Below are 72,089 nucleotides of genomic sequence, written 5' to 3'. Positions count from 1 at the left end.
GAATTGATAGTGTAGAGGTTTCAATACCGTGCCTCGCCATGGCCACTCAGAATCACCGTAATCGTATGTGATCTCTTCACCAGGAGAGATGCTCCTTGTCGCAAATAAGCATAAGTGAGGTTTTCCATCCACAGATATAGTCCTAATCCTGCTGTTTGGGTTAATATGGTCGTCGTTTACAAGTCGCCCAAGAGAACCGTCATCTCGGGCTGCATCGACACTAAACAAATGACAGACAATATTAACACTAAAACTTAGGACCAGCAGAGATCATGTTCTTTGTGATGATCACCAATCATTTAACAGTCATCAAGCTTTGAGAACACATAACTGATCATTTTAGCAAAACTCTAACCACTGACATGTCCACTGCCACATTTTGAATTATGTAATTTAATTATCAATAAACATGCACATCAAACACTTATACATACCAGAGGAGTTTTCCATTGTAGCGAAACTCAAACATGAAAACTTTAAGTGCATCATGATATATCCTTTGCCTCCGCTCATATTCTTCTTTGCTTATGAGGTCGCCTCTGTATTCCAGCAGGAAGTCTCCTTTATCAAACTCAGTACAGCTGAACACACCTCTCCCTAAACAACAACAGAGGGTAAAACCATCACTGAGAACAATATATAATGAACCTGACAACTTTATTACACAAGTCACTTTAACCTCTTAACTGTCACCCACTCACCGTCCCCTCTGCGGGACGCCTACGTTTACAATTAAATCCTTATCTAATCATGACAAACTATATATCGTTGGAAAGGTCTAAGACTCCTAAATAGGTATTTTACCACTTTTTTTGTTAAAAAAATATGTAGGAAAAGTAATAGATTAATTGATGACAAGAGTGCACCTGAAAAATCTACATCATAACAGGAGTTCTGACCTTTGTCACAGAAAGTCTTCTTAGTTGCCTTTTTCTCTATCACACTTTAAAAAAAAATAATAAGAAATATCAGTTGAAAACTTAAAATCTCAAAATTCATCCTTTGAAACCCATTTTAAAATCAGACATTGCATTACCATGGAAATGGTGTTACAAAATGTTTTCATGCATGAAAAATTTAAGTTTGGATAGTGCACTGTTCAAAACTGTGAGTGACAGTTAAGGGGTTAAAGGCATAGTTCAAGCAAAAAAAATACAATTCTGTCATCATTTACTAACAATCAAATGGTTAGTAATATCTTCTTTTGTGCCCAACAGTAGAAAGAAACTTATAGAGGTGACTAAAAGATGACAAAATCTTCACTTTTGAACTATACCTTTAACTTGGCTCAATCAAAATATTTAACTCACCTTTAAAATCACTGATGAATCTGCCATCAAGCCCATTTTTGTCTTTCTGTAGAAGTGAAAACTGTACGGCCTCCTCCATTGGCTTGGGCTTTCTCCTTCACCTTTTCACTTCAGCCATCATTTGATGTGTCTACTTTAATAATAATAATAATAATAAGAATAACTATTGGATTCCATTTGACAATATTAAGTTTGTTTCTTTCAGCTTAAAAAATAATTACAATAGTTCTACTGGGACAGAAAATGATGTATACTGACCATATGCTGAATATACTATTTTGCCTGGTTATCTGTGTAAAAGTGCTTTGACAATCTGTATTCTATAAAGCACTATACAAATAAAGGTGTCTTTACTTATTATGCGCAGTAAGTTCTCAGAAGTAATAAGTAATAATCTCCATAAACCAAGCCGAACAGTAGTAATATTTAACAGAACTGGCATGTCAGGATACTGTACTGCCTGGAAGCCCCTCCCCTTCACAGACTGTAGTCATGACAACACATTATGATGATGGCTAGTTACAGTACCGTCTATACTGTAAACGAAAATAAGTTAAAACTGACAAGCATTGCTGATTCTCGTACGACGTTACTATTAATATACTGACAATTATTGTAAATATGCTAGCACCTTTAGCATCACCTGCTAGCTGCTTTCTAACTAACATTAACGAGCAAAGGCCGCAAAGAGCCTACAAGACACTCACGAACAAGCCAAACTGAGCTACAAACTCTCAGAGAGTATGTTCTATTTTTATTGTTCATATTACCTTTAATTGTATTTGATTGGTTTGAAGTTTTGTGATTTTTATTATTTGAGTGCATCTTAGATGTATTTTCTCATTAGATCATATGAGAGCCATTGATACACTAATCATTGTCCTTTGGCTGACAATGTAAATTTGTGTTATTTGATGAGCAGGAAACTTAGATCTAGATTACAAGATATTTGTAAGGAGTATTCCTTTATGTACACATTGTGAATGTCAATTCATATTGTTTATCGTTTTCTTTTTATTTCATAGTTTTACTCTACCCTTATTAAAGTATGCAAAAGGACGTTCCGTGTCTGTGACGTTGATGAGGGGGAGTTTAACTTGCTGTTGAAGTATACACAGGACGTGTATGGAGAACAGTACAGTAAAACGACGGCTCTGTCGGGCAGGACATCGCAGTTCAAGCTGATTCTACACAGCATCAAGCAAGTAATCTTCAGTGCTTCAAATCATGTCGAAGAAAAGCTCGTCAACGTGGAAGACCAGGTCTCATGTTTCCACACAACATTCAGGTCATTCTTCAGCAAGTTCTGCAGCTGCATTAGCACGTGCAGAAGCGGAGGCCGCAAAAGCACATTTATCATTTGCTGAAAAAGAAATGAAAATGCCTGGTGTAGAGCCATTTTCTGAAGCAGTTCATGAACAACCACTCAAAACACCAGTACTTCATCCAGAGGGCAACGCTTCTGTAGGATTCGCATCCGCTGCTGCGTACGCTCATAATAACTCCAATATGAATGACTTTGTGCGATACTTGGCTCGCCGTGAGTTGATCTCTACAGGGCTGCTGAAATTCAATGATAAACCAGAAAGTTACAGAGCATGGCGACATTCATTCAAGAATGCTATGAGAGATTTAGACTTGACATTTAGCGAAGAAATTGACCTTCTTGTCAAGTGGCTTGGAAAGGAGTCTGCTGAACATGTCAGTCGGATCCGAACTGTGAATGCGAATAACCCAGGGTTAAAAATTATTTGGGTCAGGTTAGAGGAATGCTATGGCTCACCTGAGGTGATAGAGAATTCACTGTTCAGACGCCTTGAGAGTTTTCACAAACTAACAAACAAAGATTATGCGAAACTAAGAGAGTTAAGTGATTTGCTCATGGAGCTGCAGTCAGCTAAGGTGGATGGAGACTTGCCTGGACTTGCGATACTTGACACTGCTCGTGGAGTAAATCCTGTGGTTGAAAAACTTCCTTTCGGACTTCATGATAGGTGGTTATCTGTGGGCTCGGATAATAAACTGAAACACAATGTCCCATTTCCTCCCTTTGATGTGTTCGTTGAGTTTATTAGTCAACAAGCAAGGATCAGAAATGACCCAAGTTTCAGTTTTACATCTCGTGTAGATACTCCTACTAAGCTAACTTCATGGAAACAGCTTAAACAGAAGGAGATTTCAGTCCACAAAACAGATGTGTCACCTACTGTCTTCTGTAACAAAGACAAACCCTCTAGCAGTGACTGTGACAAGTTGTGTCCTATACACAAAAAGGCACATCCTCTTCGTAAGTGTCGTGTCTTTCGAGAAAAGTCTTTGGAAGAGCGTAAAACTTTCCTGAAAGAAAATGGGATCTGCTTTAGATGTTGCATGTCTTCACAGCACATTGCGAAAAATTGCAAGGTCAATGTTAAATGCACAGATTGTGGTAGTGAGAATCATGACACTGCCCTTCACCAAGAACCAATACCCATGACTAAAGACATAAGCCCCCATCTAGAGCATGGCGGGGAGGGGGATCCTGTGTCATCTGCAATCTCATCACATTGCACTCAAGTCTGTGGTGGGGATCTGACTGACAGATCATGCTCAAAAATCTGTCTTGCTAAAGTTTATCCAAGTGGTTGCCGCACTAAAGCAGTGAAGCTTTATGCGATAATTGATGACCAAAGTAACAGATCAATGGCCCGTACAGAGTTCTTTGATATGTTTGGCATCCAAAGCCCTAGTTTACCATATTCACTAAAAACCTGTGCTGGAATCATGGAGACAACGGGAAGACGAGCAGGTGGCTTTCAAATCGAATCCATGGATGGACAGATTAGTCTTCCACTTCCGGATCTAATCGAGTGTAATGAGATTCCCAACAACCGGTCAGAAATTCCTTCATCTTCTGCTGCTCTCCATTATCCCCATCTCAAATCAGTGGCACATCTCATCCCGGAAATTGATCCAAAGGCTCACATCTTACTTCTCCTTGGACGGGATATCCTCAGAGTGCATAAGGTGCGTAAGACACTAAATGGCCCACATGACTTGCCATTTGCACAAAAACTTGATGTTGGATGGGTCATTGTAGGCAACGTCTGCCTAGGAAATGTCCATAAGCCAATCACAGTTAGCACACTTTACACCAAGACTCTGGATAATGGACGGTCTTCACTATTTGAACCATGCCCTAATGTCCTGCAGGTGAAGGACAGATACAGTGGTTCCCATTGTCCATCCTGCAGCAGAAAACTCACACACCAGTCAGACCACTTGGGTGATCTGGTGTTTCAACGTACGAGAGATGATGATAAAGTAGCTCTGTCCATTGAGGATGACTACTTTCTGGACATTATGGAAAAGGAGTTTCAAAAAGATGAAAACAATGGTTGGGTAGTGCCACTGCCATTTAAAAACCCACGACAGCGTCTTCCCGACAATAGGACGCAAGCGATGAAACGACACTTATCACTCTTGCGCAACTTTGAGAGGAAACCACAGATGAGAGAACACTTCGCGTCCTTCATGGAGAAATTCTTTGAGAATGGGCACGCAGAGGTGGCTCCACCTCTCAAAGATGAAGAGGAACGGTGGTATCTCCCTATCTTTGGCGTATATCATCCGAAGAAACCTGGACAAATCCGGGTAGTATTCGATTCTAGTGCCCAGTACAGTGGTGTCTCCCTCAACGATGTGCTGTTAACAGGCCCCGATCTTAATAATTCTCTCTTGGGTGTGCTTCTTAGATTCCGCAAAGAGTCTGTTGCTATAACTGCAGACATCCAACAGATGTTTTATTGTTTTCTCGTTAAAGAGGAAGACAGGAACTTTCTGAGATTTTTATGGTTCAGAGACAATGACCCCAGCAAAGACATTGTGGAGTACCGTATGAAGGTACATGTCTTTGGGAATAGCCCATCGCCCGCTGTAGCCATCTATGGTCTCAGAAAAGCTGTCCATTTGAAAGGACAAGAGCAGGATGTTGAAGTGCAACAGTTCGTAGAACGTGATTTCTACGTAGATGATGGGTTAAAGTCCCTTCCCACAGTAGAAGCGGCAGTGAGTCTACTGAAGCGGACACAAAGCATTCTTGCTAGATCAAATGTGAGGTTGCACAAAATTGCCTCAAACAAGAGAGAGGTCATGAAGGCCTTTCCATCACAAGATTATGCAAGTGATCTAAAAGATCTTGATCTTGAAACAGATAACCTTCCCATACAACGCAGTCTAGGACTAAACTGGGACCTCAAAGCAGACCATTTTGTTTTTCAAGTACCTGATGCAGTGAAGCCCTTTACACGCAGAGGAGTCTTGTCGACCATCAACAGTCTGTTCGAACCTTTGGGGTTTGCGGCCCCAGTAACCATCCAAGGCAAATTTATTTTGCGAGATTTAAGCTTGGGGAACATTGATTGGGACTCTCCACTGACCCAGGACATGGAGGAGGCATGGGACGCATGGCGCAACTCCCTGCAGGAGCTAAGAAACATGCAGATACCTAGAACTTACTCCAAACAGTCGCCCTCAGAAGCTGCATGCAGAGAGTTGTGTGTGTTTTCAGATGCGTCCACCAAAGCTATTGCGGCAGTTGCTTATCTCAAGCTCTCCTATGGAGAGAGAGATAATCGGGTAAGCTTTGTGATGGGTAAAGTGAAACTTGCTCCACTTCCTGAACATACCATACCAAGGTTAGAACTGTGCGCTGCAGTCTTGGCAGTGGAATTAGCTGATCTCATCTCATCTGAGATTGACATGGATCTTGACACCATCACTTTCTACACTGACAGCAAGGTGGTATTAGGATATATTCATAATCAGACTAGACGCTTTTATGTCTATGTCAACAACCGAGTCTTAAGGATAAGAAGATCCAGTCAGCCTGAACAGTGGTGTTATATACGCTCAGACCAAAATCCAGCGGATATAGCCACAAGGTCCATTTCATGGCGTGCCTCGCAAACAGCCCGTGGCTTTTGGGCCCCAGGATGCTTGCAGACTCTCCTAGCCCTCCCGAGAAGGAAACTTTCAAGCTCATAAATCCTGCACTTGATGCAGATGTACGACCCATAGTGACCAATATGAGCACTACAACTGTGAGCAAGAAGCTGGGATCACAACGTTTTTCCAGGTTCTCTACTTGGCAATCACTTATCCGTTCAATCGGACACCTCATTCACATTGCCAATGTTTTCCATAAACCAGCAACTGACGAATCCTCATGCCTCAGAAGTTGGCACTTTTGTCCAACAGCATGCTCAGCAGAAAACTTCTCAAAGGCTAAAACTGTCATTCTTCATGCCGTCCAGGAAGAAACCTATGCAACAGAAATTGCATGCATCAAGAGTGGGAAAAATCTTCCTAAAAGCAGTCCATTAATCGCACTGAATCCATTCATTGACAATCAAGGCCTTTTGAGAGTTGGAGGTCGCATTTCAGCAGCGAAACTGGATCAGGAAGAAAAGAATCCTTTAACCGTCCCTGGCAAGCACCATGTTGGAGCCTTATTGGTAAGGCATTATCATCAACAAATCCAACATCAAGGACGTTTACTCACCGAAGGAGCTATCCGGCAGCCGGTTTCTGGATCATTGGTGGCAAAAGGCTTGTGAACAATATCCTATATCATTGTGTCCTTTGTCGGAAACTTCGTGGCCACCTCCAAACTCAGAAGATGGCTTCTCTTCCATCAGACAGGATGTGTACAGATCCTCCCTTCACCAACATAGGCCTAGACGTATTTGGCCCATGGTCCATCTATACACGTCGGACGAGAGGAGGTCTGGCACATAGCAAAAGATGGGCAGTAATCTTCACTTGTCTCAGTGTCAGGGCAGTCCACATTGAAGTAATTGAGTCATTGGACACCTCCAGTTTTATCAATGCCCTCAGGCGCTTCCTTGCTTTCCGAGGTCCAATAAAACAAATTCGTTCAGATCGTGGGACGAATTTCATCGGTGCGTGTAAGGAGCTTCAGATCCCATCGAACATCGATGATAAAAGTGTCCAAAAATACTTAGCAGAACATGGTTGCTCTTGGATATTCAATCCCCCTCATGCCTCCCACATGGGTGGCTCCTGGGAAAGAATGATAGGGATGGCAAGGAAAATATTAGACTCCATGTTCCTTCAGTTGGGACACATGAAAGTAACTCATGAAGTGCTCACTACTTTCATGGCTGAAGTAACTGCCATAATCAATGCTAGACCACTGGTGCCAGTGTCTACTGATCCAAGTGACCCGTTTCTTCTTACACCTTCCATTCTCCTCACACAGAAAGTGTGCACACCTACCGCTCCTGCTGGTGACTTTGGAACCAAAGATCTTTTTCAACGTCAATGGAGACAAGTCCAACATCTAGCGAACACATTCTGGGACAGATGGAGGAAACAGTATCTGTGTTTACTACAGACACGTAGGAAATGGCAATCTGAACAACCCAATGTTGAACCAGGTAGCATTGTGCTCCTTAAAGATAGCCAAACCAAAAGAAATGAATGGCCATTGGGAATCATTACGCAGGTCTTTCCAAGCAAAGACGGAAAAGTGCGCAAGGTGGAAATAAGGATTCCTAAACGAGATGGCACCAAGCTCTTCCTTAGGCCAGTAACCGAGATTGTCGTACTCCTTCCTCATGAATCCAAGCTAAAGTAACATGTCAAAAAGCAGTTATTTAGTGGTGGCACTCAATAGCGCCAGACGGGGAGTGTTCTGTTACAGTAATTGTCTAAGTTAACAATAATTAAGGAATAAATGTTTGGTTTGTATTTCGTCCCCCCCTGCTGGCTGCTCTGAGAATAACGTTGTCATTATCATGTGACTGATCAGATGACTAACAAGGAAATTAGTGCCTGCCATCCTGCTATTCTATTCTTTAGTCAGGAAGCAGTGAATCAGTATCCATCTGCATTCATCTTTGGCCTTTGGTAGCTTCGTCGGTATGTTCTATTGTTATTGTTCATATTACCTTTAATTGTATTTGATTGGTTTGAAGTTTTGTGATTTTTATTATTTGAGTGCATCTTAGATGTATTTTCTCATTAGATCATATGAGAGCCATTGATACACTATTCATTGTCCTTTGGCTGACAATGTAAATTTGTGTTATTTGATGAGCAGGAAACTTAGATCTAGATTACAAGATATTTGTAAGGAGTATTCCTTTATGTACACATTGTGAATGTCAATTCATATTGTTTATCGTTTTCTTTTTATTTCATAGTTTTACTCTACCCTTATTAAAGTATGCAAAAGGACATTCCGTGTCTGTGACGTTGATGAGGGGGAGTTTAACTTGCTGTTGAAATATACACAGGACGTATATGGAGAACAGTACACATATGGTATCATGATTATGGCTTACAGCTGTAATTTTACATTAAGCTATGACAATTTTTATTTATTTATTTAAATCTGTGATGTTTTAAGGCTGTGAGTTATGGTCTATCACGTAAATATGTCACACTCACAAATATGAATTTATTACAGACAATCAATATTAGTCCCCCTCTATTTTCATGTAATGCAATAAAGTTTAAATCTTAAAAACTAAAAACAGCAATACCAACATTTGTACACTGCTTAAAAGGATCACTATGTTCTAACACTTAGTAAAATATGAAATAATTAAAATAGTTAAACTTATTCCATTAAAACAAATAAAAAATAAGTAAAGGAAAAAAAAAAACATAATACCCTGTTAGACAACTCAAAACATTAAGAACATAAAACTCCTCACAATGCTTGTATAATCCATAATAGACACTATCATTATCTCATAAATCTGTATAAAACACAACATGACTAAATCCAATTATTATCATCATTGCATTGCAAGTCTTCCGCACACAAGGGTTTTGACAGACCAATGGGTACAGCTCCAATTCATTCTGCATCTTGGTCCCTTAAAGAAAAAGAAAAAGAAAAAAGAGAGAGAGAAAATGGTTATACATCTCAATTGCTCAATTGAAAGAGTTTAAATTTGAAGTAAAAGTGAAGTTAAACATGCGTACCATTTTCCATGTGTCCTTCTTTCCGTTTATTGGCCCATTTTCACACACTACTCATTGAGAAATGCGTTTCTTTTTTCTTTTTTTTTTAAAGGAAACAGGTTTACACAATGAGAGCGTAGCAAAAATTGGGAGTTGTTACAGATCAGTTTAGACAATGTGCCACAGACCTCGTTCTGATTTTGGAGAAGAGTTAAAAATAAAAAAAATACACAATTTTTCGAGGGTAATTGCATACCTCTAGGTGTTGTGGATTGTTGTTGTCCTTTCTTTGATGTAAATGAAGGCCGCCGCCATCTGTTTTGAACATTACTATAAGAAAAACGCGACACGAATCAAGGCTTAAATTCATCATTAAGTTAATCAAGATATTACCTGCCAGTGGAGACGAAAACGCAGCATTTAATCCCGTGCTGACACAAAAATTAAGGTAGGCTAGTTGCTCCGATGGGAAAGCGTGACCGGATGTAAACAGAGTTATTGGCACCACACACAAGGTCTCTGCAGGACCTGATTTGCTCTCGTCACAGTGAGGTTAGGCCGTCCTTTTCGTTGCTAAATTTAAAAACACCCCACACCTACAAATATAGAAACGGCCACGTTTATATTTTTTATTGTATGACGTGACAAGTTGACCGGTGCGTGTTTTCCATACTGCACGGGGTGAGGTTCGCTACTTCGCTTGAATTCAGGCGTCAGTTTGTTTACAAAATCTGTAAGTAAAAGTTTCTCTCAAGTAGGCTAGCTTTAAGCAACATATTCAGCTGTGTGGATGGCAAAATTACAGAATTCATCAACCCTGGACCCTGATGTCGAGTAAGTGTATTTTTTTTTATTCATGTGACCTGTCATCCAATTTTAAATATTAATGGAAAACAGGTGGAAATGGCTAATTACATAAGTTTTAAATTGTTAGCTAGTCATCTTGCAGTTTAAATCGTGAACAGTTTGTTGGAAGACTTTAAACGTTAATTGGGCTACAGAACTGTCTAGTTATTTATTTATTGTTTTTTTTTTTTATTGCAACAGAGTCTGTTTCTGGTTCATTGTTTTAAGCATTCTTAAGCAGACTCATTGGATGGACAAATTATTTCGGATCAGGTGTGTTACCTTTAACTATATGGATGTATTTGTGCAAATTTTGTGATTGCTCTCTTAAGACAGTTAAGGGATACGTTAGTCATCAGATCTTACACCGACATGAAGCAAATGCTCAATATCCATGTTGTTTCCCAGACTGTAAACTTAAGTTCACAAAATACAATGCTCTCAAAGCTCATGTTTATCGCCATCACAAAAGACAACAAACTCATTTGGATGATTCAACGGGCACATTTGTTTGCAACAGTTCAAACTGTCAGCAGAAATGTCCAGACATAAACAAAGTCCTTTCTCATCTCAGGTCACATTTAGCAAAGGGAGAGGTGGTATGCTGTCCTTTTGAAAAATGTGACAAAATATTCAGTTTGAGATCAAGCTTTACTTCCCATGTTTCACGAAAGCACAGGACTTCAACATCTGAGAAATTCACAATAACTTTATCTGAACAACCTTCTTCCTCAGCATGTTTTGATGTAACTGAGGATGGAGGTGATGAAAATGAATTCCCAGATTTGATGACTAAATCTTACACACAGTCATTGTAAATGAAAAATCTTTGCCTTTTTTATATGCAGCTGCAAGCCAAATACCTGGTGCCATCGTCAACCATTCAGATGATTGTAGAGGAATTCAGTAGTTTAAATGATATCTGTCATCAGTACACAAAGAAAACGTTCACAGACATACTTGGGTCAAAAACAACCCTTTCACAGTGTGATATCGATTCTGTTGTGCAGGCTTTGCAGGGCCATGATTTACATTCAGCTTGTAATGCGTCACTTTCCACAGAATACCAAAGAAGGCAGTATTACCAAAAAAACTTTCCCTACGTGCATCCACAGAGTATGTGTCTTGGTCGTGATGAGAACAGAAAACTACGTCATGCACAGTATATTCCATTGAAGAACACTTTAAAAACCATGTTGAAAGACCAAGTGGTTTGGGAGCAGTGTGCCAAGCCTCAGCATGTACACTCTTTTGATGTGTTCTGTGACATCTGTGATGGATCTGTGTTCAAGTCCAATGATTTGTTTAGGGAGCCTGAGTTGAGAATCCAACTTGTCTTGTACCAGGATGCCTTTGAGATTGTGAACCCCCTTGGGTCAGCTAAAAAGACCCACAAAATGGTTGGAGTGTATTTTACACTTGGCAACTTTGAGCCATTTTACAGGTCATGCATCGACAACATTCAGTTATTACTTTTATGTTATGAGAGAGATTTTAATTATTTTGGTCAAACCAAGATTTTTTCTAAGTTGTTGGCAGATGTCAAAGAACTTGAGCACGGAATTGTGACATCTTCAGGTGACACAGTACGTGCAACAATTGTGGCCATTATCGGTGATAATTTGGGCTCTCACTGCATCGGTGGTTACACACAGAACTTCAGCACTGCCAAGTATTGCTGTAGGTATTGCTTGGTAGAACGCAGTGAACTTCAGAATGTAAGTGTAGACTTTCCCAGTCGGACAGTTGATTCCTATAAGGTGGCAGTGGAAACTGTAGAGATGACTGAAGAAAATGTTGTAAATGGGTTGAAGTTTGACTCCATTTTCAACTCGCTGAAATATTTTCATGTTGCTCAGCCCGGCCTTCCTCCCTGCATTGGCCATGACTTATTTGAAGGCGTCATAGCGGTTGATCTAGCCATTTTCTTGGCACACTTTGTAAAAAAGAAGTGGTTTTCATATACGCAATTGAACAGGAGAATTGCACAGTTCAAATATCTGGGTTCTGATGCTGGTTCTGCTCCCTCCCAGATATGCAAAAAAGGCAGTAAGTTAGGTGGTCAAGCAGCTGAGAACTGGTGTCTTCTTAGATTTCTTCCTGTGATAATAGGAGACAGAGTAGATTCACAAGACCCTGTTTGGCAACTGACTATTAAGTTGAAAGAACTGGTTGAGCTAGTGTGTGCTCCCAAGATTACCACTGCACAAATAGCATATCTCAATGTCTTAATACCAGAATATTTAGAAACAAGAAAGGAAATATTTCCTGGGGACAAACTGAAACCGAAGCATCATTACATGCTTCACTATCCTTCACTCATTCTAAGACTTGGACCTTTAATTCGTTTATGGTCATTGCGATTCGAAAGCAAATATTCCTACTTCAAAAGAAGTGTAAGAAGGGCACAGAACTTCAAAAATGTATGCAAGACATTGGCACACAACCATCAACTCCTTCAAGCATATCTGCACTCACGGTCATTTTTTTCACCAAAGCTTAAAAGCGTTGACTTGACTACATACACTTCTCATTTGTACAGTGATGCTGTGCACAAAGCTGTTGAGACAAGCATGCTAAATGAACCAGACTCTGTTGCAATGCAGGTAGAGTACAAGGGTACTCTGTATAGGAAAGGGAACTTTATTTGCCTTCAATGTGAAGAGGATTATTCTACTTTGCAAGTTGGCCAGATTGAGCTCATTTTCGTTAAAGATGATGAAGTGACCTTCCTTATGACTCCCTGCTCTGCATTGTATTTGTCTGACTATGGACTTTTTGAAATTTTGCCTACAACAAAGGAAATGATTTGTGTAAATGCTGAAGATTGTCTGGATTATTATCCCTTAAATGAATATAGTTTTATGGGAGTAAAAGTAATTACTCTCAAGCACAGCGTTGTTCATCTGTAAAAAAGACAATTCTCTCCTCTCCTAGCAGCGATGGATGCATTTTTGCAGTTTGTTGCTAATTTGTTCCCAAACCCAACTACTTCAATACTAGCCATAGAGGGTTTGAAGAGCCTAGGTGTGGAGACCATCGATGACCTACAGTTTCTAAAAGAACAGGATGTAGCTGGCTTCCTAAAACCAATTGAAGCAAGAAAACTAATTGCCCAAATCCCAAGTAAGCTTTCAAATCAATGGTCGGCATACAAATGTATATAACATGCATTCACTTGAATTGACAAATAACACACCAGTCTTTTTCATTCTGTATTTTGTAACTGTATTCTTTATTGTACAGTTTGTTCATGTTTCAACAGTATGATATCAATGACAGGTTTGTCATTTATGCTATTTAGATGTTGCTTCCACTCAGCAAACCACTACCAATTATACATCTGCTGAATACACCTCTGATGCATCCAGTTCACCTGGTCCTGGATGCTCCACTTCACCATCAAGCACTTTAACTGGAGGATGTGAGTCTGATTTATCTGATTAAACTAGCAACCAAAATTTTGAAAGCAGGACATGTAATTTGTCAATTCTATTAATTCATACACTGCTGAGCCATTACATTATGACCACCCCCAGCTTAGAGCTTAGCAGTATACATACGCCACCCGAGGAGCGGCTTTCAGTCAGTAGAGTGCTTGGTGTCAGAATGGGAAAAGCTGCCAAAGTTTGATAAAGGACAAACTGTGATGGTACGGTGCCTCGGATCTTCAGTCACGGAAATGGCTCACCTTGTGGGTTGTTCACCTGTTGCTGTACTGAGTATGTTTCAAAAGTGGAGCATGGATGGCCAAACAACGAACCACAGTTCACTGATTCCAGAGGGGAGCGGAGACTGTCGCGCATTGTTCACAGTGACCACAGGTCCACAGTGCCCACAGGTCCACAGTGCAACAAATCACCAGCAACTACAACAGTGGTGACCAGGGCAATGTGTCACAGCACACAGTTCATTGCAGCCTTCTGTAGTTATCATGGGGATGCAGCTGGATAGTCGGCTACGCAGGTACAAGCGCAGGCGGCTGCGATAAACTCTATGCTGAGACGCATTGCCTTGGTCACCACTGTATTGCTGCTGGTGTTTTGTCGCACTGTGGCCCCTGCAGCTCCCCTCTGGCATCACTGAGCTGCGGACATCACATGGCTGGATGATGTTTCTTTGTTTGGCCATCCATGCTCCACTTCTGAAACATACTCAGTACAGCAACAGGTGAACAACCCACAACACGAGCCATTTCCAAGGTCAAAGTTTCGAGGCACCGTGCCATCAGTTTGTCCTTCATTACACTTGATACATTGGAAGCTTTTCCCATTCGGACACCAAGTGCTCTACTGACCAAAAGCCGGTCCTCAGGTGGCGTATGTATACTGCTCTGTGAACTGCACCTGTGACACCAGCACTCACTGCTCTAAGCTGGGGGTGGTCATAATGTAATGGCTCAGCAGTCTATATAATGTCTTTAGAAGAAGCAGACATTTGAGGAGCACTTCTCAGGAAGTGGGAAAGTGGTAGCTTTGAGTGTTACTGTAATGGCTGTATTCGCTGTAAAGTCATTTGCAAAGAAAATGGGAATATTGAGAACTGAATGCTGCATGAAAAGTCGAATTATTGTTCATTCTCTAACATGTGGACATTGGTTTATCCTTTAGGTGAAACTAGCTCTGAAAGTTTGGTTTCTGACCATGACTGGCATTATGATTTTGTTGTTCCATGGGAAAAAATGCCAGCAAGTTTTATGAGGAAGATTAAAAGTGGGGAAAGGCCGAGTTGCTCTGAGAGGAGACAGCTGGTTCGCACTGTTGCTTCTGAAATCCTGGAAGTCAGTAAATGTTCAACAAAAAAACATGTATCAGAAATAGCCCGAAAAATTATTATTGCATACCCAAAGTCCTTTAGAGATGAGCTTAATTCCCAGATTGTAGGAAGTGGATATGACTCTCTCCTTAAACAACTAGTCTGTCGAATTGACAATTTAAAAAGAGCAAAAACTTCCACTAGACCACTTTGTGATATGCCAGAAGAGTCAAAGAAACGGAAATTGGAGTATGGTTGTATAAATTCAGAACCCCAGTTGCCAGTTGGAGAAACGTCAGAATTGCAGCAGGAAAAAAAAGATAAATTGCTTGAAATGGTTCAAAATGAGGAAAGCAATGTAAAGACAATCTACAACTTGATGACTGCTACCTACACCTTCCAAAGAAATGACATTCAGTCTGGAAAGGACACCAGAGAGTTACTTGATGAGTGGCCATATCTTTTCCAGGCAGCAGGAATGAAAGCACACTTTAAAGAGCTCACTGGCATTGACATGAATGACAGCTTTGAAGAAGCCACTACCAGTAAATTCAGAAGAATATCAGAGTACTTTCAATTTCAGTGCACAGAGAGAGCAAGCAGAGCAGGGAGAATCCTCACCAAGCTTAGAACTGGAGGGGATCATGTTTGTGGGGCAGTGATGTTGCTGCTTGCCCATTTCAGAAATGACCAAGACCAGTTTCTTGTGATGGTAGAAGACACTTGTGTTCCAAATGATATATGCCCAGAGCAGCTTCCACCTACTCCATGTATAGTAGTGTGTGGTGGGTATCATTTACTATGATCATTTAATTTTTAATCTTGCACCACAAAATTGCTGATTGTGGTTGACTTGATATGAAATCTGCAGAATTCACATTCAATTTTATTGCTTGCTGAGTTTTATTTGTTCAAAGGAGAGAACCCACTGACAGCCAGTGTATACATGGTAGCAGTAGACCAGATGATTGTGAATGACCATCTCTTGAGTTTTACTGAGGCCCTGTACCTGATGTTTTCCCTCTACTACATATTGAACATCAGTTACCCTGTAGAACTGGGGGCCACGCTAGGATACACTTTTTGTACTGCAAAGCATGCCTTTGTTCCTTCAAAATCTGTTTTATTCTCCTAGGACATGTTCTGTATTATTAGTATCCAGGCCCAACAGGGTAATATTTTTATTTATTTTTTTATTTTATTTTTTTAATGTACACCTTTGTGTCCTGAAGCATGGTTTTGCTGGAAATGTTATTTATTTCCATTGTTTTATTTTAAAAGCTTGACACATAGTTATAAACAGCTTGCTGACTTGTTTCCAGCAACACTCTGGCTATCATAATTTAATAAGTTTAGTCTTAGTACTTGTGTATTTTATTATTTTGTATAATTTCATATTTTATGACCTTGTTCACTGCACAATGGTGGACAGGAATATGTAGCAGTAAATGGACAAAAATGAATACGAATAATACCTCCTAGATTGTAAATGCAATGGAATGTATATTGTTTTGATGTTAAGATAAATACTTGACCTGATGTCAAGTGCCCTTGACAATGACATGTGAATAAGAATACAAAAGCGGTTTTCTGTTTTGTTATATTTTGTCAAGGTGCAATAAAATGTCAGTTGCAAAAGCATTTTGAATTGAGTTATTTCTTTATTTTTAGTATTATTATTATTTTTTTATGTCAGGCTGTTAAAGAGCACATAGAGCATATCCCTGTATTTTGCGGAAAGAAAAACATTTAAGTATTAAATTAGTTTATGCCCTTAAAACATCTAGGGCCATTTGCTTACTGTTTGTGGTACTGCACACTCTGTATTAGTGTTTAAAACTACTGTCAGGGTTTACCGAATACATGTGATGAAAAGGCATGGACAATAATCTTAGCAGCTTGACCTCACTGAATAGGTATTAGTAGGAATTTCCCTTTCTAAGTTTAAATACCCGCGAGACAATTTATTTCCATTTTTAAATATTTTCTTCATTTTAATAGAAAATAAATGTCTTTCCCATCTGAAATGTGATGGGAAAAGAGAGGAGAATAAAGCAGATTAGAACTCAGTCGATCGTATCAAAGGCTGCTATCTTCATGCCCTATGCCAGTTGATTTTGTTGTATTTTTGTAATGTTGTCTACGCCAACCAGACATCGGTAGGCGGAGCTAGTGTAATGGACTCTGCCAACATGGTATAATATGAAATACGTGTAATAATGATTGCAGAAAAAAATAACATCATGTACAGAAAACGATTTTAATTTTACATCGATTTTATTTTATTGACAGATCTTACTTTTTATCACAGTCATGTCTGTTGTGCTTCATTGGTCTAGTGGCTGAATCCTTGTCGAAAGAAACAGAGATTCTTAGTTCGAATCTGACCTTATAAAAATTTTTTATTTTTATAAATCATCAGAAAAACCAAAGATGTTAATCTATGATTGTATATCAAGAATACGAACACGTTTGTGTGCATTTTATTTTGTGATTTCACCACAACAAATTCAGGGTGTCTGCAAAATAAGCGTTCCGCGACAGATTGTAGGCTCCTCTGCGTGAACTGTGAAGGCTGTGCACGAGCCACAAGTGAACACTGAATGTTGCCTTCAACCACTGATAACGGCGGCAACGAGCACTCAGTATGTTTTTAGAAACAACACATTCCAGCGCCTGATCGCCTCTTTAACAAAGGAATGATATGAATGCTCTGCTCTGCTACCTAAAATCGTTATTGGGTACATTCGTGCAGCGAGGTGTTTCAAAAAGTGGTGGGGACAAAATCGCTCCTTGGCAAAACGTGGTGGGGACGCCTCACCCGTGCCACCGCAAATTACGCGTTTTCCAGTAACACATAATATAATCAGTTAAATAGCTGACAAAATGTAGGCTACATTTGGTGTCAATTTATGCGTTTTTATGGAAATTCACAGTTCTGATCAAAATGGGATATGACTGTAAAATTCGACAGTTTTTTCTCTGTAAAAATACATGTTTCCCAACTCTAAAAAAACATTATATATGAACGTTTTTTTAAGGACATGTAAGGTTAATAATACATAACAATTACTTTTAATTAAAGGAAAAGGCTATTTTTTTTCAGTAACACATATAATCAGTTAAACAACGGGTAAAATGTACATTTGGTGTCAATGTATGCATTTTTATGGAATTTCCCAGTTCCTATCAAAATGTGATATTACTGTTAAATTCTACTGTTTTTTCTCTGTAAAAATACATTTATTTTTTACAGTGTATGATAGCCGGTTTTTAATCAATGGGATTTAACTCATTTATCTCACATAGAATACGCTTCGTTATTTATATAACATAACGTTAATATTACGATTTATAGGCTATCTGCACAAAATGCCCCGAATGCACATGAAGGCGTCTGCGCGGCTCTGAATGAACTCCTTTTGTGGACGCGTTCTTCACGCAATAACATGCAACTCAACTAAACACTATAAAACCACAGCGTTTTATTATAATAGAGTTCTCATTATAATGCTATGTATATGACAGTGCCAGTCATAGTTATTAATATTCTGCATTGTTGTTCTGCTCGCACCGCGCGCTGAAGAGATAATCACCGTATAGTACTACAATGAAGCGCTTTACTGTAGCGTAACAACCAAATGCATCTTATACGAGATAAATATAAAATATAAATAAACAGACTGGACCGTTTTGAAATCACTTTTACCCTACCTGGTAGGAAAAAAAAGAAGTCTTCCACTCAGCCTGTGTCAATTTGAGTCTTGTTAAAGATTTAAATCCCTGCCACCAAGATGCTCCTCTGTTGGTGACGGATTAGAAAGTGAAACTTATCTATTGGGGAAGTTGGATTTATTCATGCAGTTAATATTTATTTAAAGCTTCTTTCTTTTAAGATTCTTATCATAATAGGCTGTATATTAACTTATTGGGAGAAAACCGATAGTTCAATGTGAAATCAGACACTGAGCACCCCTGTATAGCCAAAATGGCATGATCATAACACCCCACGAATATTCGACTGTGAGATTGGGAGTCGAATCAGGCTCCTCGAATGGAAGCATCGAATCTTCGACTATTCGGGGACACCCCTACTAGTAATGAGTAATATATTACATTCTTTGAGTAACTAGCCCAACACTGCTGATCACATCACCAGCTGCTAAATTCAAATCTGCGTTCGCTGGCTGGCGCTGAGCCAGAGACAGACACGTTTGTACAGCGCTGCATTATAACCAATCACACACGATTCTGTTGAGCTTATGAATGCAATTACCAATCAGAGGCGTTCAGACGAGTCATCCCTAAAATGCCAGTGTTTTCTTTACTGGCTTGCTGACTGAATACCTCTTTCTGGCGAATTCTCTGGTCAGAGACAAGGAAGTGCAGATACGAATTTGTAAGTAAGATACTCCTTTCACAGTGTAAACAGCTTGAGTGATTTTAATGGGAGTTTTTGAGAGTGCTTGAACTCTAGACTGAAGTCAGTGAAAATGTTTATTTGATAATGTTAATGTTCTTTGCTCTCTTTCTGTAAAATGAAAGTGTTATGATTTTAGCCTAACTTACAATGTTTTTTAATAAATACACATTAAATACAAAGTCAGTCCTACTAAAAAAAAAAAAATGGCGCTACCTGCTACGATGATGTTACAGTGCCTAATTGTTGAATAAAGTCATTAGTCTATTTTTGTTTTAGTTCCATACAAAATGTATTCTTGTCGCTTCATAACATTACGGTTGGACTATTCTGACGATGTCTTTCATACTTTTCTGGACCTTGACAGTGTAATTTACTTGGTAATGGGACAGTCACAATAAGCCTTCCGGTTTTCATCTAAAATATCTTAAATTGTGTTCCGAGGAAGAACGAAGCTTTTATGGGTTTGGAACGACATGAGGGTAAGTTTCATTTTGGGGTGGAGTATACCTTTAAGTAAAGCTAATCTCAGTACAGTCTAATCTCTAATTGTCATACCATTCGAATTTCATATTAAGAAATTCTTTTAACCCAAAAAGCAAATTATTATTACTTCGAACTGGTTCTCTTTAAAATACAAATCCTGTAATCCCAGGCTATCTGTAATCAGATGCACATTTAAAACTGGAATAATTTAATTTCAGTCACATGCGTTTCATAAACATTCCTTTCTGGATTACAATCCCCATCAAAATGATAAATGTAATTATTCCAGCTGCTGTGAGAAAAGGCTAACGATCCACCACCTGCAGGATCCTCACATGCGATATAGCTTATTAGCCGGGACTCAATCTTTGTGTTTACAGACGTGACGTAATGAAGCAGCATGCTTGAATTTCCTGTGAAAACCTACCCGTACCACTCGAATTAGAAAACATTATTATAAACTTACCGTTGTGAGTAGGGCTAAAGTAGGGCGATAGTTTTGAACACTGGCTGGTTATGTACTTGCTCAGATATTAATTTCGGATCATTTCTAACCAGAAAAGGTTATGGACTGCAGCTTTAAGTAAATAGACAGGTTTTTATACATAGTTAATAGACTACATTATTAGGCTACTTTGACCATCGCCCATTATAGATCAACATAATCTATAAAGGTGGAAAATGCCTCTATTTACACATATTTGAGAATCGAGATTTAGTTAACACGTGTGAGATTTTTTCGAATGAAAAGGAAAAAATAAATAAAACGTGTGTCAAATGACAAAATGCTGACTTGAACATGAATCAAAACACCCTCAATAATGTTTGGTGAGACAGAAACCCAAGGCATAAGACACTAATAAATGTAACGTATTGTCACAATATAAGATTCTGTGGTAAATGCCCCTGTAGTGAATGCCTCCTTTGTGTTAGATAATATTTTATATATTATTATTATTATATTATTTTGCTTTAGATCTAATTATGAGTTCAATATAGTATCAGTTTAATATAAGGGTCGATGACAAAAAAGGATGTCAGAAATAACAAAAAGAAATGTGCTTAGACAAAGTTCATAGGATTGTATGTTGGTTTCATACATGTTCTTTTTTTAAATGTTTGACTCATTTTTTTTTCATATTTTTCAAGGTCAAATATTTTACAAAAATCATGCATTTGAGTCAGTAAAATGGTTTCTTGCATGTTGTTTACACTACTCAGACTTTAATTTAGGAGAGAAGTATCAAAGATCATAATACAATTGTCTCCCTGCTTCCTATTGTTACAGAAAAATATTTAAGGTCTAATTATTTAAAAGATTATGTAAGAATTTCAGCGTCTAAATGCCTTGCAAAGGTTTTAAAAAGTAAGAAAAATAAAAGCCCCAATACTATGGATCAAATATTTCCCTAAATAAAAGAATTAAGTAAATTTCACCAGAACAGGAGGGTTAATTCTAAAGCATCTGTTACATTAATTACATCATTCATGCCCAAAGTAATTCATATATTTGTTCAAAACCTAAAAGTATTCACTAGTATGCTGCTATTTAAATCCATAAACTTAAACATATACAGACCAGGTGATCTGAGAGATTAAGTCTATATTGAACCCCTACTAAGAATGAATATGAATACAGAATAATTTGACAATACTGGATTCATTAGAAAAAGTCAAAAGGAAAATCTTTATTTTTGTTTAGGTCTTTTTGGTAATGATGCCGACACTTCCCCCTCCTCTTCAGATGGAGATGACACCTGATTTTCTGATAATCTGTGACCACCTGAATAGAGATCCCTATTTGTCAAATCAGGTGTGGCCAGAAGATCAGGCTGCCCCTCTCCTGAGGGACACTGACTATTCTTGTCTGAAACTGTCTGAACCATAACATAAGGATTCACATTTGAATCAGTCTGCTGAGGGACAGATCGGGGGCTCCGATAGTTCCTATAGTCTCAAAGTTTGATGGGCACTTATGGGAGTCAATGCCACAAAGCAGGACCTCAGCCTGGCTTCAGAAGGATACAGAAACCATTTATCTCCAAACAGTGAAGCGGTTTGTTTAGTTTGCGCATTACAAGAGAGGGTGGGGAGGTTAGGACGATTCCAAGGGCCCGGGACACATTTTTTACGATTGCGGGGGAGTGGGGTGTGTATGGCCGAGTCAATGGTGTTCAGAGAGCCCGGAAACCATAGCGGCGCCCCTGATGTATAGTCAACTGTTTAAGGTATACAGTGGGGCAAAAAATATTTAGTCAGCCACCAATTGTGCAAGTTCTCCCACTTAAAAAGATGAGAGAGGCCTGTAATTTTCATCATAGGTATACCTCAACTATGAGAGACAAAATGAGAAAAAAAAAAATCCAGAAAATCACATTGTAGGATTTTTAAAGAATTAATTGGTAAATTGCTCGGTAAAATAAGTATTTGGTCACCTACAAACAAGCAAGATTTCTGGCTCTCACAGACCTGTAACTTCTTCTTTAAGAGGCTCCTCTGTCCTCCACTCGTTACCTGTATAAATGGCATCTGTTTGAACTCGTTATCAGTGTAAAAGACACCTGTCCACAACCTCAAACAGTCCAACTCCAAACTCCACCATGGCCAAGACCAAAGAGCTGTCAAAGGACACCAGAAACAAAACTGTAGACCTGCACCAGGCTGGGAAGACTGAATCTGCAATAGGTAAGCAGCTTGGTGTGAAGAAATCAACTGTGGGAGCAATTATTAGAAAATGGAAGACATACAAGACCACTGATAATCTCCCTCGATCTGGGGCTCCACGCAAGATCTCACCCTGTGGGGTCAAAATGATCACAAGAACTGTGAGAAAAAATCCCAGAACCACACGGGGGGACCTAGTGAATGACCTGCAGAGAGCTGGGACCAAAGTAACAAAGGCTACCATCAGTAACACACTGCGCTACCAGGGACTCAAATCCTGCAGTGCCAGACGTGTCCCCCTGCTTAAGCCAGTACATGTCCGGGCCCGTCTGAAGTTTGCTAGAGAGCATTTGGATGATCATATGGTCAGATGAAACCAAAATAGAACTTTTGGTAAAACTCAACTTGTCGTGTTTGGAGGAGAAAGAATGCTGAGTTGCATCCAAAGAACACCATACCTACTGTGAAGCATGGGGGTGGAAACATCACGCTTTGGGGCTGTTTTTCTGCAAAGGGACCAGGACGACTGATCCGTGTAAACGAAAGAATGAATGGGGCCATGTATCGTGAGATTTTGAGTGAAAACCTCCTTCCATCAGCAAGGGCATTGAAGATGAAACGTGGCTGGGTCTTTCAGCATGATAATGATCCCAAACACACCGCCCGGGCAACGAAGGAGTGGCTTCGTAAGAAGCATTTCAAGGTCCTGGAGTGGCCTAGCCAGTCTCCAGATCTCAACCCCATCGAAAATCTTTGGAGTCCGTGTTGCCCAGCGACAGCCCCAAAACATTACTGCTCTAGAGGAGATCTGCATGGAGGAATGGGCCAAAATACCAGCAACAGTGTGTGAAGACTTACAGAAAACGTTTGACCTCTGTCATTGCCAACAAAGGGTATATAACAAAGTATTGAGATGAAATTTTGTTATTGACCAAATACTTATTTTCCACCATAATTTGCAAATAAATTCTTTAAAAATCCTACAATGTGATTTTCTGTATTTTTTTTTTCTCATTTTGTCTCTCATAGTTGAGGTATACCTATGATGAAAATTACAGGCCTCTCTCTTCAAGTGGGAGAACTTGCACAATTGGTGGCTGACTAAATACTTTTTTGCCCCACTGTATGTATAGTCAGATGGTTAACTGTATAGGTCTATAATTGTTTTTCTTATACTTCTATTGTTGTATGTTCATATTTATGTTTAACTTGTATGTAGCACCGTGGTCCTGCGATACACGACATTTTGTTTCACTATATGTCCACACGTAGCAGAAGGACAATAAAGCTTGACTTGACTTGACTTGTATTAACTAACTTGAATTGAAAATGAACAATATATTTGTAACAGTATTTATTATTTTTTTTATTAATGTTAGTTATTGAAAATTAACCTTATTTTAAATTGTTTCTTGTGAAACTATAAAAATATAGGTGCTGCCTACGTCACATTATAAATTAAACACAAAATAATTACATCTGGTATTCCTGCACAAAACTGTATTCATTTGAACACCTCTTCATACATTACGGTTTAATCTTCAAAATAAATTTGAAAAGTGTTTGATTTCCAGTAGATGGCACTGCAGTAGTGTTCTACTAAACTATAGCCCTTTCTAACGTTATCACCACGAATCTGTAAAGTGAATTTTACATAAAATTATGCAATTTTAATAAGCCCAGTTATATACAAACTTTACGGAAATAGCCAATTCAAATTAAAAATGCCATAAATCCCCAAATACTACACAACTATAGCCTACAAATATTATTAAAATGTCATCATGTGACATGAAAAATGACACGATTATGTTACAAAATCTCGGATCTCTGGAACTCCAGACATTGTTATTACCCTGTTTTAAACTTTCAGACTAGGCTTTCTAGACTTTTACCTCATGTAGTTTATTTATATGATCATCATCATTCATTACATCACATTACCTCTGTCTTTGTCCCATTTTTCTTCTTCTCTTCATTTTTTTTCTTCCCTGGGCACCAGAGGGCTTCGTCTTTCCGGTGTGTGTCGGGAGAGCAATAAAATGTTTTTGTGGGACGATCGCTTTTTTGTAATGTTTTAAATTCATAGTGTTGAAGTAGTATTGGTAATAAAAAAAAAATAGTTAAAAAAAAACCCTTCACTCATTTTGACGCCCCTAGTATTTGCTTATTCCACCGATATACCACAGGCTGGCCCTGTGGGGAACCCAAGTCACGGGACTTGCTCAACTAAATAAAAAATTACTTGACTTGGACTTGACTTGACTTTATAATAATTGTACAGACTTGACAGCAGAGTCAAACTATATAGGGGGGCAGTCATGGTGTAATGGATAGAGAGTTGGACTTGTAACCTGAAGGTCATAGGTTTGAGTCTCATGAGTCTCCCTTGAGCAAGGCACCGAACCCCCAGGTGGCTGCCCACTGCTCCAGGTGTGTGTGTGCAATTGGGTTACAATACTTGGCCTCACTTCACTTTTTAACTGTTTCAGCAGCTCCTGTGGCAGGTTGAATTTCCTCAGCTGGGCCTTTTTAGTCTATGTGAGTGCCCCACTTCAGATCCTGAGAGATGGTGGTGCCCAGGAATCTGAATGACTCTATTGCAGCCACATTGCTGTTCATGATGGTGAGTGGGGGGAGAGCAGGTGGGTTCCTCCTGAAGTCGACGATCATCTCCACAGTTTTGAGTGTGTTAAGCTCCAGGTGGTTAAGACTGCACCAGACATCCAGCTCTTTAACCTCCTGTCTGTAAGCAGTAGTGTCATCCGCAAACTTCAGGAGCTTGACAGAGGGGTCCTTTGAAGTGCAGTCATTCGTGTACATGGAGAAGAGCAGTGGGGAGAGAACACAACCCTGAGGGGCACCAGTGCTGATGGTGACAGTCCTGGATGTGAGTTTGCCCAGCCTCACTAGCTGCTGCCTGTCTGTCAGGAAGCTGGTGATCCACTGACAGATGGAGGTGAGCACAGAGAGCTGTGCGAGTTTGTCTGAGAGAAGGTCAGGCACGATGGTATTGAAGGATGAAATGAAGTCCACAAGTAGGATCCTTGCGTAATTCCCAGGTCTGTCGAGGTGTTGCAGGATGTAATGCAGTCCCATGTTGACTGCATCGTCCACAGACCTGTTTTCTCTGTAGGCAAACTGAGGAGGATCCAGCAAGGGTTCAGTGATGTCCTTCAGGTAGGCCAGGACCAGTCGCTCAAATGACTTCATGACCACAGATGTGAGATCAACAGGTCTGTAATCATTAAGTCCAGTGATTTTTGACTTTTTGGGGACCGGAATGATGGTGGAGTGTTTGAAGCAAAGGGAACTTCACACAGCTCCAGTGATCTGTTGAAGATCACTCCTGCTAACAACATAATAAAAGTCTGCTTTTGTTGTCACGGAGAGAAAAGCTACTGGATGAAGTGCTTCATGGATTATTAAATAAATCTGGATGCAGCCTTATGTGGTAAAAGGTCTCCTATACATGTATGTATAGTGCTGTGATTTTAATTGAATCATGTTGCAAAACAGACCAAATGCAGTGTAATGTTCAATAAAGGCAGAAAACCTCAAACTGCTCGTCTGAATTTATTTATTAATATTTAGACATAATGAAAAACAATGGAATTATACAAAAAAAACTAAACAAAAAAAAAACCTCACACATGAAAAATAGTACAAATAAATGCATGACGGACAAGAACAATGCCTCATAATCAGATGCAGTCAAAAAAGGTGAAGGCTGATTTTAAAAAGATTACAATTTAATAAAAGTTTATCTGGCATTGATGACATTTTAGGTTACATTACGTTGTGTATGAATTTAGGTTCACTTGTGTCATTATGGCAGCTTGTTTCCACCATGGAATAAAAAATAAAGGTAATTTGCAGCTTTTTATCTTATCATTCATTCTGACTTTTTTCTCAGAATTGCGAGATATAAACAATGCCAGTTGCTATTTCTTTATTAATTAATGATTTCTTTATTTAGTGGCGGAAACAAGCTTCCATGGGAAATAGGCCACTAGGTGGGAGTATTGTATTGTGTTATAGCAAGAGATCCATGATGATGATATTCTGCTGTGTTCAGTGATGAGTTCCCGTGTAAATTCAAATTTTAATTCCAATTTTTAAACGGATGCCACCTTATTGGGACAATAAAGCCCTCCCTAACCCTACCTGGGCCATTCCACTGAATGGGCACCATTTCTGTCCCCAGGACATTGTAGGTACAAACATGCATAGAAATTAACTACAAAATACATTTTATCATTAAGCAAAGTGTCCTGCATATTAATATAACTGCAAATTTAAAATATATAATAAAAAAAAATATTAAAAACTACCTAAAACACTGAAAACATAGCATTTGTATATGTCCCCAATGTCTAACGCTACATTTTAACATTAAATATAATGTTTAAAATCCTTCAGAAATTATTTTTATTTAGCATTTTTGTGTACATCCATATCCCATCTGTGCTTTAAATACATTTATTTCAAAATAAATTTACAGTATTTTGGATAAAATACACATTTTGTCCCCAGGTTTTCACATTTTCAACATAATATTGCAACATCTGGATCTTCTGAAGGCAATGAAATGATCGAAAGCATGTGGTCTTATTTTCTTTTCTGTATATTTGATGATATCATAACGGTGGCTGGGTGCATCATTATAAATATACTGTCCTGTTACCTAAATTATTTCTTAGATGTTACTTGTTTATTTTAAAAATACAAATCTTTGGTGAATCATAATTTGCTGAGTATTCTTATAATATTAGCACGTACAGTACTCCATGTGGCTAGATTATATGTATTTGCTAATTTTATCCTAAAATCTCAATTCGGTTACTTTCAGTCCTGTTACTCATATATCCTATACTAGTAACTGAGTAAAAGTAACAGGAGTGAGTAGTGTCATCAGATCTAGAAATGTAAATATTAGGCTACATCAATATTAATCTAGCCAAACCATTTTTTCTCAAAGTTTTGGCCTTCTATCCACACTGAGACAATGCTTTTGCCCATGGAAAACTTATGGTTGTTCCTGCATTGTTGTTTTATATTACTTTCCTGCAAGTATGACAGAAAATGTATGATTTCTGTCCTGTGGCAATTACGTATTAGACTCATATATAGCATGGTGTTTGAGTGTGAGCTGCGCTATAAGAAAACAATATCCACAGAAACACTGAATTTTTTACTTACAATTCTTTAAGCAAGTTACAATGTATTGAGCTATATCTCACAATTCTGAGAAAAAAGTCAGAATTGTGAGGTTAAAAAGTCACTATTTATTCATTTTATTTCTTTATTTAGTGGTGGAAACGAGCTTCCATAGGAAATAGCCCACAACGTGGGAGTATTGCAGTAAGAGATCTATGATGATGATATTCTTCTGTGTTCAGTGATGAGCGTCAGTGTATTCTTTTAGGCAGCGGCTATTTGCACTAAGTGTACATAGCAATTAGATTCTACACTAAGTGCAAATAGAATATTTTCTTAGTGATAGATGCTATTTACACTATGTTAAAATAGCAATATTTTGTACTATTTAGGCAATTATCTGCACCTCAGTATTGTAGTACATTATACAACAGTACGCAATAATAAGGTATTGAGTGTAAATTCATGAGAAATTTTTTTTAGCACGAGGCAGAACCGAACTCAGGTCGAATGCATCAACAACCATACACGCTGCCCACTACACCACTGAAATTGATAATTAGAGGTTGTCATTTATCATTGTTGACTACCCCAATGACACATAGGATGGGCAGATAATGTACATAAATAGCCTTAGTGTAAATAGACACTCCGATTCTTTTAACAATATATCAAATGTTGCAACGGCTGACGTGAGGGTTACATGTGTTCGTTTGTAAATAAAGGCTAACACAATTTCATCCACAGCACACACGTCTCAACATTACCATACAAAACAGGACAAAAGACTATTTAAGTCAAAAATACAAATCTTTGGTGAATCATAATTTGCTGAGTATTCTTATAATATTAGCACGTACAGTACTCCATGTGGCTAGATTATATGTATTTGCTAATTTTATCCTAAAATCTCAATTCGTTTACTTTCAGTCCTGTTACTCATATATCCTATACTAGTAACTGAGTAAAAGTAACAGGAGTGAGTAGTGTCATCAGATTTAGAAATGTAAATATTAGGCTACATCAATATTAATCTAGCCAAACCATTTTTTTCTCAAAGTTTTGGCCTTCTATCCACACTGAGACGTATGGTTGTATGGTTTCCCCATAGAAAACGTATGGTTGTTCCTGCATTGTTGTTTTATATTACTCTCCTGCAAGTATGACAGAAAATGTATGATTTCTGTCCTGTGGCAATTACGTATTAGGCTCATATATATGAAATGGTGTTTGAGTGTGAGCTGCGCTATAAGAAAACAATATCCACAGAAAAACTGAAAAGATATTATTTAAGTTTATTATATTTTATATCAATTTTAATTTAATATTTAATATTTATTTTTTTATTTTTTTTAGTTACTTATATCTTATAACCCATCCTCTACCCCTAAACATAACCCTAACAAAAACCTCTGCAGACCACTAGATTTAAATAGAAACATGATTTGGCCTTTTTTAGCATTGAGGTCAGCTCACTAGTCAGTGTTCAACACTTTCACTATATCAGTGTGGACATTAATACCTCACATGTCTAGTCAAACCTGTAATATAATGGATACTCATTCCTCTTACCAGTTTCATTCCTGTTACTAAGTAGTTTTTTCTTTAAAAAACTTTTTTTTTTTTTTTATTAGGTTTGGTCCATAATTTAGTTTAATAAATTGCATCATAGAAAATTTATAAGCTTGAGGTTGGAGTCGCCTTTAAAATTAAAAAATGGGTTTGTGTACTTTAGAAAAATACACCTTGTGTAGATAAATAGTGATTTTTTATGATAAAAATAATATTTTTTCATCCTGAAACCAACAATTTCTTTAAAATAAACACACGCCTGAGGGGGAAATGAAGGAATGTGTTGACAATTTTAAACATGCTTTTAAAGACACATTAGAGTTTTGGTAACAGGACTGAGAAAAATGCATCCATCTTCCACTTAAAAATTGTGTAAAAAAATTAAATAAAGTTACCTGAGATGGACCAATACAGATTTTGAATAGTTAAATATGTGTATTAATAGGCTAAGTCTTTAAAAAAGATAGAAAATTACATTTTTTTTTTTTGAAGAGTTTTGGAAGATTTAATATCTTGAATGTATGTTATGACTAGTCAAAATAACATTGAATATAAATAACTTTATAACTCACAATTCTTACTTTATGCAAGTTACATTGTGTTGAGCTATATCTCACAATTCTGAGAAAAAGGAAATTGTGAGGTTAAAAAAGAATTGAACCTCAGAATTGAGGTTAAAAAGTCACTATTTATTTATTTTAATTTATTTCTTATTTCTTTATTTAGTGGCGGAAAATAGCTTCCATAGGAAATAGCCCACAAGGTGGGAGTATTGTATTGTATTATAGCAAGAGATCCATGATGATGATATTCTGCTGTGTTCAGTGAGGAGCGCCAATGTATTCTTTTAGGCAGCGGCTATTTGCACTAAGTGTAAATAGCAATTAGATTCTACACTAAGTGCAAATAGAATATTTTCTTAGTGATAGATGCTATTTACACTATGTTAAAATAGCACTATTTTGTACTATTTAGACTACTTATTTGACATAGTGGCAATTATCTGCACCTCAGTATTGTAATACATTATAAAACAGTAAGCAATAATAAGGTATTGAGTGTAAATTCATGAGAAAAAAGATCAACACAAGGCGGATCCGAACTCGGGTCGATCGCATGAAAGAACATGCACGCTGCCAGCTAAGCCACTGAAACTGATATTGAAACGTTATTATTAATCATTGTTGACTATCCCAATGACATATATGACGGGCGGATAATGTAAATAGCCTTAGTGTAAATAGACACTCCGATTCTTTTAACAATATATCAAATGTTGCAACGGCTGACATGAGGCTTATGTGGTCGTTTGTAAATAAAGGCTAACACAATTTCATCCACAGCACACACGTCTCAACATTACCATATAAAACAGGACAAAAGACTATTTAAGTCCTCTCTGTATAGCCTTACACATGCTCCAGCTACATTTTTATTTACATACTCTTCAATTACTTCTGTATAAAACATTTTCAAATCACCTAAAGACGCAGGACCTTTATTATACAAAACTTAGACAAAATGGCGGATGACAACAGTTTCCAAGCTAGGATTGGTTAAATAGAATGGTTAAGGCGGGGCTCAACAAAGGCGTATTTGCATGCACATTAGAGATATCTCTAAATGCATTTTGACTAGTCAAATTGTTAATTGAAGATATCTGCAATGCAATTTCGCCTAGTCACAAAGCTTAATGCATATGGCTATGGCAAGCCGTTTTAACATTTAAAACATTTTTTTGACTATCCATAAATATAATTCGGATAGTCACAATTGTAATTCGGATAGTCATAATTATAATTTGACTAGTCACAATGACAATTAGAGATATCCGCAATTATAATTGCAGATATCTCTAATCGAATTAGAGATATCTCTAAATACTTTATGACTAGTCGAAATTGAATTAGAGATATCTCTAATTACATTAGAGATATCTTCAATAACGCGTCATACATCCGCAAATGTAATTAGAGATATCTCTAATTCAGTTTCGACTAGTCACAACTATATGGCAAGCCGCTTTAACATTTAATAAATTTTTTTGACTATCCATAAATATAATTTCAGATAGTCACAATTGTAATTCCAGATATCTATATTGCAATTATGACTAGTCGTAATTGGAATGAAGATATCTACAATTGTATTGTGACTAGTCATAATATGCATTGAAGATATCAACAATGCAATTACGACTAGTCATAATACACATTCCGGATATCTACAACGCAATTACGACTAGTCATAATCTTCCATTGACTTCCATTGAATTTCCAGATATCTTCAAATGAGTTTTGACTAGTCGTAATTCCAATTCAAGATATCTCTAATTGAATTGTGACTAGTCAAAACTCGAATTAGAGATACCTTTAATTACAATTCGACTAGTCACAATTCAATTAGAGATATCTCTAATTGTATTTTGACTAGTCGTAATTCCAATTGGAGATATCTCTAAATATGATTCGACTAGTCAAAATACAATTAGAGATATCTCTAATTCAAAATTTTTAAAGATATCCGAAATACATTTGAAGATATCTGCAATTCATTTATGACTAGTCGAATTGTAATTAGCGATATCTCAAATTCGAATTTTGACTAGTCAAATCATATTTAAAGATATCTTCAATTGGAATTACGACTAGTCAAAACTCATTTGAAGATATCTGCAATTCAATTACGGATATCTCAATCAGATTTGTGACTAGTCGAAACTCATTTGAAGATATCTGCAATTCATTTATGACTAGTCGAATCATATTTAGAGATATCTTCAATTAACAATTTGACTAGTCAAAACGCATTTAGAGATATCTCTAATGTGCATGCAAATACGCCTTTGTTGAGCCCCGCCTCAAACATTCTATTTAACCAATCCTAGCTTGGAAACTGTTGTCTTCCGCCATTTTGTCTAAGTTTTGTATAATAAAGGTCCCGCGTCTTTGGGTGATTTGAAACTGTTTTATACAGAAGTAATTGAAAAGTATGTAAATAAAAATGTAGCTGGAGCATGTGTAAGGCTATACAGAGAGGACTTAAATAGTCTTTTGTCCTGTTTTGTATGGTAATGTTGAGACGTGTGTGCTGTGGATGAAATTGTGTTAGCCTTTATTTACAAACGAACACATGTAACCCTCACGTCAGCCGTTGCAACATTTGATATATTGTTAAAAGAATCGGAGTGTCTATTTACACTAAGGCTATTTATGTACATTATCTGCCCATCCTATGTGTCATTGGGGTAGTCAACAATGATAAATGACAACCTCTAATTATCAATTTCAGTGGTGTAGTGGGCAGCGTGTATGGTTGTTGATGCATTCGACCCGAGTTCGGTTCTGCCTCGTGCTAAAAAAAATTTCTCATGAATTTACACTCAATACCTTATTATTGCGTACTGTTGTATAATGTACTACAATACTGAGGTGCAGATAATTGCCTAAATAGTACAAAATATTGCTATTTTAACATAGTGTAAATAGCATCTATCACTAAGAAAATATTCTATTTGCACTTAGTGTAGAATCTAATTGCTATGTACACTTAGTGCAAATAGCTGCTGCCTAAAAGAATACACTGACGCTCATCACTGAACACAGAAGAATATCATCATCATAGATCTCTTACTGCAATACTCCCACGTTGTGGGCTATTTCCTATGGAAGCTCGTTTCCACCACTAAATAAAGAAATAAAAATGAATAAATAGTGACTTTTTAACCTCACAATTCTGACTTTTTTCTCAGAATTGTGAGATATAGCTCAATACATTGTAACTTGCTTAAAGAATTGTAAGTAAAAAATTCAGTGTTTCTGTGGATATTGTTTTCTTATAGCGCAGCTCACACTCAAACACCATGCTATATATGAGTCTAATACGTAATTGCCACAGGACAGAAATCATACATTTTCTGTCATACTTGCAGGAAAGTAATATAAAACAACAATGCAGGAACAACCATAAGTTTTCCATGGGCAAAAGCATTGTCTCAGTGTGGATAGAAGGCCAAAACTTTGAGAAAAAATGGTTTGGCTAGATTAACATTGATGTAGCCTAATATTTACATTTATAAATCTGATGACACTACTCACTCATGTTACTTTTACTCAGTTACTATAAGTATAGGATATATGAGTATATGAGTAGCAGGACTGAATGTAACCGGATTGAGATTTTAGGAATTAGCAAATACCTATAATCTAGCCACATGGAGCACTGTACGTGCTAATATTATAAGAATACTCAGCAAATTCACCAAAGATTTGTATTTTTAAAATAAGTAACATCTAAGAAATAATTTAGGTAACAGGACAGTATATTTATAATGATGCTCCCAGCCACCGTTACAATATCATCAAATATACAGAAAAGAAAATAAGACCATGTGCTTTCGGTCATTTCATTGCCTTCAGAAGATCCAGATGTTGCAATATTATGTAGAAAACGTGAAAACCTGGGGACACGAATAAAATGTGTATTTCATCAATAATACTGTAATTTTATTTTGAAATAAATGTATTTAAAGCACAGATGGGATATGGAGGTACAAAAAAATGCAAAACAAAAATAATTTCTCAAGGATTTTAAACATTATATTTAATGTTAAAATGTAGCGTTAGACACTGGGGACATGTACAAATGCTATGTTTTCAGTGTTTTAGGTAGTTTTTAATAATTTTTTTAATTATATATTTTAAATTTGCAGTTATATTAATGTGCAGGACACTTTGCTTAATGATAAAATGTATTTTGTAGTTAATTTTTATGCATGTTTGTACCTATAATGTCCTGGGGGCAGAAATGGTGCCCATTCAGTGGAATGGCCCAGGTAGGGTTAGGGAGGGCTTTATTGTCCCAATAAGGTGGCATTCGTTTAAAAACTGGAATTAAATTTTGAATTTACACGGGAACTCATCACTGAACACAGCAGAATATCATCATCATGGATCTCTTGCTATAACACAATACAGTACTCCCACCTAGTGGCCTATTTCCTATGGAAGCTTGTTTCTGCCACTAAATAAAGAAATTGTAGGAGCCATAAGGCTATTTAATGCTGTTACTCAATGTCATTGATATATGTTATTATATTTCCGTACTCCCCCTGTGGTAAAGAGATGAACTGCACCCATTTTTGGGATTTCCTGTAGGTAGCCATCTTAAACAGGAAGTGATGTGGCAATGGGAGAGGGAAGGGAGACAGTTTTTTGACCTACATCCGACTACACTGTTTATAGGGAAATCACGGTTTTGTCTTTAAGTTTCACTTTTCTTTACAATAAAATCATGCAAGCAAGCTTAAACAAGTGAGTAGTGTCAAAAGATACTTTCCCTCACGGAAATGGCGAGAAAGGAAGAGAAGCCATTACAGAAATCATTAATTAATAAAGAAATAAAGAAATTGCAACTCGCATTGTTTATATCTCGCAATTCTGAGAAAAAAGTCAGAATGAATGATAAGATAAAAAGCTGCAAATTAACTTTATTTTTTATTCCATGGTGGAAACAAGCTGCCATAATGACACAAGTGAACCTGAATTCATACACAACGTAATGTAATCTAAAATGTCATCAATGCCAGATAAATTTTAAAATCAGCCTTCACCTTTTTTGACTGCATCTGATAATGAGACGTTGTTCTTGTCTGTCATGCATTTATTTGTACTATTTTTCATGTGTGTGATTTTGTATAATTCAATTGTTTTTCATTATGTCTACTCTAAATATATAATGAATAAATTCAGACGAGCAGTTTGCGGTTTTCTGCCTTTATTGAACATTACACTGCATTTGGTCCGTTTTGCAACATGATTCAATTAAAATCACAGCACTATACATACATGCACGCTGGAGACCTTTCACCACATAAGGCTGCATCCAGATTTATTTAATAATCCATGAAACACTTCATCCAGTAGCTTTTCTCTCTGTGACAACAAAAGCAGACTTTTATTATGTTGTTAGCAGGAGCTCTGGGAGGAGCTGAGTAAATCTATTCTGACATCACACAACAGCAATTCGACTAGGAGCAATTGCAATTCAGATATCTTAAACTATAGTTATGACTAGTCGAAACTGAATTAGAGATATCTCTAATTACATGTGCGGATGTATGACGCGTTATTGAAATTCAATTTCGACTAGTCATAAAGTATTTAGAGATATCTCTAATTCGATTAGAGATATCTTCAATTATAATTGCAGATATCTCTAATTGTCATTGTGACTAGTCAAATTATAATTACGACTATCCGAATTACAATTGTGACTATCCGAATTATATTTATGGATAGTCAAAAAAATTTTTTAAATGTTAAAACGGCTTGCCATACAACTAAAGTTTAAGATAACTGAATTGCAATTGCTCTTTAATTCTCTTAAATTATTAGATCATTTATAATAATAGTAGTTCGTGAAAACCTCTGATTGCGGTATTTATCCATTTTCTAAAAAGAAAATCTGTGTGTAGACGGAAATAGGTCTCGTATCTGATATCTAAACTAGGACAATATTAATAATATAACGTAAATGTCTCGAATGAAGATGACGGGTGGGTTGAAGCCGTGTTTTATTAAATCAAGCAAATTAGCAGAAATATAGACAAAGAGACAGCAAAAAAACTAGGGGGCAAAGTGCAAGGCCTAACAATTACCATTAGATGGGGAAAATACAACAAGAGCGGTAAACAAATTCAAACAGAAAGAATGTGCAAAGTCAAGATATCTCTCAGTTTTAGGGGTACTTACCAGGGACCAGTCTGGTGTGTGAAAGAGTTAGAACAAGCATTTGTGTTTGTGATGTTAGACCGTATTGTTCTTATTGTCTCTATAAAGATTTGTACGTTTATATACATTTATGAATGCTGTTACAGAATTTGTCTTAGTGACATTCAATGGAATATTTTATTAAAAGACAACGCAGAGGACTGATTGAGTAACACTCTGTCAAGGGTTCGTCCAAGTACCGGAAACCTGTAACTTTGTCGTAATTATTTAAAAAATACATATAAGCATTACGCCTGCCACTTTTGTTACTGACTAAAAAAAAAACTAAAAAAAAAACTAATATTTAAGCTAAACAAACATTTGCGATTGTGAAAAATTAAGAGAATTAAGACGTGTTAAAAACTGCTGACCGCATGTTTTCTTAAAGAAGATCAGACAATCATGACAACTCTCAGTTGGTGTTGTGCGTGTTTCCCCAAGATCAAAACTTTTAGACAGATGAATACCTAAATCATGCGTCTGTGCGTTGGTGCAGACCGTCTAAAACGGTCAATAACATGCACCTTTCAATGAATCAACTACATGACATCTGTGATTTACTTATTAAAGCCACGTTTAGAGACACGTACAAAGAAAATATTGCTTCCACACCATCTTCAAATTGTAATGCGTAACTGTATGCGCTCTAAATGAAATAGATGTACATGTAACAGTGAAATAGTAAGATTGAGGCCTTGTGTCGTGTGGCCTCTTTGTAGACAGACCAGTAATCTGTACACCATAATCTCAGTTTAAACACTCTCTTGACTTTCCTTTAATTATCTTATATTGTTCTCGTTTTCACTCGCCGCATGATTGACCAAACTCTGAGGATGGTCTTCATCTAAAAACTGTACAAAAACAATGAAAAAAGTATAGAGTGGTATCTGCTGTTGGGGGTAAGCCGTCAAAATCAACACTAAAACTAAAAACATTAAATATATTTAAAAGAGAGTATTTCAGTATTAGGTATTTGTTATACCGATACATATTTCTGTTGTGCAAACATATTTCCTGTATAAAAGACTACGTCTGTGACCTTTTCATGGGCATGTAGTTTAATGTTATGGTTCTTAATTGCGGTTACATTACAACAAGTCGACACAGTCCCTCTACCAAATCCGCCAAAAGTGGACAAAACAGAAAATTTTTAGCAAGAGGCAGATGCTAATGCTTATGCTTATAAGGGTAGTACGCATAGGCCTAATATTTAATAGCAAACGGAAACTTTGAAAGAAACGAGTCGTTGGTATGACAAATAAAATGTGAATATCGTCATCAGCTATCTTGAACAAGAGGTCTAAATCTAGTGACGTAAAGAAAAAAGCTTTGAGCTTGATGGTGAGAAATGTTTCAGTTGTACGTGTAAATCAGCAAGACTTATCATCCTACGGATATGGAGATGGACAATTGTCCCAAAAAGTAATACCGACTTAGTCAAGCGCTCTCAAGTCGAAATTTTCTTCATTTCATTTATTTCTATAAACACTGAATGCTGACTGCTCTAAGAGAGAGAAGGCCTCACCTACAGTCATTGTAATGACATATACAGTTCAACAAAATGTGTGCAACGTCATCCATAATCCTGATCATCTGACTTAGTAAAATGTCAGTCACAATAGATTTTTTCTGTATTCTGTCTGCATTATGACCCTTTTCTTATATGATGTATACACTTTCTGAGTAACTAGACCTCTAGGAACTTACAACTGTGCCCCCCATAGCCCTTGTTGGGTCTGTAGGGGAAAAGCATGGATAATAAGGTTTATTCTATATCTGTTCTATATCTATGTGAGTAAAAATAATAACCTAAATGGTAAGTTGAAACAAGCTCGGCTGATACACCTCTTTAATTTCATGTTGGATGGTGAAAAATCCGCATTCTGATGCATCTAAAGCGTTAGACAAAGGCATGACACCACGATACACGAACAAAAATATTGAATAAAATATGATGAATGAATGTAAAATATGTTTTCTTTGTTCAGTTAAGAAGGTTCGTCTAGTGGACCTTAGAAAATAAGAATAAATCATTTCAAGATCAAACACTTTTAAATGTAGTTTGTCAAAAAGAATAATCTGTTATCTGATTTAGTTGTATTTTCAAAAAAAAAAGAAGAAGAAATAAAAGAAAATAATTAAAATAAATAAATTGCCTTTCTTAAAAACATTGTGTCAAACTTAATTGGTAACCTGATTCTCACTTCCTCGTGTATTCATCACATATTTATCAGACTTACAAAAGTATCATGATCCTTCGTAGAAGTAATAAAAATAAATCGTATAAAACAAAGAGAACCGATTAATGATTTTGTTAGAACACAACGGGTATGAAACTACATTTGGTAATCTTTTATTCAAACTTTAAAGTAAGTTTATGCTTTAAAATCAGCAAGTATTATAGAAATGCACAATACTTGATTTTGGAAAAAGTTATGATCTGAACTGCTGACCTTCCTGAATGGTGCCTCTGTATGTGTGTGTGTGTGTGTGTGTGTGTGTGTGTGTGTGATCGGGCGGGTGTGGGTGTGGGTGTGAGGATCTGTTTGGAGATGGCATTCCCTATTTTTAAAAACATTTGTCAACCTGATTTCTTTTGTAATATCATGTTTTGACCTTATATTTACTATGAATTGAAACCTTTGTAAAAATGAGAAAAGTAATAAATGAATAAATGAAAATGATATAGATTTATGAGACTTGTGAACCCTTAAAACTTAAAAGTATTACCACTATTAATAAGCAGTCTTAACAACAAAGCATATGTTTAATAAATATTGTAGATACATATTGTAGATACATACATTTAATACATATTGTATTTTCATACTGTCTGACATTCATTTAGCTTGTTCTGTGCTTTTTAAAGCGTAATTAAATATTCTCAGGGGGGAGCCCCATTGCTCCGCATAAGGTGTTCCTCACATGTGCGGATTCATTCAAGAGTAGTTTACAACTCCGAAGAATGTGTGCCATGGCGACATGGACGATTTTGTAAAGACTTTTCACATGTCTGTAGTTGACTTAAACAAACATTTTAAATGAGCCGGAACGTTATGGGTAAAAGGATTGGTTCCTGCAAAAGCCATAAACTCGCTCTTCAAAGGCGTGACCCTTCAAATCACGCTACCATCAGGCAAGATGTTACATCATCATATGGTCTGTCTACATATGTTTCTTAGTAGACAACCAATAGTATATTTTCAGCTAAGGGTATGTTTCACCCTGCTGATAAAGAACGTTCAGAAAAGTACGACCATATACAACTATATAAGTGTAGAACTAGATCACAGGCTCACCCTAGTAGGCTAATACTCTAAGATATGGTCGCTTTTTTTTTTTTTTAGCTTTTTAAGCAGTAATATGCCTTGAAATAAGTTAAATATAAAATTTTCTAAAAGACAAAACTTAAATAAGGAATCTCCGCATTTGATTTAAAGATACGTCAACGCTGTGACAAACACCCAGAACCTTCACATATGGAACTTTTTAAAATATTGCTAGTTTATTTTTTAAATATACAGAAAGACTTTGGCGAAATGTTTTATCGCATGTGTGAGGGGATTAAAACATCGGGCTATTGTAAATGTTTATTTTTATATAATATGTTACATATAATCACATTTTATGTGATTCCCATGTATTACCATTGGTGATTTTCAGAGTCTTAAAAGCATATTAATGGCTAAAAGTCTGATTATACTGTATTCAGCACAAACTGGTCTACAATAGTATGCCAGCAGCATGAACGTGCATGTTTGTGTTTTTAAGAAAAACAGCATTTATGTGTGGTCAGTGAAAAAACTAAAATACTTGTGTGATAAATGGTTTGCTTTGCTGAAACATGATTGTTACTTACAAAAAGAAAAAAGAAAAAAAAAGTTTGTTACTTGAGTCTCTTTTTAGCTTGAAATGTTTATTTTTATACTGTATGCTATACATATAATCGCTGGAGCACCGTAGAAGATTTGACATTTGTGTTTTTCAGTATCTTAAAAATATACAGTATTACTGGTTAAAGTCTGATTATAGTGTATTCAGCACAAACTGTGTTACAATAATATGTTAGCATCATGAATGCACATTGCTTGTGTTTTGCAAATTTATGATGAAATTTCTTGAGTTTTCATAAGTAAGATAGCTTACAATCAATATTTTATTACAAATGGTTGTATGCAGAATTTTGGTAGGCGTACAGTAAAAAAAAAATAATAATAATAATATTTTGTCTATGGAGTGTCATGGAGTGTCTATGGAGTGTAGTAATACTCCAAATGATTGTACCGACGAGCATAACTTTTTTAAAATTAAATTAAAAAATGTAAATAAATTATACTAAATGATGCTTATGAAAAATAAAAGTTTACTGCAATGGGTAGGTTTAGGGGATGATACGGTATGAAATTAATTAATGTAATGTAAATATAAATATTAAAGGTTCTAAATATAATGTAGAAACTGCTTTGCAACAATTTGTTACTGTACAACTAAATGAATGGAATTGAATTGTCTATGGAAAACATAAAAATTTGACATGTCCAGACACGTGTGGCCTATTAAAATACATATTGTTTTCCCCTTTTGATAACTTTTTCTAACATGACAAACTCTTTTTTCCGTTCCTGGTAAAATGTAGCCTGCGTCTCACACACACACACACACACACACAGTCACCCAGACAGGCACAAGCGTGTTCATTCTGCAGATAGAGAGAGCTTTTTCCAACTTAAACTAAACACAATTTGTGTAATCACTACGTTTGAGGCCGACTGGTATACCACGAAGACGTGATTCTCCACGAAGAATGTAAGACCATTTTTTTTTTTTTTTTATCCCTTCTCATTATTAGGAGTGTTATTTAATTACATTTTATACAACCAACAGAATATATGTTTGTCTTAAAACTGACCTGTTAAAATTGTTTATTTATTCTGCTTTTGTCCTTAAAACCATTATCTTTTTCCATAGAGAGAGAGAGAGTGAGAGGGAGAGAGCGCTCACCTCGGAACGCAACCGGACACGCGCGCCGCAGATGGGCAAACCCCCACCGGTTGAGCATAAAATCTTCAAAACAATCCTTGACAGCTCATTTATGGTTTTACACTTGTACAAACAACATATCTCATCCCCGGATGACGTAGGAATTTCACGCATTCCAATCCTCACATCTGGAACGCATTAACGGGGACAAGGGGTCAACACGACGTGGGTGGTCGCTATGTGGGTGGGCCGTGTGGGGGAGGGGGAAAGGTCAAAAGGTCAAAGCAATAAATCTTTTTGTCATAAACTGCCGGCAATCACTACTGATGATATTGTAACGGTGGCTGGGAGCATCATTATAAATATACTGTCCTGTTACCTAAATTATTTCTTAGATGTTACTTATTTTAAAAATACAAATCTTTGGTGAATTTGCTGAGTATTCTTATAATATTAGCACGTACAGTGCTCCATGTGGCTAGATTATAGGTATTTGCTAATTCCTAAAATCTCAATCCGGTTACATTCAGTCCTGTTACTCATATACTCATATATCCTATACTTATAGTAACTGAGTAAAAGTAACATGAGTGAGTAGTGTCATCAGATTTATAAATGTAAATATTAGGCTACATCAATATTAATCTAGCCAAACCATTTTTTCTCAAAGTTTTGGCCTTCTATCCACACTGAGACAATGCTTTTGCCCATGGAAAACTTATGGTTGTTCCTGCATTGTTGTTTTATATTACTTTCCTGCAAGTATGACAGAAAATGTATGATTTCTGTCCTGTGGCAGTCGTATTAGACTCATATATAGCATGGTGTTTGAGTGTGAGCTGCGCTATAAGAAAACAATATCCACAGAAACACTGAATTTTTTACTTACAATTCTTTAAGCAAGTTACAATGTATTGAGCTATATCTCACAATTCTGAGAAAAAAGTCAGAATTGTGAGGTTAAAAAGTCACTATTTATTCATTTTTATTTCTTTATTTAGTGGTGGAAACGAGCTTCCATAGGAAATAGCCCACAACGTGGGAGTATTGCAGTAAGAGATCTATGATGATGATATTCTTCTGTGTTCAGTGATGAGCGTCAGTGTATTCTTTTAGGCAGCGGCTATTTGCACTAAGTGTACATAGCAATTAGATTCTACACTAAGTGCAAATAGAATATTTTCTTAGTGATAGATGCTATTTACACTATGTTAAAATAGCAATATTTTGTACTATTTAGGCAATTATCTGCACCTCAGTATTGTAGTACATTATACAACAGTACGCAATAATAAGGTATTGAGTGTAAATTCATGAGAAATTTTTTTTAGCACGAGGCAGAACCGAACTCGGGTCGAATGCATCAACAACCATACACGCTGCCCACTACACCACTGAAATTGATAATTAGAGGTTGTCATTTATCATTGTTGACTACCCCAATGACACATAGGATGGGCAGATAATGTACATAAATAGCCTTAGTGTAAATAGACACTCCGATTCTTTTAACAATATATCAAATGTTGCAACGGCTGACGTGAGGGTTACATGTGTTCGTTTGTAAATAAAGGCTAACACAATTTCATCCACAGCACACACGTCTCAACATTACCATACAAAACAGGACAAAAGACTATTTAAGTCCTCTCTGTATAGCCTTACACATGCTCCAGCTACATTTTTATTTACATACTTTTCAATTACTTCTGTATAAAACAGTTTCAAATCACCTAAAGACGCAGGACCTTTATTATACAAAACTTAGACAAAATGGCGGAAGACAACAGTTTCCAAGCTAGGATTGGTTAAATAGAATGTTTGAGGCGGGGCTCAACAAAGGCGTATTTGCATGCACATTAGAGATATCTCTAAATGCGTTTTGACTAGTCAAATTGTTAATTGAAGATATCTCTAAATATGATTCGACTAGTCATAAATGAATTGCAGATATCTTCAAATGAGTTTCGACTAGTCACAAATCTGATTGAGATATCCGTAATTGAATTGCAGATATCTTCAAATGAGTTTTGACTAGTCGTAATTCCAATTGAAGATATCTTTAAATATGATTTGACTAGTCAAAATTCGAATTTGAGATATCGCTAATTACAATTCGACTAGTCATAAATGAATTGCAGATATCTTCAAATGTATTTCGGATATCTTTAAAAATTATGAATTAGAGATATCTCTAATTGTATTTTGACTAGTCGAATCATATTTAGAGATATCTCCAATTGGAATTACGACTAGTCAAAATACAATTAGAGATATCTCTAATTGAATTGTGACTAGTCGAATTGTAATTAAAGATATCTCTAATTCGAGTTTTGACTAGTCACAATTCAATTAGAGATATCTTGAATTGGAATTATGACTAGTCAAAACTCATTTGAAGATATCTGGAAATATTTTTCAATGGAAGTCAATGGAAGATTATGACTAGTCGTAATTGCGTTGTAGATATCCAGAATGTGTATTATGACTAGTCGTAATTGCATTGTAGATATCTTCAATGCATATTATGACTAGTCACAATACAATTGTAGATATCTTCATTCCAATTACGACTAGTCATAATTGCAATATAGATATCTGGAATTACAATTGTGACTATCCGAAATTATATTTATGGATAGTCAAAAAAATTTATTAAATGTTAAAACGGCTTGCCATAGAAAACTGTTTTTTTCAGAGTAGTTTTTTTTAGCCACTCTGATCACACACTGACATGTAATGTGCTGCTTGTATTTTGGCAGTTCATGGGAGATTTTGAAACACCAGAGGGCCCCCTTGCTCTCAAAGATGTTTTAATTTTAGTTTCGTTTTTGAGTTTGGCCAGCGGTTATGAAAACACGAATGATCATTTCTTTTAATGTGGTGTGCTGTCAAAAAAAAAAGTCCAGTGTTTGAAATAACTATAGTTTCATATCATAGAATGAGGCAAAATCATTTTATAATATTGATATAATATTGCCTATATATATATATATATATATATATACAGTGATAAAGGCTATGTAGATCAACATTTCATTATAAACATACATTATGCATATTAAAAAAAATATATGAAATGGCTTGAAGAACAGAGAGACACCATTTAGTCACAATCGTATGTTTATTGTCTTCATTCTTCATCAGTTAAAATGTCCTATCGGCGTTTTATTCAGCTACTGCAGCTATAGTGTGCTTTTGTCAATATTAGGGATTTCCTCCAACATGATTTTTGTGAGTATTTCATTTTATGAGTTTGACTGCACGAGGGCGCCTTCCGGCTACCAGAATGAATGAAACAGCTACAGCTACTCACTATACCTTATTTTGGTTAAAAATAGGGAAAATAATACTTCTAAGTTGTTCTCCAGTGTAGAGGAGTTTTTCTCTGTCTCTCTCTTCCAGTGGATGCATAAAATTTCCTGACAAAAATTAAGAAATTACTGTTAATTATTTTTTGTCATAATAATTTATAATAAATCCTTAGACCTTTCTAAACAATTATAGTTATTGGCCTCCTGCATGTTAACAGGTCGTGCTGCAGTTTTCTGTAAAATACATTAATAATAATCATTACCAATAATTATTACTTTGTTTAATGTTTTATTTAGTTATAACTATAATCAGAATTATTAGTAGTCATCCCTAGTGAAAAAATAGTATACTTAAGAACAATTTATTGGTATGTACTTTAGTATAACTAAATATATTTGTGGCACAGTATAAATTAGTATACTTAAAGTCTGCTAAATTGGAACTAATTTTGTACTAAATGCATTTTAGTTGTGCAAAAGCAGTGCTGAAGTTCATCTTAAGTTGTATTAAATACACTTGTTTGTGCTAAAGTGAAACTATTCCAAGTATACTTAAGTACACTTTAAATATCCACTCTTTTATTTAATTTTTGAAATGCAGAATTCATTCAGCATAAACTTCAAATGTATTTTGGTGACATTACAATTGCAATTAAATTACACTGTAAGAGTGTTGCACATACATTAATATTATACTAATAACAAACTGAGGTCATACTATCCCTTACTTTTAGTAACTTTAAAATGCATTGCAATGGCATTCCAAATAAACTTGAAGTGTGCTAATGACACAATTAGTGTGTGCTTCTATAATGCAATAAATTAACCTTGATAAATAATGGCGCAGTTTACGACATTGCCTTACAACACCCCAAGCATACCAGTCATCTCAATTATCCAGAGAAAATCAATGGTACATTGGATACAGACATTTGAACATAGACTGAAGGAAACACCGCGGACTGGGTTCGAAACCAGGTCGCTGCCAGACCCCTGCACTCGTTTTACAAGATGCGCCACCAACGCAGACATGCACAATGATAAACTGCAGGCCCGGAGTTGCCATCGGGAGAACCGGGAGAATTCCCGGTGGGCCGCTCTGCCCCGCTCATAAATTGGGCCGAGCTTTTTATTTTATTTCAATTAAAAATTTTATTTTTTACATACACAGAATAACGTCAATGTGTATAAGTTATTTTGTGGCTGATAACTAAGCTAATATTAGTATATTTGAATTTAACAGTAAAATGTGACGTTTTCTGTTGTCAGAGCGCGCGCGCTCGCACTTGTCCCAGGTCGTTGCCATGGAGACAACCCGAAACCATTAATGCTAGTGCGCTAATCGCGGGAGGAATAAAATATATAGTAAAAAAAAGCCAGGTTAAAAAAAAGAAAGGCATTGGAGGATGACAAATGTGCCAAACTGACAAAATATTTTTTCAAGAAGACAAACGAGCACACGTGACCTGGCGACTCAAGGTACATTAGCAACATTTACAGTTATGCAAATGGTGGTGGGCTGGTCTTGAGCATTACACTCCCGGGCTGAAAATTGATCCCACTCAGGGACGTGGGAACTATATTTTGAGAGGGGGGGCGGGATTCTTGAGGAGGAGGGGGCGACCGTTATTTAGAATGTGTCACTTTATGGTTTCCATGGTGACGCGTCATTGCTTGTCACGTGACACACCGCAGCAGCAACAGCGCTGAATGAATGATGATCTGCTTAAACTGCTTTTATGTCATTTTTCCTTTTTTATTCAGAATATTCACAAATGTGTTAACTATGGCATGAAATATCTGATATTCCGATTGTCAAATACATGCAAGTGGAAGTGTATTGTTGTTTAAACACCTTTATAACGATCGCGTTAGTTGAGCTGTATGCGCGATGGGCGCCGCGATGTTAGTTTGTGCCGCAGACGCAGTTCAGAGAATCGGATCTGTTGGATTTACAACACGTGAATTCATGCACTTCTCCTGAAATACTTAAAAGTAAGTGGCTGGTGAACTGGGAGAAGAATAGATTAAACATTAAAGTTACTTACACAATGTGTATCTGATATGAATAAAACGTGTCGAATTATAATGGAAAGGATTATTATTACCTCTTCCATAGACATCAGTGTGTATTTTACAAACTCTAAATGCATTGTTTTTTTAGTACTTATGTGCATTTATATGTCTGAAACCTAAAATAAACAGTATGTGGTTGAAAACACTGAAACGTTGTGATATATGACAGCTCTGAGCACGCCTGTCTCTGGCTAAATTCAACATTTGCTTAAAAACAATAAATTTTATGACACAAAATTTTGAAATGTAGGCTTAAATCAAACACATTTTAATTCAGATTCTGTATTTATATATATATATATATATATATATATTAAAAAAAAACGGAAAACAAAAACAACGAAAAAAACAGCTGGCTGACCCCGCCCTCCCCGCCCCCCCTGTTCCAACGTCTATGATCCCACTCCGGCCCTGATAAACTGTGTTTACTTTGTAGTCTTTCTATACTGTTACAAATACTACTATAAGTAAATCGCCGAAAATTCTTAATAGGCGGAGTAAGCGGTGCTTGGAAATAAACCTGTAGCCTAGAGCACGAGAGTGCGTTAAACTTGAAGCTGTTAAAGTCAGCGGACACAACATTAAATATCATCTGCAGAATGTTTTGCCTCCCTTTTAACTGACATGATCTATTCTGTACATTAACGCTGTAGGAAACAGTTGGCATAATATTAGTTTTATTCTTGTACATGCACTAAAACACAGACAGTTCCGTTAGTTGGTGGAAGAATGTGAAGGCACTGCTTATGTGTCAGTGCATGCGGAAGGAATAAAATCATCCATAACATCTCTGCTCATTGTCTCTGTACGCTTCGACTCTCAATGCCCTGCGCGTTTACGCACCTTGCTGCACGTTTCGCTGCGGTTTGAAATACAAATGTCCACTGAGTGGCGCTAAAACACAGGTTCAATATGTGAACCCTGGCACGCTTTTATTACGTAGATATTGGTACGTATTGCTGTTTTTTTTATTACGTTGCTTCAGATATGTATTGCGGCGGTTCAGAATTCAAATATCCGGGGACTGTCGCTAAAGGTTGCTCTAGGAGACGAGAAGCACCGGTTCGAATCCCGTGTAACTACGGTTCGATAAAGCCGTTAAAATCTGCTAAAAGGAAGTTCAAATGGCACAGTTGCATCAGCTGATACGTTTTTATATCAGTTTTGCATTTGTTAACACTATCGGGTAGGTTTAGGGCTGGATTTGGTGTAGGGCATATCTCCAACGCGATAAGTCCGTCTCCGTACTCCGTGAGCTACCGAATAAACTCGTCATCCATGAAAACCCATAGATATGAAGCTGGATGTGTGCCATGCTAACGTTCAAAAGCATCAGTTTTCAAATCTCCCAGCATATTAATATCGTTTTGAAGTCACAGCATGATATTCTTCAAGTAATTGTGCGAAAATTACGCTTTATTAATCGCAACTCTGTAAATTTGTGTGAAAATGTTCATTTATTTTGGAAACTGCAGTGATATGTACTTATTGGTAGGTATTTCGTGTCACGCTAAAAAGTACACCCAGGTACGTAAATGCCATGAGACCAGAATGAATTTTGGTGGTTTGACGGTCTCGCAGTACGCTGCGGATTTATATGTGACGTATGAATTGAAATTATTTTAATACATTTTGTTACTTTTCATGTAGTTAACGTTGACATTTTAACTGTTTGTGTCGTTTTGAGGGCTGGACAGGATCATTTTAATAATTCGTTTAATAATTCTTATTTTGACAGCCCAAGCGGCTGCAGTCCACATTTCCAAGTGCAACGTTGTCGTTGTCCGTACGGGACATTAAAGAACCATTAATAGAAAAAAGTATGTTGGTACAGGTGCATTGGAGTGTATTGGGAACAGTGTTGGGCAGTAACTAGTTACTAGTAATTTAGTTACTGTAATATTGCTTTTTGCAGTAAATAGTAGTGTAACTAATTACTAATAAGATTTCAGTAATAATATTACAGTTACTTTCCATAAAACAGCTTAGTTACTTAGTTACTTTTGATGCCTCAACCCCGCTGATTTAAAATCTAACAATCAAATAATTTCTAGATTTATTTTCACGACTCGCACATGCATGTGATGTCCCCAGTGCAGCAGGCAAGCTTGGAATATGGAAAAGCTTACATTCAGCAGATAGAAATATTGCATTATATTGATTTTGTCAGGAAAAAAGATCTGTTGTGTAAGTTGTGGCTTTACTTTACTCTGGCATTACATCCCTCTGATCCGCATCTGGTACATTATATTAATATAATTAAAAATATTTTTGGAAAATTAAACCGTTTCTTACAAACTCATGTGATTTGATAAAATGCATAATTCTGCATCATGTATAGATTAATTATTCTGAGAACATTTTGAAAATGAATAAGTTAGCTCTGCCAGACACTTTAGCTTGAATTCATAATGGATTAAAATGAAATGCAGACAGAGATGCATGTTCTGCAATTTAAACTAAATAAAACTAAATATAGCCCACTGGAGTATATATACTTAAATTTAACAGCTCAATACCATTTAAAACGGAAGTACAATTCAAATGTGTTGCTTCACACCACTGTACAAGTTTTTTTTTTTTTTTTTATTCTATACAGTATATGTATAATACACTGTGCAAAAGTCTTAGGCCATTATTTTAAGCCATTCCTTTTGCCATTAATTGTATCATCCAGTTGTCAGGGAACACAGACTCAGACAGATGGTAAGTGACAAAACCCTCAACGGGTGTATTTATTGACAATCAAAGTTCAACAAGATATGGACGTTAGGAGACAAATGAGACTCTGGATGGAATGATAACTGGATTACCAGACTTGAAGAGCACACACACAGCACTGAGAGGTGAGAGTTGGGATCCAGGAGCTGGGGAACGAAGAATGTTCTAGAAGATCGTTGGAGACGAGGGATACGCCTTGGAAGGAGGAAATGACATAATGTAAAAAAAAAATGTAGACATAATTCAAAAAGGTTGAATGGTCCTGTAAAGAAGAGTCACACACACACTTGTACTGTTCGCAGTCAGAAATGGCCGAGGTGGCGGTGAATTTCATCTAATGGAAATGTTTGGTACTATGCCCAAACAAAAATATACTGAAATCACTTTTGTTTTTAGATATCAAACTCAAACTTGTTTAGATTTATGGCTTTGATTTTATTTAGAGTTAAACATTTTGGAAAATATATTTTATATAAATTTTAAAAATAGGATTTTTGTTAATTTTTGATAATAATAAACTTAAACTTCGCTAACTTTTTTTGTTTCACTATTTTGAATAATCTGCCAAGCGTTATTTAAAAAGAGACCAAACATAAGTCTGTGCTCCAAAGCATTTAAGATTTATAACAGCTTAAGATGGAAATCCCATAAAAATGCAAAATATTAAATAAAAAACATTATCGAACTAAAATATAGAATATTAAATACATTAATTTCACTGAAACAAATTCAGTCATTTTTGACCACCACTCAAACAGCACCAGAGGGTTAATAGAGGGCAGTTCTATTACATATAAAACATGAAAACAAATACACATTATTGACCTTTGCAATATTCTAAATAAAATAATTCTCATACTTTTTGATATAGAAGTTTGGAAATATACAATTATTTTATTAATTTTATTTTTATTGAAAAAATAATTTCATAATTCAAAATAATGTTTATATTTGATATTACCATCTGAAGCCTAGGTTGCTCAAACAAACAAAAAGTTCTGCCTTGGGAGTAAACTAAGCTAAAATCAACAACAAAATTGTAGCCAACCAACTACCTATCTAGCAACAAAACAGGAAAAACTAGATGAACACAGCCAAAATGGCACCCATCTCCCTAAAGAAACAAACTATCAAGGGTTCACAGGATTCCATAGAAGTTTTAACAAGCTGAGCTGGCTGAGCTGGTAACAGACAAAGGTTTCTAAACTTCTGAGAGTTTCTCCTCTGCTTTAATGTTGCCTCACTCCTGAGTTACTCTTTTTGTGAAGGAATATAGCCTATATAAAACCAAAATATAGTGTGAATATAGCCATTCTTTAATTCTGCATTTTTCCACATAATTTTGGTGAAAAGTTGTCAAATTTTTAGGTTAATTCCCATTTACACTAAAAACAATAATTAGAACCTTTCAATTTTAAAAACCACTCGTTCCACTATCTCCGACAAACGACAAGCGACAGAAGTCATTCATTTCGAATGGAGAGTAGTGCGGGAGCTGTGTGGAGTTCCGATCATATGCGTATGCGGAAAATTCGGATCCAATTCAAATTAGTGCTGTCAAACGATTAATCGCGATTAATCGCATCCCAAATAAAAGTTTTTGTTCACATAATATATGTGTGTGTTCTGTGTATATTTATTATGCATATATAAATATACACACATACAGCATATATTTTGAAAATATTTACATGTATTTACATGTCTATATTTATATTCACATAATTTATATTATAAATAAATATATTTAATATATAAACATAAGATATTTTTCTGAAATATATACATACACGTGTGTGTATTTATATATACATAATAAATATACACAGCACATATACATATATTATGTAAACAAAAACTTTTATTTTGGATGCGATTAATCGTTTGACAGCACTAATTAAAATATTTGAACTTTTGCGGCTAGACTGACTGCCTGACTGGATGTGATGTATTCTAATCAAAACTACCAGCGCGAGGTCTATAATGATCAATATATTTCCATTTTAATGTTATTTCCCTAGTGAAAAAATAGTATACTTAAGTATAATTTATTGGTATGTACTTTAGTATAACTAAATATATTTGTGGCACACTATAAATTAGTATACTTAAAGTCTGCTAAATTGGAACAACTAATTTTGTACTAAATGCATTTTAGTTGTGCAAAAGAAATGCTGAAGTTCAACCAAAGTTGTATTAAATATATTTGTTTGTGCTAAAGTGGAACTGTTCCAAGTATACTTAAGTACACTTTAAATATCCACTCTTTTATTTAATTTTTTTAAATGCAGAATTCATTCAGCATGAACTTCAAATGTATTTTGGTTACATTACAATTGCAATTCAATTACTAAGAGTGTTGAACATACATTAATATTATACTAATAACAAACTGAGGTCATACTATCCCTTACATTTAGTGACTTTAAGATGCATTGCAATGGCAATTCTAAGTAAACTTGAAATGTGCTAATGGCACAGTTATTGTGTGCTTCTAATACAATAAATTAACCTTTATAAATAATGGCACAGCTTAAGAAATTGCCTTTTACTAACACCCCCAAGCATACCAGCCAACTCAATTATCCAGAGAACATCAGTGGAACATTGGGCACAGACATTTGAACATTGGCTGAAGGAAACACTGTCACCATCTGTCATATAAATTATAGGCTAAGCAAAATATTAACAAAACCGAGTTGAACATCGTTCAAGGACAGCGCATCCACACTTTTCTCCATCCTTATTCTGCTCTGTCACTCATCGACAGCCTGTTCTGTCTGAATAGTACAGCCTGCTCGTTTCAGTGCATAAACCCATCCGTAACATCTCTGCCCATTGTCTCTGCACGGTTCAACTCTCAATGCACTACACATTAGGGTTGTCACGATACCATAAAAATGTCTTACGACACTATGCCAGCTGAAGTATCACGATACCATGCAGTATTGTGTTAATTTAAAATTCAATTCTACAAAATAAATAAATAGATGTAAGTGAAAACAGACAATATTATTCTCTGAATACTTAATGTGAATGAATGACTGGCTATTGTTATCCATGAAATGATCTAAACAAAACTCATCTTAGCACTGCACAGAAGCAGCATGGAGTGACATTTAGATGTGGCATTTATACATAATTGTATAAATAATGTTATGAGATTAGTTTTTTAAATACTAAATTCTGAATATAGAAATATGTTGGAAAATAATGTAATATGCCTACTTTTAGATGGGAAACTTAAAAACGGCCAGCAGGTGGCAGAAGTTCGTGATTGAATCACCGAGTCATTCAAACGATTCTTTCAAAACGGCTGAATCCTTCAGGAGCGAATCAAATGACTGTTTTTATGAATGGCTCAGTGAATCAGTGATTCGCCCAAATCAACGCGGATTTGGATTCGAACACAAACAAAACAAAAACAGCACTCTTGCTCGTGTCGTATTGCCGAACTGTCAGGAGCATTTTTTTGTTCTTGTATCTTGAAATTTCCGAGTTAGCAGCATGTATATTAAAACATAACATTATAAATGAATAAACAAAATATACATAATGATTGATAAGAACCAAGTGCAAAGCCGCTATGCTGATGAATGGATTTGCATTCGTGATCGCAAAGATGCTTCCAGAAACGAACTATTACACCTGTTCTAGAAGTGGTCAAATTAATTAAACTGTGAGAATACTTTCTTGTAAGATATTATGATGTTGAATAAGTGATGCTTGAGCTGCTGTTTTTTTTAAATGACATAAGATGGTCTGAATCAGACCCTTTCTTCTGATAAACTGCAGCATGAACAATGACGTGCAAGTGCGACTTCCCATTGCAAACTGAACTGAAGCATTGGGAAACACTCAGCACCATATAACGCGTAACGTTATACACAAAGCACAGCAGAAAGACAATTGGCAATCAACTTGTAATGTTTCTGCTGGCATGCATGTTCAAATGAACGTTCTAAACAGTGTCGTGCCGTGCATACAACATATCTTACGGTACCGTATGGACGATACTACCGTTTAAAAAATGCAATGGCACCGCGGGTATTTTTAAGCTTTAGTATCGCGATACTACCGTAGTACCGGTGTATCGTGCAACCCTACTACACATATGTTAATGTAAAATGCAATGAAATGCTTTGGTGGTTTAACGGTTTCGCAGTACGCTGCAGATTTATGTTATGTATATTAATTATTTTAATACATTTTGTTAGTTTTCATGTAGTTAACGTCTCTGAATTAATTTGACATTTCAACTTTTTGTGTAGTTTCGAGGGCTGGTCAGGATAATTTTAATATTTTAATAATTTAATTTTTTTTTCATTTAATAATTCATTCAGTCCACATTTCCAAGTGCAACGCTGTCGTTGTCCGTACGGGACATTAAAGAACCATTAATGGAAAAAAAGTGTGTTGCTACAGATGCATTGGAGTGTATTGGGAATACTACACTCTAAAAAAAGATATAATTTTTGCAACAATTTCATGTCATTAAAAAAAGTACCTAATTGACACGTTGTTGTTGTTGTTGATTTTATGTAAAACCCTATAATAAACACTTCAAGATATTATAAGACCAGGCAGATAGAAGGGGAAAACAACATTAATAAATAATGTATACAAATAATACTAATATTAATGATATTAACATACTAATATTAATGAAAAACTATCATTAAAAAAGTTATTTAATATCAATAAGGTCCTATATAGCATTTTCAAAGCATGGTTCTATATGGAACCCTATAAAAAAGGTTCCATTTAGCACTAAAAATGGTTCTGCTATTGTTACAAGCCGAAGAAACCTTTTCTGGTACTGTTTAGAACCATTTTTCTTAAGAGTGTAAAGTAAACCTTCTGAACAAGTTCGTGACTTTCTTTCACCATTTCAAATCCATGACTACATGTTGTTTACATATCTGAAGCGCGCTGAAGCGTGCTCTGCAGGACATGGAGCCGCCAGCACGATCAACTGCATTTTGTTCTTACAATAGAAACAACTTAAAACAGGCCTACACCGTAATTTTTGCTCATTATGGTAAGATAAATACATCATTCGGAACTTTAAAGGGTCTTTTATTTGTGTGCATTCACAATATCAACAAAACGTTGTACCTTTATAAAATAGCCTAAATAGGAAACCAGAGGATGCGCTTTCTGATGGTCTTGAACGAGCGCTTTGATGAACCGAAACTCAGCGAAACTGACTCACAGATATGATAAATGTATCTATGAAAAGCTTTAAAATACCATTTTAAAACGAAATAATTCAAATCGAAAGTAAAACCCCTTTCACTGTGTAATCTGTAAAGTTGCATTTCTCTCTAAAGGCACGTACAATGAGAATGTAAGAGACCGTGTGCGTCTGGTCTGCGACTGATTATGGGTTGTTCGTCAACTGAGTCTTCCTCGGTCAGAAGGAATAGGCCAATCCAATGATGCAGTTTAAGAATTTATTAATGAAGAGTCGGGTACATGATGGTTTACAGGTGAATAATTAGGTGTTTGTAGGTGGGTGTATATGTGTGTGTGTGTGGTTATCTGAAACAGAAAATACAATAAAATGTATATTAATAAACATGTATGCTGTGGTTACTACAGATGCATAAAGAACTGACCCGCAGTACAACCAAAAATCCACTAGTGGGAGCTCTAACACTATAAATGAACTTGCATAAATGCTATAAATCTCCAAATGGTGGAAAGTACCAAAAAAGGCGAATTATACATTAAATATAATATTTGCAGTTATTTGTAAGGCAATAACTGAAGTATATACAGTGGATGGCTACTTTAGGAGCGCATGTGGAGCGCCGTAATGGACCACATCTGTATAGCACGGAATAACGCGAGTATAACAACTTCGCCAACTGGGCTAATAATTCTGCAATCAAACGCGCCATTCATACAAAAGCCATACTTACATATTAAGGACGCACACAGCACTCATACACACAAGAATCGCGTAGGATTAATAAAGGATGGCAATTCTGTGCACCGTGAATGATGCTCTTGTGTCACTGACTGGACCACACTAAAGTGAAAGCGCCTAGCAACTATGCAAACAAACAAAAAAACATGTGCATTATGGGTAACGTAGTCTATGTCAGGGCACGGACTTTTAACAGCCGCCCCTGTATTTGCCTGGCAAATACACTCATTCAAAAGTCAACTAGTGTGAAGTAGTGCCACCTGAATCCTCAGGCATTTCAGGGAGCTCCACCAGTTTGGTTACCGGGCGAATGTAGATACTGTCTTTAACCTTCACCTCTGCAGCTCGAACAACACCATCTGTCCCTGGGAAAACCTTAGTGATGGTCCCAACAGGCCAAAGTCCTCTAGGAAGGTTGGAGTCAATGATCATCACAATTTGTCCCACAGCAGCATTATCAGTGGGTTTTCTCCATTTATGTCTCAGCTGAAGCCCTGGGAGGTAGTTCTGGACAAAGCGTTTCCAGAAATGATCACTGATCACCTGACTGTGTTTCCATCTTCGGTTGGAAAGGGCATCCTGAGGGCCGTATACTGCCTGTGGCAATGCAGCATCGCGCCGCCCCATTAGCTGCAGGTTTGGCGTGATGGGGTCCGGGTCAGCCACATCAGAGGAGGCATATCCGAGTGGTTTAGAATTAAGGAGCCCTTCAACTTCTATGAGAGCTGTTAGGAGCACTTCCTCTGCCACAACTTGGTCTTTCAGGACGACTTGCAGGGCTGACTTAACCGATCTGATTTCCCTCTCCCAGGCTCCCCCGAAATGAGGAGAGTATGGTGGGTTGAAGTGGAAGTTGATAGTCTGCTTAGCCAGTTGCTGCTGCAACTCTGGTGCCATGCTCTCAAAGGCACTCTGTAGTTCTTTGTGGCCGCCTCTGAAATTGGTGCCCCGGTCGGACCACAGCTCGTACGGCTTTCCACGGCGTGCAATAAACCTGCGTAAGGACATTAAGAAAGAGTCGGTATCGAGGCTAGGGATGAGATCTAGGTGGACGCATCTAGTGGTGAGGCATTTGTAGATGATTCCCCAGCGTTTCTCTCTCCTACGCCCAATCTTAATCAGGTATGGTCCGAAACAGTCTACGCCTGTAGACCAGAAGGGCGGTTTGTAGAGTCTCAGCCGAGATGAGGGAAGGTCAGCCATCTTTGGTGTGCAGGGTGAGGCGCGCCATCTCCTACAGTCTACACACCGGTACTGATGTTTCTTAATGGCCTGGCGACCTCTGAGGATCCAGTAGGTGCGGCGTAACTCTGCATAGAGTCTCTCTGCACCAGGGTGAAACAGCTGAACATCATAGTGCTTTATAATGAGCTGAGTCAGAGGGTGATCAGGTAATAACACAACTGGGTGTATGCTGTCAGGGTCTACATCTGTAGCTTGACGCAGGCGGCCTCCCACTCTTACTAGTCCACTGGGGCTGTCATACTCAGGGGAAAGGGCGCTGAGACGACTGCTCGGGCGAACAGGGTTACCTGCTTGTAATGCTTGGACCTCCTCTGGGAAGCTGTCCTTCTGCGCAGATTGAAGCAGCTGGGTCTCTACCTCCAGGCGCTCACTTGCCGTGTAGGAGGTGGTAGCCGCCCCCTGAAAGGATTGGTGAGTGGCCAGAATCAAATCATCTAAAGATGTGTACTGTGCTGGATCTGGCAGACTTGGTGATACATTTGTAAGGCCACAGAAGGCGGTCTTTCTGAGTTCTTCACTGCCACATTCTAGGAACTCTGTCGGGGGCTTCGGCCAGGTGTCAGGAGTCTGTGTTAGAAAGTGTGGACCATGTGACCATCGGCTGGAGACCGTGAGCTCTGAAAGTGGTTTCCCTCTTGTGATGTCATCGGCTGGATTATCACTAGAGTTCACATACCCCCACTGTTCCGGAGAGGTCAGCTCCTGTATCTCACAGATCCGAGTCCCGACAAAAACTTTGTACCTGCAGGAGCTGGACTGGATCCACTGAAGCACTGTAGTGGAATCTGTCCACATGTAGACAGAGTGAAGGGGTAGTGAGAGCTCAGTTTGGAGTACCTTGGCCAGTTGGGCTCCAGTGAGCGCAGCACACAGCTCCAGTCGGGGTATCGACACCTGCTTGCGGGGTGCTACTCTGGAGCGTGCCATGATGAAGGAGGTGGAGATGTGAGCCTGCTGCTCTATAACTCTGAGATATGCCACAGCTCCATACGCCTTCTCTGAGGCGTCACAGAAGATGTGAGCCTCATATGTAGCACTGTTGCTGTTGTGAGGAGGAGCGTAACATCGGGGAATAGTGATATACTGGAGATAAAGCAATTCCTTTTCCCATTCGAGCCAGGACTGAAGCAGGTTTCCTTCTATGGGCTCATCCCATCCTCTTTCTGTGCTCCATAGGGCCTGCACAATGAGCTTTGCTCTTGTAGTGTAGGGGCAGATATAACCCAATGGGTCATACTGACTGGCCAGTACTTTGTAGACACTGCGCAGCGTCACAGTTGTGTAGGTTACAGGACGGTGCTTGTATCCCAGGACGTCAGTAGTGCAGTGCCAGCTGAGACCCAGTGTTGACTCCTGAGGATCAAGGCTTTTAAGGTTTAGCCACAGTTCACAGCTATCTGACCTGGCCGTACCTGGCAGATGAGCGACCACCTCAGGGATGTTGCTAGCCCACTGGCGTATCTCAAATCCGCCTTGGATAAGCAGCTCTCTCATTCTGTCAATGAGTAACTTGGCCTCTTGGGGGTCAGAAAGGGACTGCAGGCAGTTGTCCACGTAGAAAGCTGTGTGGACAGAGTCGTAGATGTCTTTATATGTGTCCCTGTGCTCCCTTACGTGGCTCTGAAGGGCAAAGGTAGCACAGCAGGGGCTACACGTTGTCCCAAAGGGCAGGACTCTCCACTCATGTACATCTGGGGCCTCTCTGTTTCACAGTCTCCATAAAAACCGCAGTAGGGGCAGTCTTCAGGAGCAGGCGGATCTGGTGAAACATAGCTTTTATGTCTCCGCTCACTGCTACAGGATACTGGCGGAAACGCAGGAGCACACCCAGCAGTGTAGGCCCCAGGGTAGGTCCTGGCAGGAGGTAGTGGTTAAGAACGGTCCCCTGGAACTCAAAGGAGCAGTTAAAGACCACCCGAGATTTGTTATTGTGATGTACAATGTGGTGTGGTACATACCAAGATTCAGTAGAGCTATGAATCTCTTGAGTCAGCTTTACCACATAACCAGAATCTATCAACCTCTTGATCTCCTGGTTGTATTTGAGTGCCAGGTCAGGATTCTTAGCTAGCTTACGCTCAGTGGACCTCAGAAGGCCTTTAACTACTTCAGAGGAGACATGCATCTGTGGGAAGTCCTTCTTCCTGAGCAGGGGGGTGGCATATCGCTCTACACCATCCACAGGTACTCTGATGGTCTTGGCCTCTAACATGGCTATGGCCTCTTGGTCCTCCTTTGAGCGTGTGACCTCCTTCCCAGGTCTATGAAGAGGAGCATCTAGTTGCCACAGGCGCTGTACATCCTGTTGAAGGGCAATGGCGGGAGAAAGGCATGATATGTTCAGGCAGTGCGCCTCCCCTTGCTGTGTGGGCATACTGCAGCTCGGACCCTGGATGGTCCACCCGAGCTTGGTGCAGACGGCGACAGGTCCTTGGGCTGAACCTCGCAGGATAGAACAAACAGGAGTTATGAGATGAGCATTGTCAGAACCGATTAACACAAGTGGCTGAATCTGATTGAATCCTTCAAGCTGCACTCGCTGTAGGTGGTGATACTTCTCCTTTAGGAGCTCCACTGGGCATGACTGTTCAGCTAGGCTGAGTTGTTGGGCGGTGAAGGCGCGCGTTATCTTGTAACGTATTTTCGGCTTAGCCTTTGGGGACACATGGAAAGAAACATAGCCTCCTTTAATATGGATCACATCTTGACGAATAGTGCGCAGAGACAGAGTTTCCTCCTCCTGGATTAAGCCTAACAACTTAACAGCAGCAGGGAGTATAATAGTTTTCTCTGAGCCATCATCAAGAAGAGCATATGTGTCCAGAGATTTCCTTTGATAGTGTAACTGGATGGGCACAACCTTAAGCATTACACGGCTAGAGTGGCTAATAGGAGCCAAAAACACTCGGCTGGTGCTCACTGTTAGGATATTCGGGTCCCTCCTCTTCGCTTCAGCCAGATCATGAAGCACTAATAAGTGCTGTTCTCCACAGGTGCTGCACATCTTCTTAAGAGTGCACTGCTCGGGGGTATGTTTACGGCCACAGCGCCAACATTTGGATTTTTCTTTCATCCAAGAAGCTACAGCTTTGAGGTCTAACTTCTTAAAATCTACACAGCCGCTGAGGTAGTGCTCTGTCCCTTCACAGTATGGGCAATATGGTTTAAACTGCTTCTTCTTAGAGGAGGGAGAAGGATTAGTAATTTGTGCCTTAGTGTCCATCTTTCGCTGTGTTTGAACGGGATCTGAGCCATAATAGATGGATGTAGACTTACTCTGTGCCCTGGACCCTGCATAGGCTCTGTGGTTGCCCCTCTGGGCGTGGTCTGTCTGAGGGCTGTGGCTGAATGGCTTGCTGTGATAACTGTAGAACTTGAGACTTGCGCTCCAGCCACCCGGAGAAGTCATACATATTGTAGGTGCAACTGCTACCAGTACGTATGATACCACGTGTGATGCAGTACTCAATGAAACTGTCTCTGTAGCTAGGCGGAAGCTTAGTGAGTAACCTGTCTACGTGTGAACCACACTGAAGCTCACTGGCTGCTACATCATCCATAGTACTGAGGAGGCCTACTAGGCTGGATACCGCCAGGGAGAAATCTTCAAAGGCTTGAGGGTCACCTGCCTTAATAGGAGAGCAGTTAAGTATAGCACTCAGTTCCCTCTGGACCAATTGCCTGGGTTGCCCATATCTCTGCTCCAAAGCTCTCATCGCACTAGTGTAGGGAGTGCGATCGTGAATATAGCGCCTGGCCACTTGTAACGCACATGGGTGCTCTAACTGATCTATCAGAATGTGATATTTATACTCCTCTGTGAGATGAGCATGTGGCCCAAGTAGGCTGTCCAGTCCCTTCCTCAGTAATACAAAGTCACTCTCTCTGCCTGATTTAAATGTCACCAGTCTAGGCTTCGGGATGCCATATGAAGACGCTAAGATCATCTCCATCATGTTTGGCTGGGTGACTTCAGCTGCGGGAGGTATTGCGTCTTGTGCAGTAAATGCAGCAGGCAGTGAGGGGTAGGCAGAGGCCGATGGATAGGCAGCAGAGTAGTAGCGGGTAGAATCAGGCGGTGGAGCTGCATAAAGCTGGCTATAAATCTGCTGTGCTGATATCCCCGGTGGTGGCTGATACAGTGACGCTGAGACTGCAGAAAGGTCGTGGGATTGTGCAGAGTGTACCTGGGTGGAGCTGCCTGGAGGCTGCGGGTGTTGGTACCTCTGACTGTATAGGGGGTCAGCTTGACGTGGTTCAAGCCTCCCAAACTGTACTGATTGGGCTACTTGATTGACAGGTTGTAGAGCAGGTTGAATCACGTAACTCATTCTGGGGGGCGGAGCAGGTAGCGTTGCCGGCTGAATACCTGGATGGGCCACAGGGATTCTCAGCTGTGGTGCAGGCTTTGGCGCGGGCCAATGTGCAGACTGACCTGCGGGCTGAAATGCAGTATTCACCCTGGGTGGCGGTACAGGCGGTGTCATGGTCGCGGGCTGAAATGCAGGTTGAGGTACTAGCACTGCGCCTGACTGCTGTACAGGTTGAGCTACCGGGTTCGATGACACCGGCACTGGCTGAATATTTGAAGTAGGTTGAATAATAGGGCTTAAAGGTAGTGGAGCTGACGTTGGTGCTGAATGGAGAATGGGGTTTGCATTTCGCAGTGGTGAAGATTCAGTAGGTTCTACTGGCCTTAAGAGGTTCACAGGCGTTGCAATGTCCTGCCTCACTGCTGGTGCCAGGACGTGTAGCTGATCAGTAGTATGGATGCTGCTCATGCCTGCACTGCTATGCTGTGGTGTTTGGAGTAGAGCAGGAAGCGGCTCTATCTTGCTGTTGAGCATCACTCTGAGTAGGGAGAGGGCTGCATGACTTGCATGCTCTCTCCAGTTGTTCCACACGCTTAGTTAATGCACCACTGGTCTCCTTCATAGTGATTTGCATCTCATTCATTGTTTTCAGTACACTGCCCCAAACTGCCTCCATTCTCTTCCATTTCTTCTTCTCCTTATTCGTCTTCTCCTTATCAGATTCCTCTGAACTGCTACTGATTGATGACTCTGTCTCGTCTGGATTAGACAGGTCATGTTCATACTCCGCTAGATGCCCCGGAAGCTTTCTGCTCCTTCTTGGACGGGAACTATGCTTTGGACTATTCTCCTGATAAACTTCATCTTGTGGAGTCGCCATCTTGTTGACTCAGCCAATAAACATCCGCTCGAAGGACCACTTGTAAGAGACCGTGCGTCTGGTCTGCGACTGATTATGGGTTGTTCGTCAACTGAGTCTTCCTCGGTCAGAAGGAATAGGCCAATCCAATGATGCAGTTTAAGAATTTATTAATGAAGAGTCGGGTACATGATGGTTTACAGGTGAATAATTAGGTGTTTGTAGGTGGGTGTATATGTGTGTGTGTGTGGTTATCTGAAACAGAAAATACAATAAAATGTATATTAATAAACATGTATGCTGTGGTTACTACAGATGCATAAAGAACTGACCCGCAGTACAACCAAAAATCCACTAGTGGGAGCTCTAACACTATAAATGAACTTGCATAAATGCTATAAATCTCCAAATGGTGGAAAGTACCAAAAAAGGCGAATTATACATTAAATATAATATTTGCAGTTATTTGTAAGGCAATAACTGAAGTATATACAGTGGATGGCTACTTTAGGAGCGCATGTGGAGCGCCGTAATGGACCACATCTGTATAGCACGGAATAACGCGAGTATAACAACTTCGCCAACTGGGCTAATAATTCTGCAATCAAACGCGCCATTCATACAAAAGCCATACTTACATATTAAGGACGCACACAGCACTCATACACACAAGAATCGCGTAGGATTAATAAAGGATGGCAATTCTGTGCACCGTGAATGATGCTCTTGTGTCACTGACTGGACCACACTAAAGTGAAAGCGCCTAGCAACTATGCAAACAAACAAAAAAACATGTGCATTATGGGTAACGTAGTCTATGTCAGGGCACGGACTTTTAACAGAGAACATGGCGAGTCATTTTTCTCATCACCGTGACACCATCTAAAATATAAAAAAATGGAAAAGCCTAAAACAGGCCCGATTATAATTTGCGTTTTATTTTATAATTGTATACAATTAAAAAATAAAACACAAATTAGGCTATAATGGCATATGTAAAACTTTGTCCTTTAATTGTATAGCTGCGTATATTTTCTGATATTTATGTTGCTCTGTCCTGAATACCTTCAAATTTAAAGGATTAGTTTAACTAGCTACTTATAGCCTACTATTTTTCATTAGTTTTCTGAATACCGTTAAATTTAAAGGATTTATCATCAAGTGAGAACAACTAAAAAGCTTTTAGAAATGTTTATCTGTATTATAATGTAAGTAAACATTTAGCTTTATTTACCAGCGTTTTACATTAGTCTATTCATGAATGTAATAATAAAATGTGACTTGGCCTTAGCCTACCCTTTTTTTTTTTCTTTTTTTTTAAATGCAATTTTATAAAAGTTTTTTTTAATTCATGCAGCAAACGTTTAAAACATATCTTTAAAACTTTACTTTAAAAAACTATTAACTTTTGTATGTGTGCTTGCAGGCGCCCGTGTCTGTTTTGTCATTGCGCATATAAGAAGTGGCGCCCCCCCGTGGGATTGAAATGCCACCCCAGCTAACATCCTGGCGCCGGGCCTGCTGCAATATGCACTTCAATATGCATTTGTATGAAGGTAAAATGACGTCAAAAAGATTTGCATGCGCAGGGTAAGATTTGTGAAAGTGTACATAAGATAGCAAGCGTAAATTAATTTTGCATTCGCAAGAAAAGAGTTGTAAAAGTGCAAATTGCATTTCAAGCGTAAGAAAAAAGATTTGCAGCCTTTACTGTTTTTGTAAGTGTATATCAAGTATTGTGAAACTGAAACTTCATGCTAAGGCAAAATAAATATGATCTGTATTCTTCTGACTTTCATTTTTCCGCTTACACTTTTGGCGCTGTTGTTTCGCCCAAATACAGCCAAAAGTATTGCAAGCCTGTGCCCAGTGTTTTGCAATTGAAAACAACCTTATCAAGAACTGCAAAACGGATTGACTGCGTAAAACCAATATGTGTGTGTAGAAAAAAAAATCGTTGCAACTGTCTAAATGACTTCTTGCGTGCATAGAGCAAAATGTTCGCCAAATAACCCGCTGTGTCGTCTGCGTCTTTGCGCTTGCAGTTTTGGCACGATTCTCTCACTGATTTCAGATTTGCAAGCGCGTGGAAGGCGGGACCTTCTTCTTTCAGCCAATCAGATGAAGCTCTTGCTGACTCTCGATTTACTCTTATCTGATTGGTTCAATAAAAACTCCAGACGTGAGAACACATCTTTATTTTAATTTGACTCAGCGTCATTCTTATTTCGGGGATGGTATTTTTAATGCACACATATATATATATATTAAAAAGTAAATAAATACAATAAAATAAAATAATAAAACAAAAAGCATGATCCTTAGAAGCTGTGTACCATTAGGCTGACTACCATGTGCTTATATACTGATCTTCAAGCTAGAGTGAACATTATCGGATTGGTTCGACATTGCATTGAAATCTAATATTTTAGATAATCTGCCTACACCACTGAAATGATGTTAAACTTTACAATCAAAATGTTTAATAGCGATTTGTCTCCAGATTTGACTGTAATGCAAAAACTGACACTTCAAACCAAATCAACATTTAAAAAACTACAACTACTTTGACAAAATATAGTCTTTAATAATGTCTAAATATATACATCTAAATGAAAAACCAAATGCAAAATAACTATGTCTGAATCAAATATTCCCAGAAACCATGAAATACACAGTAATGTTGACATTTTTATATGGTTATACATCCATCTAGTGGTTTCACATGGCATTACATATGGTAAATGCATAATTTAGGGGTAAATATTTAGTACAGTAAAATCTCCTTTAAATACACGTTAAAGGAAAAACAAAAATCTGGCATCAACCCTGATCAGGAGACATGGTGAAATTATGCATAGTAGTGCAGATACTTTCAGTAGCATCAAGATTACAGACTAATATCATATGGTCTGCTGAAGAGGAGGAGGATGATTAGGATAAATAGAGTGAATACACAGAAATGTCATTTCCTAATATTAGCTCGAAATTCAGAATGAACACATGGTAGTCAGTCTAATGGTAGCCTACACAGCTTATAAAGGATCATGCTTTTTTGTTTTATTATTTTATTTTATTGTATTATTAATTATTTTTTTATATGTATCTGTGCATTCAAAATACCATCCCCGAAATAAGAATGACGCTGAGTCAAATTAAAATAAAGATGTGTTCTCACGTCTGGAGTTTTTATTGAACCAATCAGATAAGAGTAAATCGAGAGTCAGCAAGAGCTTCATCTGATTGGCTGAAAGAAGAAGGTCCCGCCTTCCACACGCGCTTGCAAATCTGAAATCAGTGAGAGAATCGTGCCAAAACTGCAAGCGCAAAGATGCAGACGTACATAGCGGGTTATTTGGGGAACATTTTGCTCTATGCACGCAAGAAGTCATTTAGACAGTTGCAACGATTTTTTTTTTCTACACACACATATTGGTTTTACGCAGTCAATCCGTTTTTCAGTTCTTGATAAGGTTATGTTCAATTGCAAAACACTGGGCACATGCTTGCAATACTTTTGGCTGTATTTGGGCGAAACAACAGTGCCAAAAGTGTAAGCGCGGAAAAATGAAAGTCAGAAGAATACAGATCATATTTATTTTGCCTTAGCATGAAGTTGCAGTTTCACAATACTTGATATACACTTACAAATAACAGTAAAAGGCTGCAAATCTTTTTTTCTTACGCTTGAAATGCAATTTGCACTTTTACAACTCTCTTCTTGAGAATGCTAAATTAATTTACGCTTGCGATCTTATGTACACTTTCACAAATCTTACCCTGCGCATGCAAATCTTTTTGACGTCATTTTACCTTCATACATTTGTTTTAAATAAAATATTGTTAAATCCAGTTGCGACCTGCAGCTGTATGTTCATTCATGGGTGCTGCTGAGACTGACATGAGAAACAATTTCTTTGGATTATTTTGTTATTCCTGATCTGTCCCAGATTTCTGATGACTGGTTATAAAATAACTAGAGATAAGTAACCGTGAATTAATCATTCATTTGAATACGTTCTTTTCAGAGAACTGGAAAAACTGGCCCTCAAATAAATATTTGTTTCATGGTTCAGTGGAACAATTGGTTTGAACTGGAAACACAATGAGCAAACAATGTGCTGTAACCTATGCTACAGTGGCGTTCCGTCCATAAACTGTGAATGCGCCGCATACCCAGGCCGTCTGAGAGAATGAGTTCACGGGCTAATGAATATAAACATGATTAAAAGTTGATCTCTTGTCATTTGAGATGTGACTTAAAGCTTAATAAAGTGTTGAGAATAAGTATGTAAAATTATTTATTTGAAAACAATGGTCATTTTCTGTAAATCTACGTCAGTGACGTGAAAGTCCACTAAAAACATATCTGGTCATAGACAATGTTGATGGCGTTATTGTCAACATGCCTAAGTAGTAAATACATTTAAAAAAAAGTTTATAAAAATGTATATAAAATTTGAAATAATAACAAACATCAGGAAAAAATAGGAAACAATACCTTTGTTTTCCGTATACTTGTGTCGCTTACAGTTAAAGTCCTTCTGTGATTTTATTGTTGTTTGCAACGTTACTTGGCAATATTATAAAGATATTATTATTATTATTATTATTATTATTTTATTATTTATTCATTTTATTTATTTATTTTTTGGTATTTTGCATGGTCTATTATTGTCATCCGGGTGGGAGTTTTAACTCCTATTCACTGGGAATAAAAAATAAATGGGGATTCATTAAGTTGATGCAGAGACTTAGACCGGGGAAATCCCCCATCTCCCCACGCTCTGAATATTAAATATCATAACGTAACTACGTGTAGACCTTATTTGGCGGTTTTTACTTGGAAAATCAGCTGTTTTCTAGCATTCGAATAACTATGGATAAACCTGAAACGATAGAATAAGGATTGGAGATGAATTTCGTTTACAAATAGCGGTAGGAATGTGCATACTTTTAAATCGACACCTGCCACGGTGTTTTCCTCTTTGAGTGTGTCCTAAAAGCGATGAGGAAAGGAGATGAGAGGAGATGAGATTTAATTTAATTTTAGCACTCAGCATACCCTGTTAAAAAAGTCACCGCTCGCCACTGCTATGCTGTCAAGTTACTGTAACGGGGCAAACAAGACGCGAGACGTGCGGATCCATTTGCAGTCTTTTATTAGACAGTGGTCTTTAGTTTATTGAACAAGTAGTAAGAAATACTACATAAATGAAATAATCAAATGACACACTGCACAGTCGACTGATACAGATCTTCCCTTTCTGGGTTAAATGAATGTTTTCTTATTAAAGCTACTTAAGTAATTCTGTCAAGAGCAGAAAGTTATTTTTTTCTTTTGTTGTTTGATTTACTTTGTCACAAAACAGTCTTCACTGTATGAATTAAACATACACTGATTCTTAATAAAGCTACAAAAGTTATTCAGTCAAGCGGAGTGAGTGATTTCCTGTCTTTTGTTGATTGATTAGAACAGGGGTGTCAAACTCAGTTCCTGGAGGGCCGCAGGCCTGCAGAGTTTAGTTCAAACCCGGTTCGAACAAACATAAACCCCTTTCACACAGAGATTCCGGAAAATACACGGATGATCCCAGATAGCAAGCACACTCGGGCCGATTCCGGCTGAAATGCGGCACTGTCGGCTCAGTCACGACATTGGTGAGAAGATAATGGGCCAGAGCCGCGCCGACTCTACAAAACACTTCTGGCTGACAGACGGCTTTTTCTCTCTGGGCCAATCTCGGCTGAAAGCTGTTGTACGTGCGACAGGTCCACACTCGGTGTAGTTGCGTGAATTTACCTTCGGCCCGAGTTGGTTTTGTTTCCGGCAGGCCGCTGCTAGAATGAAGGAACTTGAAGTGTCGAGCCCGCAGCTCAAAGGAGACGCAGACTTGGAATTTTGATGCCAGAAAAAATAGATTTTACTCAACAGGAATAAAATCGAAGCTCTCTCTGCAGAAAAGAGCCTCCCGAATGTCCTTTGTTTCTGGTATATATACAAGATTTTAAGGCGGGTTCTATACATTACGCCATATGTATACAATCCTACCTTTCTCTTGCGTATGTAATTCTATCTGTCCCAGAGGAGAAGAGACCATCTAGACTTTGTTATGGTACAGGGGAGAAAGCCCACTCTTAATTTTTTCCAGATGTGTCTGCCACGTATACATTTTGACACAAAGGCCTTAGGATATAATGGTAGATTCAATAGATATATTTTTGGCAAAATTCACCTTGATTATGTCTAATTAATTTTGATTAATATCAATAAAAATCTTCTACATTCCTGCCTTTGAGACTTCATTAAGTCTCACAATTTGTTTACGTCTACCCAGAGTGCTACTTCATAATTCAGTCCTTTCAGCTAACACTATCTAGTGACTAAATAAGTCACACAGGTTTACCATTAATGACTAAATGATGCGACAGCACTCTGGAGGAGAAGCAGAACCAAACCTCTCTCTCCACCCTTGACTAAGAGAGAGTAAAAGATTCTGTCTCCTTTCCTCCTTTTATAGTAAAATACAATGTTATAAGCATGAGCGTGCAATTGGTTCAGCGCTTGCCTGTGGTTGTCACAGTTATGTATATCAAAAACATATAAACATTCAAAATATTATATATTGAGTATTCCAAGAAACAATAGTTCAGATCCGTTGATCTTCAGCCCAGATACTTTGCGCATCGTAGAGGGCCATCCATGGGCAGCGGTTAGGCTAGCACTTACGCCTAGGATGTGGTTCATCCTTACATCTCTTTTTCATAGTCATCAGAGTCACTGGATCCATCATCCGAAGTTTGCTCATTTAAGATCAGCTTGTTTAGCAATCCTTCATAATACTCATCCAAGTTTCTTTCTGTGATCACTCGTTGATTGTTCGGTACTTTTATCATCTCCATTTGTTTCACAGTAGCATTGACGACCAATGTTCTTAGTATAGGTAATACACAACAAAATAATAAACCTCCTATTAATATGGCAACTCCTATAAACATTCCTAGTTTAGCAAACCATGCTCCCCAAGCTCCCAACCTTAGATCAAACCAATCCCACATTTTACCATCTGACCCAGCATTGGTTTTAAGTTCAACCCTTAGATTTTTCAATTTGATCATTACTTCAGTGAATGCTCCTTCTAGAGCAGTATTATTTGGTATAAAAGTACAGCATTGATCCCCAAATATAACACAGACTCCTCCCTTTTCAGCTAACAAATAGTCCAAAGCTATTCTGTTTTGCCATGTCATTCGACTTGTTGCATCCAATTGTTCTCCTAAAAGTGATAAGGCGTCATCAGTGTAATTAATAAATCTTTGCTGGTTGTAATATATATAATTGATCCATTCTGTATTTTTATTTTGCGCAATCCAAATGAATATTGATTCAAATCCTGATTTAACTTCATCTCTTGCTTTAAACTGCAGGGTCTTTTTCATAGGCTCTTCTCGATCTAGATTTCTCTTCCTTCGTTTCTTCTTCTTCTAAAGAGATGTGACTCATTTTATGTGTCAACATAACCCTAGTGCATAATCCTGACCATTTTCCTGGTAATGTTGTCAAAAGGCCATATTCTAATCCACACATCCACCATATGTCTACTAATGGAATATCAATGTCATCAAATATAGGTGGTGGGCCTTCTTTTACCACTAAATAATCAACGGTACATCGCGGTATTTGCCATATTTTGCTGCACTTTCCTTTAAATCTTCCTACGTCAACATTTCCCTTTTTCTCATAACATTCAAATTCCTGATCTGCCATTAATTGTATTCTTCCTTGTGGCTTTTGTATTTTTGTTTCTTGTATTATAGGCCATTTACGGGTACGTTCACACTGCAATTCAGTAGCTTCTCTGTAGATCGTTGTAGACTGAAGAAACTGGCACCAATATGGGCAAAATGCCATTTTTTGGGTACAGTTTCTAAAGACATTTATCGCTCTGCCTCTTTCTATAAAACATTTACCTCCCATTTTTAATACATCTAACCCCATTGCATTAGTCCTGGACATGTCTTAAACCATTCATCATGAAATTTTTTGCAACTAGAACTGTGTATAGGTATAGGTACAATATACAAAATTGGTCTCGCTTGAAGGCAAACTATGCAGTTTTCCCATTCTTCTTTTTCTGCTGTATAATTTACCCATTTGTACCAACTATTATCTTCTGCCTTTTCCCATAATATATCTTAATTACCTTTAATAGTGATGTTATAATTGTCATCTACAATATGTCTATTTTGTCTAGAAATTTTTTCCTCCTCAATTTTTGCTTGTTCATTCTGGATTACGTTAAAGTCACTGCTAGATTCATTTGAGGGCTGAAAAATCAATTCTCGGGAAGTCTGGTTGCTGTTGGTTATCGTTTGTGTTTGCAATTGAAGGGAAGTCTGGTTGTTTTCTATGGGTTGATCTTGGAGTTGCATTACTAGATACATTAAGCATATGAGGATCTTCAGACCCATTGTCAGATTCGTTCTCTTCCCTCTCCTGTTACTCAGACAGGACGACTGGAGCTCCTTCTGAATCCTTTTCTGTGCTGTCGTTTGTTTGCACTTCATCCTGTGTTTCAGGATCCTCCTTGTCTCTCTCTGTCACGGGTGGGAGGAACGAAGACTCAAGTGCTGGCAAAAGGATGCTTCTTTATTTACAAATTATAAAAATAAACACAAACACAACTGAAACCACCCCGAAGGGGAAAACGCCAGAATAACACAACCACTGAAAACAAGACATACACAAGGCACAGGGCAGACATAGGTAACAGGCATACCTGGCACAAAAGTGAGACGAACGCGAGCAGAACAGAAAACACAGGGAGCTTAAGAAGGGACAGCAATCAGGAACACAGCTATAATAACACAATAATGAGGTGAGTGGAGTTTGGGGAATTGAATCCGGGAGACAGTGACCTCTGGTGGTGAGAGGGAGCATCGTGGACCCGGATTCATGACAGGACCCCCTCTAAGGAATGGCTTCCAGACATTTCCAAGCACCAAACCAGGGGATGGCCAGGCGGGAACGGAGCAGGGAAGGGAGGGATGGGGGCCAGGTCCATGTGCTGGTGGGGGACCTGGGGACTGAGGCAGCGCCGGCGGGATGGGGACCCAGGGCAGAACCAGCGGCCACCACAGCAGTGTGTGCGGAGCTGCCACCCTGAAAGGGCAATGGCTGGCTCCGCTGCTTGAGCCTTGTGAGCGGACACCGCCGCCGAGGAACGTGAGCGGACACCGCCGCCTCGAGAGGAACGTGAGCGGACACCGCCGCCGAGGAACGTGAGCGGACACCGCCGCCGAGAGGAACGTGAGCGGACACCGCCGCCTCGAGGAACGTGAGCGGACACCGCCGAGAGGAACGTTGTGTGCGGACACCGCCGCCTCAGGAGCTTTGTGAGCGGACACCGCCGCCTCGAGGAACGTGAGCGAACACCGCCGCTTCTGGAGAATTGGGAGCCCTGTGAGTGGACACCGCCGCCTCGAGAGGAACGTGAGCGGACACCGCCGCCTGAGCATTGTGAGCGGGCGCTGCCGCCGAGAGGAACGTGAGCGGACACCGCCGCCTCGGGAACCTTGTGTGCGGACACCGCCGCCTCGAGAGGAACGTTGTGTGCGGACACCGCCTGAACCTTGTGTGCGGACACCGCCGCCGAGGAACGTGAGCGGACACCGCCGCCTGGAACCTTGTGTGCGGACACCGCTGCCTCGGGAACCTTGTGTGCGGACACCGCCTGAACCTTGTGCGGACACCGCCGCCTCGAGGAACGTGAGCGGACACCGCCGCTGAACCTTGTGTGCGGACACCGCCGCCTGGGAACCCTGTGTGTGGACACCGCCGCCTGGAACCCTGTGTGCGGACACCGCCGCCTGAACCCTGTGTGCGGACACCACCGCCTGAACCTTGTGTGCGGACACCGCCGCCTCTGGGATCCTGTGAGGATCGTGAGCGGACACCGCCGCCTCGAGGAACGTGAGCGGACACCGCCGCTGAACCTTGTGTGCGGACACCGCCGCCTCGAGGAACGTGAGCGGACACCGCCGCCTCGAACCTTGTGTGCGGACACCGCCGCCTGAACCCTGTGCGGACACCGCCGCCTGAACCTTGTGTGCGGACACCGCCGCCTCGAGGAACGTGAGCGGACACCGCCGCCTCGAACCTTGTGTGCGGACACCGCCGCCTCGGGAACCCTGTGTGCGGACACCGCCGCCTGGAACCTTGTGTGCGGACACCGCCGCCGGGATCCTGTGAGGATCGTGAGCGGGCACCGCCGAGAGGATCGTGAGCGGGCACCGCCGCCTCGGGAGGACCGCGAGCGGACACCGCCGCCTGAAACTTGTGTGCGGACACCGCCGCCTGAACCCTGTGCGGACACCGCCGAGAGGATCGTGAGCGGGCACCGCCGCCTGAGCATTGTGAGCGGGCGCCGCCGAGAGGAACGTGAGCGAACACCGCCGCTCGGGAGAATCGGGAGCTTTGTGAGCGGACACCGCCGAGAGGAACGTGAGCGGACACCGCCGCCTGAGCATTGTGAGCGGGCGCTGCCGCCGAGAGGAACGTGAGCGAACACCGCCGCTCGGGAGAATCGAGCTTTGTGAGCGGACACCGCCGAGAGGAACGTTGTGTGCGGACACCGCCTGAACCTTGTGCGGACACCGCCGCCTCAGGAACCCTGTGAGGATCGT

At 38.5% G+C, this 72,089-nt stretch overlaps 3 protein-coding genes across 3 annotated transcripts in view; 1 reads left to right on the top strand and 2 right to left on the bottom strand.

Annotated features, from left to right (window-relative positions):
- Positions 1–1,447, bottom strand: part of LOC131554219 (uncharacterized) — an 8,238-nt gene extending 6,791 nt beyond the window's left edge. The window contains exons 1-3 of the mRNA XM_058799418.1: positions 1,311–1,447; positions 435–597; positions 28–220 (exon numbers count right to left, since the gene is read on the bottom strand). Coding sequence (XP_058655401.1) covers positions 28–220; positions 435–597; positions 1,311–1,389 — 435 coding nt within the window. The 5' untranslated portion in view covers positions 1,390–1,447. The remainder of the gene's footprint in view (positions 1–27; positions 221–434; positions 598–1,310) is intronic.
- An 11,127-nt stretch (positions 1,448–12,574) lies between these two features.
- Positions 12,575–54,434, top strand: LOC131554218 (uncharacterized). The gene is made up of 4 exons (XM_058799417.1): positions 12,575–13,259; positions 13,438–13,557; positions 14,744–15,433; positions 54,385–54,434. The coding sequence occupies exons 1-4, from the start codon at positions 13,076–13,078 to the stop codon at positions 54,432–54,434; spliced, it is 1,044 nt and encodes a 347-aa protein (XP_058655400.1). The 5' UTR covers positions 12,575–13,075.
- On the bottom strand, positions 49,104–59,454 carry LOC131554217 (uncharacterized). The gene is made up of 3 exons (XM_058799415.1): positions 58,037–59,454; positions 54,393–57,933; positions 49,104–49,246 (listed from the first exon to the last, which is right to left on the bottom strand). The coding sequence occupies exons 1-2, from the start codon at positions 59,452–59,454 to the stop codon at positions 55,227–55,229; spliced, it is 4,125 nt and encodes a 1,374-aa protein (XP_058655398.1). The 3' UTR covers positions 49,104–49,246; positions 54,393–55,226.
- Between the last annotated feature and the right edge of the window lie 12,635 nt (positions 59,455–72,089).

This window comes from Onychostoma macrolepis, chromosome 15, assembly GCF_012432095.1.
Source record: "Onychostoma macrolepis isolate SWU-2019 chromosome 15, ASM1243209v1, whole genome shotgun sequence".
Taxonomy (NCBI): Eukaryota; Metazoa; Chordata; class Actinopteri; order Cypriniformes; family Cyprinidae; genus Onychostoma; species Onychostoma macrolepis.
This window is presented reverse-complemented; position numbering and strand designations above follow the sequence as displayed.

What these genes read in the sequence shown, in the direction of transcription:
- LOC131554218 (XM_058799417.1), top strand. Translation starts at nt 13,076, where the DNA reads ATGGATGCATTTTTGCAGTTTGTTGCTAATTTGTTCCCAAACCCAACT. An exon ending in AAGCACTTTAACTGGAGGAT is followed by an intron (nt 13,558 to 14,743) that starts GTGAGTCTGATT and finishes TTTATCCTTTAG; the next exon opens with GTGAAACTAGCTCTGAAAGT. An exon ending in CTTTGAAGAAGCCACTACCA is followed by an intron (nt 15,434 to 54,384) that starts GTAAATTCAGAA and finishes TTCTCTCTAAAG; the next exon opens with GCACGTACAATGAGAATGTA.
- LOC131554217 (XM_058799415.1), bottom strand. Translation starts at nt 59,454, where the DNA reads ATGGACACTAAGGCACAAATTACTAATCCTTCTCCCTCCTCTAAGAAG. An exon ending in GTGCTCCTGCGTTTCCGCCA is followed by an intron (nt 57,934 to 58,036) that starts GTATCCTGTAGC and finishes ACTGTGAAACAG; the next exon opens with AGAGGCCCCAGATGTACATG.